This window comes from Vitis vinifera, chromosome 17 (assembly GCF_030704535.1).
Source record: "Vitis vinifera cultivar Pinot Noir 40024 chromosome 17, ASM3070453v1".
In the NCBI taxonomy this organism is placed as follows: Eukaryota; Viridiplantae; Streptophyta; class Magnoliopsida; order Vitales; family Vitaceae; genus Vitis; species Vitis vinifera.
In genome coordinates this window covers 16060301-16132389 of record NC_081821.1, presented here as the reverse complement: position 1 = coordinate 16132389, position 72089 = coordinate 16060301, and the positions used below count along the sequence as shown (strand labels likewise).

The 72089-nt window shown below is 33.9% G+C and overlaps 2 protein-coding genes across 2 annotated transcripts; both read left to right on the top strand.

Annotated features, from left to right (window-relative positions):
- The first annotated feature begins 25903 nt into the window (after positions 1-25903).
- On the top strand, positions 25904-50971 carry LOC100256014 (uncharacterized). Its single transcript, XM_002267073.4, has 4 exons — positions 25904-26656; positions 34409-34633; positions 45755-46138; positions 49856-50971. The coding sequence occupies exons 1-4, from the start codon at positions 26150-26152 to the stop codon at positions 50330-50332; spliced, it is 1593 nt and encodes a 530-aa protein (XP_002267109.1). The 5' UTR covers positions 25904-26149; the 3' UTR covers positions 50333-50971.
- A 9664-nt stretch (positions 50972-60635) lies between these two features.
- LOC100268046 (organic cation/carnitine transporter 1) lies at positions 60636-63963 on the top strand. Its single transcript, XM_002267211.4, has 2 exons — positions 60636-61135; positions 62551-63963. Exons 1-2 carry the CDS (start codon positions 60751-60753, stop codon positions 63747-63749), a joined length of 1584 nt encoding a protein of 527 aa, XP_002267247.1. The 5' UTR covers positions 60636-60750; the 3' UTR covers positions 63750-63963.
- Positions 63964-72089: the final 8126 nt, after the last annotated feature.

Sequence of the window (72089 nt, the reverse complement as noted above, 5' to 3'; positions counted from 1 at the left end):
ATGCTAATTTGGATTTTAGTTTTTGATAAATAATGAGGTTAGTTTGAGCTTGAGTTTTAAAATTTTCATTGAGTATTAGTTTCTTTAATTTTACATGTTTGATACCTTTTAAAAACTTATTAAGTATCCATTTGTTTAAATTCACATGCTAAGATGACTCTTAAAAAATTTACTAAGTTTAGTTTGATTAAATTCACATGATAGATACCTCTTAAAAAAAATTCATTGAGCGTTATGTGGGATGTTCTATGTGACTAAATTGGTAGTTCTCTTTATCTTTGATACTTATTTTATAGGCACCTTAGGGAATTCTTGAGTTTGAACTTTCTTTTAGAAAATGTTTTCTTTATTAAATTGACATTTTGAGTTGAATCAAATTTTCTTTTTTCAAATTTGGCTCCTTGATCCTAAATGAAAGGTAGCCAAAAAAGGGATCCAATTTAGCTTTTCTCTTATTTTCAAAACCCTCTTAAGTTAGAAATAAAAAATCTCTATTTTGTGTCTATTGATTAGGATTTAACAAATCATTAGGTCATTTTTTTTACTTCCCTTAAAGTCATTTTTAAAAGCATTTAAATCACCAATAAAAGGTTTTAGAAAACTTTCATTCTAGCTTTAGGCAAAGAGCACACTTTCTATTAAAATTATGCAACTCATTTCATTTAAGTTGCATTTCTCCTTTATTGGGTTTTTTTTTTATAAAAAAATTGGTTTTTATTCACATAGGTTTGGACTTGTGCTCCTAAACTATTGAGGATACACAAGTAAACTTATGAAAATTGAATGGGAACTTGATGAAACCCCTACATAAGAAATCTTTTAAAAACTCATCTTTGTTGCCACCTTTGCTACTTGTTGTAACCATATCTATCTATTTTTTTTAGGACTTATACACAAGATGCATGTGATAATTGATTATTTCGTATACTCTGATAATTTTTGCAATACTAATTAGATAACAAGCATGCTAGGATTTCTTTATTTTATTATTTATTATCTAACCCCTCATGTCTTGTGGAAGCATGTTACAAGTTACCTATGCTATTCAGGTACGCTTCTTACCTTCATATCTTAATTCCATAAATTATGTATTAGCTTTATATATGATCGTTACGTATTGCTTCATATGCGATTGTCAACCTTTTCAGCATATCTTTTTAATTATTTGTTTAGCTTGCCATGTTTAATTAAAAGACTAAGGTAAAATACATATTGTGTGTTTTGTTTTTCCAAACTGGCCATTGATGTCTTGTGATGGCACTTAAGAAGCAGTCTAAGTACGCACCCTAAATCTTCTTTATGATTTGTGATTGGTTTTCTTATTTGGCATGCTATTTTTGAAATCATCGAGCCTACCTAGGTATCTATAATTAACCAATTAATTATCACATTTCCCTCAACTTAGTCAATAGACACCTCTGTAGGGCTTAGAGGGGTGATACCTTTTAGAGGTACCTTCCCAATAGGTAACCTGATCCTCGGACCTAGACTCGGGTTTTTCAAAGACACACTTTTCTAAAAACTATGGAGTCACTTCTTTAGGGTTTTCTTTCTTGTTTTATTTTCCCTTTTAAAATAAAATAAAATAAGTGGCAACTCCAACTTTTCCAAAACTAATTTTTCACCAATAAAAGTGAGTCTCGCTGATTGAGTGGGGACGCACGTGAAAAATGTGGGTCCACAAGAACATCTAAAAGTCTGGTGGTCCTAATTTTCTTAACCTTTTTGTGAGAATTTTCATTTGTTTACCTTTCATGTACTCACCACAAATGAGTTTAGGTTCACCACTAAGTTTAGGGATACCTCTAACTTTTTCACTATTCACTAAGTGCATAAGATCCCTGTAGTTAATGTAACCTAACCTTCTATGCCAGAGTTTAGTAAGATCTTGTTTTGCCCAAATGCACACAAGAGTTTTTTTAGAATTAAGATTTATTGCATAACATTTGTCAACTGTCCTATGTCATGTGATAATAACTTTTCCTTTTTTTTTTATTACCTTGCATAAGTCTTGGCAAAAATTCACCCTATGATTTTTGTCACGTATTAATACTTAGGAGTTTTGCCTTAAGTTCGTCTACATAGAGAACTTAGTCTAATTTAGGACAACTAGGGATAGATATACTTCCCTTGCCTTTCACATGAGCTAAGCTTTCATGCCCGAAGGTAATTGTCCCACCATTATAATACTTAAGAGAAGTGAGAAAGGACTTATCTCTTGTCATGTGTCTAAAGCAACCACTATCAAAGTACCACTTTCTAGATGATCTAGCTTTAAGTGCAGTGAAGACTACTTGACATTTAGCCCTATCTTTTCTCATCCATACTTGTTTAAATCCTAAGTGGTGACTTAGATTAGCTTTATTGAGATCTAGGCTTTTGATTAGTTTTATTTCCTTTCCTATCATTCAATATTTTATTTTTAAAGGAATTGAAATCATTCATAACCCTACTCATTTGGGATTCAAATCTCTCTAGGAACTTAGTATAGAACCTAAACTAACTATGTCATGTTTTCTTGTAGTGTGTGCATAGTGATGGATTTTTAGGAGATGCTGCTTGGTTATGGGTTTCATCATTTCCCTTGACAGATAGTTTCTCCACTAAAGGGAGTTTCATCTTTATTAATGTACCTTAAACCTCTTTTTATCACCATGGGTTTTGCATTTATCAAGTATTTCATTAAGCACTTCAGTCCCAGGATGAAAGATCTTATTCACAGAAGAAAAAGGTTTATTACTTTTCATCTCTTAAGTGAAAACATTATTCTTCTCAAGAAGTGAATGATGTTCAAACTCAAGAAATCCATTTTTTTTTTCAAGTAAATTAGTTCTCTCTTCTTTAATCACGTCAATCTTTGATTTGTGAGCTTCAAGTATATCATGATCTCTTAGATTATTTTTAATCGATTTATCATGCTTAACAACAAGATTATTCAAAAAAACAACATTTTGATCATCAGTGAATTCATCATCAATATCACTATCACATTCACTATCATGCACAGATTCCACAAATGCAATAAAAGCTAAAAAATCATTTAGGTCGTACCTTACATCTTTAGAAGTTATGAACCACTTTTTTCAGAGTCTATATCACTCCAAGTAGCTTGCATAAACTTTTTCATATCTTTGGTGTCGGGACAATCAATAGCAAAGTGTCCCAAACCACCACAGTTAAAGCATTCTACTTTCTTACCATTGGAGGAACCTTTATTGTTTTCTTTCGATGATTGTTTAGGTCTCTTTCCTTTTCCAAATTGTTGATTTTTATAAAACCTTTTATTGAATTGAATTTAATGACCTTTTTAATTCTTTTAGCCATATGGGCCAATTTATCTTTAATAATGTTATATGGCATTTTAGTATCTTATTCTTCATTCTCAAAAGCCTTAAAGGTAGGGTCTTTAAGCTTTTGAGAAAAAAGTAGGGTCATCTCATATGTTTGTATGGAGCCAACAAGTTCATCAACTCTCATGGAATCAATGTTCTTGCTATCCTTTATGGCAATAATTATAGGTCTAAATCTCTTTGGAAGAGATCTCAATATTTTTCTTACTACCTTTGAATTTGGAATAGGTTCTTCAAGGTTAAAAGAAGAATTAACTATATCACTCTGTTTAAAATAAAAGGAAGAAAAGTTTTTATTTTCATGCATCTTAATATTCTTAAACTTAGTAGTAAGCATTTGCAATTTAAAAACTTTAACAACAAAGGGACCTTCATGAGTGACTTGAAGAATATCCCATCCTTCCTTAGCACAATTATAGTTTTCTATCTTGCGGAATTCATCTAGACAAACTCCACTAAAGATACTAAATAAAGCCCTAGCATTGGCTTCACTTGTTAAGAACCCCAGATCACACCATTCCCATGCTCTGGATCTCATAGGGTACATGAAAATCTATCCTAAGCTCTCTAAATCTATCACAACAGAAAAGCAGGTATTCAAAAACCAATATAGATACCACATAAATCATAGATTTAGAGAACAAAGTCACATACCTATGATCTGGATGTTCTCGAATTGGTTCTAATCAGTGTAGATAACTCCAAAGTGGTAATGGATCTCGTAAACACCATGATCTTTATGTTTGATGACTCTTCCTTGTGTCTAGGCACTGAGATGGTGGAGATATCAATAGTGGAGGGTAGAGTCTTCTTTCTAGACAGTAAGGAGAAAATGGTAAGACAAAAGAACCCTAATAAAGGGATATTTATAAGCTTCCTACTAAGCTTAAGTGACTTAAGCCCACCATGAGCTTAGGTCACTTAATCTAACCTAAAAAGGTTGTTAATTCATCAATTAACCATATAGGGCCTTCATTAATCAATTAGCCATGTCCAGAGATACCACTCACTTATCTTTGTGCAACTTTACGTAATTACCAAAACACCTATATGAACAAAAGTGAACTAAAAACCCATCCAACCCTTATAAATCATGTCATCAAGGAAGATGAGCTTAGAGCGGGGACCATTGGGACCCATAGGAGTATTGGCTCCCTCATAATCAAATTTTGAAATTGACTCAACATCCCACTATAGAGAGTCAACTACACTCAATACCCTATGAATGTTATGACAAGACACCAAGTGCTCAGGTCCGTGACCTACTATCCACTACATGCAAACTCCCCATGAACTGGTGTTTGTAATCTAATAAGGTAGTGTTATCACCTATCAAGATTACCGCTCCAATTCTTAAGTTACAAATCCCACTTATTATGTGATCAAATGGCATACTCTAGCTCTAAAGAGCATATGTCAAATTCTACTAAAGGAATTACTATGGCCATAGATTTCACGATCACATGTCCTTTGGATCACCCAAGGGGACACACTGTCTCAATCCCATGAGATATCATGGTGCCTCTATTGAGAATACCTAATGCCACCAACCTCCATCAATAGTGAACCAATCTATAGGGATATATGACCACTTTAGGGTCTCACCCATAGGTCAAAGCCTCCTGTTAATTTCAATAGAGGCTCAATATTCTCTCAAGGTTAAGAGTCAATGTAGTATAGTAGCTTGGTGAATTATGACAATTGATAGCCTTGCGTCATAATTCACTGTAGGTCCTATCTAGTGAGCATCACATACAGTAGTGCACTCACCATGGGAAACCCATCCCGATGGCCAAGACAAGTCATCCCTCTAATTAGGAGGTGGTGCACTACAGTCTCTACTAAATTGTCCAAATCCATGAGTCATTTGTGGACAATTAATCTACTTACAAGGAACCTATGACTTGTATCTTTTATGAAACTTCTAATGCACCTTAGTCATGTATAATGTAAGAAACATAGGTTGAATACTCAAATCAATGTCAATACACCAACAGGATAGCAAGGGGGTAACTAAGTCTAACTTTGTTATGTCATGTCTTGCTTTTAGGGGCTCAATCCCAACAAACTCCCACTAGCCCTAAAAGCAAACTAAGCATTACAGAAAGAGTCTGCTCCACAATCATATCACCTCCTTCTACTATCTCATAATAAGGTAACACTTCCTTTTTATGTGTTTCCTATTCTAGTGGTACTTCTACTCTTTAGACCATGCCACTATCCCACTATTATCATATAACAAGATCTTAGATGATATAGCCAAGGGAACTACCCATAAGACAAAAGGCTTTCTTTGTTGCTATAGAAGCAACAACAACCACTTAAAGTGTTTACATACCCAAAGGTAAACCTGCAAGAGTCCTCATTAGACAAAAAGTCTAATTTCTCAATACGAAAGAAGTACCAACTCATCGCAAAGATTCACAAACATATAATCCCTCATTCTCCAAGGACACTTGAGTATTTGTTTGACATCGACCCAAAGCTCTAATCAGGAAACGGACTAAGATCCACTCATTATTCCTACAACAAAGCAAATATCTCATCTAGCACATAACATCACAAACTAAGACTATCCATTGCAGAGGCATTGGATACCGCCTTCATATGATCTATCTCCACAGATGTTTAATGACATTGATCTTAAGAAAGACAACCTCATACCCAAAGGGTAACAAACCCTTCTTGGAGTATTGCATCATGTACTTGACCAAATGCTCATCAATGTAGGTGTCATGGCATAATTTTCCTATTCTTGCAGTACTAAAAGACCTTAACCCCAAAAATATATTGTGTCTTCCTCTAGATTTTCATCTAGAACTGAGTAGACTACCAGATCTTGACTAGTGAAAATATCCCCACATCATATCCAATGAGTAGATTGTCATCTACCTACAACATCTTAGAGCATCACCACACTTCCATGTGCCTTCTTGTACACACAAGGCTCTTTGCTATGAAAATGTTTGGTTATTGTATCTTATGAAAAAAAAAATGGGTATTGCTCTAAATACCACTTGAATAACCAAAAGTTCAATAGGGAACACCCAAAGAGGGGGTGAATGGGTGATTTTAAAATTTTAAATTGATATTTGTGAATTATAACCACTTTTCTTATCCCAAGATATTATAGGGATAACCTTGAAATTCAAATAGGATTTCACCCTAATAAAAATATGATATTTATGGTTAATTGATATCTAAAGATTAACAATATATGTTGATGCGAGGGATAATAATAACCACAAGAATAACTAACCTAACAATAATTTCAACAAATCAATAATTGGTTATAGGTCTAACCACCACAAGATAATCAATTCAACAATCTCAATAACCAATTAACCAATCAATCCAATTTATTCAATATCTTCAACTAGAATATATGCAGCAATAAATATAAACCTTCTACAATAGCCTTGAAAGAAATTTAGCTAAAACAAATTAACTATTATTAGCAATTCAAACGTAATATCAAGTATAAAGATATGGGTAATAAGGGACAAGATTTTTACATGGAAAACCCCCCACAAACTTATGGAGATAAAAAATTATGAAGTCTAAGACCTATCAATCGAAATCTACTATTCAAAATCAAGTCACATAGATTTACCTTGTCACTTTACCCTAAAGACTTACTCTCTAGTACCTACAACTTGATCAACATCCGCGATGCAGTAACTACCTATTACTCTGAGTAGATCCTTTGGTGCCACCAAAGGGATTACTGTCTTTAACTCACAATTCAAATAATTGAATCCTTAAATGAGAGAACGAGAATGGCATGGTAAAATACATTTCTTCCTTAAAGATTATCTCTAAAGAATGAAAGGTTTCTAACAATTAAATCTCTACAATCTCTAATATCTTAACCTAAATCTCTAACCCTCAAAGGGTTACAAGGGAGGTATTTATAGCCAAAGCCATAAGGATTTCAGTATCATAAGTTTCTTAATTAGATTTGAATTGAAATTCATTCAAAATATGTTTCTTAACTCAACAAGACTATCATGATCACTTGAGCAAACTTAGACCGCTTGAGCACTCTAACCACTTGAGTAGGATTAACCACTTGAACACTCTAACTACCTAAGTGGGATTAACCACTTGAGCGGTCCTACTTTTTGAAAAAACATTTTAAAAACATTCTAAGAAACATTTTTTTAAAAACATTTCAAGTTAAAAAAAAAAAAGGTTGAACCTTTTATACCTCAAATAAGCCTTTATATACCACAAGTTAAACCTTTTTAGACGTACCTATGACTTCCTAGTTGGACGAACAGTAACCCTTGATAGTCAATGGAGAGTAAGTCACTATCTAAAGAAACTTCTATAGCCAAACATAAATTGGAACAAAACTGCCAACATATAAACAAGGCTCAATGTCCTAACAATCTCCTTCTTTGGTAATTTTGTGACACAATATCATTGCAAAAACCACTCATACTCTCATAATGGAGTTCACATAAGGAGAAAAATGAACATCATATGTATATCAAAAATGTGACTCTAGATACAAAAGATAAGCAATGAAAATAATCCAAATCAACAAATATATATATATATATATATATATATATATATATATATATATATAAAGATAAAAATATCTCAACATCAAGAGGAAGTGGAAGAGGAAATGAGCTCAGATCGTTCTAAGCATGGATCCATGAAATGATGTAGGTCAACTAACTCTAGATCTCACGGAGCTAAACTTCCTGTGAGTCTAACCTTTGAAGCACTATAGAGATGGGATCCATCTCCTGAGAAGTCGGGGTGCGGAAGACGATGTGCCATGAGAAGCTCTAAATGATTTGGCACATCCTCGACTAGAGCGAGTCCTCGGTGCAACCTTATGAATGGGTGCATCTTGCTCCATAACTCAAAACTCGTCCTCCTCAATAAGTGCCTCCTAAGCAACCTAGTGATTTGGTGCAGCATCCTAGGGGTCATAAGGAACCGGATGAGTCGTAAAACCATACACATGATTGTAGTGTTTGGCCAAAGATCTCTCATCCAATAAGGCATGAGTAGCTTAGACCCTCTATGCAATAGCAATCTCAAATACAATATGCTTTAAAAGTTTAGATATGAGGAGTCCAAAAGGGAATGCACCATGATGGAATGAGAAGTCTCAGTAAAGGGTGATGGTATCAATGATCACCTAACCAATATTGAACTACTGTCCAAATAGAATGGCATGGATGAAACAAGCAGTCAATCAATGAATCTGGGTATGATGGGAAGAAGGGTAAAAGGAATATGTTAGCAAAGTAGCAAGAATCCAAGCTAGCTTGGAGAAGCTAGCTAGAGAAATATATGCAAGAAACTCTCAAAAAGCACTATATAATGAAACGGGAATAGAAAAAAACTCGCTAAGAGTGAGAGACTAAACCTTGGAAGGAAATAAATAAGACACGGATCAAGTCTAGGCATGTCGAGTCCACACTTGACTAACAAAGAGGTGATTAGAAATGACTGACCAAACATGGTCACCCAAAAGGAGTGACCAAGATAAATGGTATACATGTTCGCATAGAACATGAGAACCAGAAAAATAATAATATGAACCATGTAATGTAAACAAGGACTCTCACCCTCTATCTCTAAGAATGGCAGGAAGAGGAGTGTTCTGAAAGGCATGAAGGTCGACAAAATGCTTGACCTCAATGCAACGACTTTGAAAGTAAGCATAGAAATGATCACGAGCCTCCTGAGAGTAGAAGCACTCTATAGGGATATCAGAAGGGTAAAAAGGGCCCTAAAGAGTGATTCCCTGAATGGGCTCAGGTGACCTAGGAGGAGTCACTTCTCGTTGACACCTGTAGCTAGACATAACTAGAGGAATATGAAAAGACATGAAAATTGAGAAAAATATTGAAAAAATGTAAACTACTAGAAATGCCCTAAGCAATGCAAAAAACAATATTATGAAGTCGAAAATGCAACCCCAAAGTGATTAAGAGAATAAGAAAACGTTTGAAATGACAAAAGGCATGTTGGAAGGGTTTTATACTCAGATGTACCGTCAAATGCAGATTAATGCTCAAGTGAGACCCTCAATGGATGCACCGCTGGATGTAACTAAGAGTGCTTGAGCAATAGAGATGTTGGATGAGGCTTGAGCCTTGAGCATTAAAAATGCTAAATGCAATGCTCGAGCGACCAAAGCCAAAAAAGAATTCTAACAAGGGATAGAATACTCAACTAATGAATATATAAATAAGGATTGACACCAATTGAAATGAATTTTAACAATAAACTAAAATAAGCAGATAATTAAGTTCATAAACTTTCAACATTAACTTAATCAATAATAGATGAAGTGTGTTACTTCAGGTAGTATAAGTCAATCCATCAAGAATGAAATTTCAAGATCAAAGGTCAGAGCTAATCATAATCTCATATTCAAAAATCTAATGTATAACCATCAATATATAAAAGAGCCAACATAGACACATAAGTATTGATTTTCAAGGAAATACAACTTACTGTCTAGTTCAATATTTTGAAATTGATCACTTAGAAAGGATTTGGTCATGCCTTTGGTCAAATTAAAGAACACATCCAATCAATTTGAACTAAGATCGTCATATTTCTATTTAACACGGCATCGTTGATCTACATACAACACAACTTGTCTCCCCCTTAATATAATATCATCTTTCTATTCTTTTTCTTTTTCATTTTAAAAGTGAAGGCATTACACATTATGATCAATTAATTTTTCTTTTTGTTTTCATTCATGGTTGCCTTTATATCCCCTTTGGAGTGTTTCCAAATGTTGCAAGTGAGCAACATACATTTAAAAGCATGAATCTTGGACAAGAGTATAAGAGTTATGCTTAACCAAAGATTCAATATTTTGTATTGACTCACCTCAAGAAACAAAAAAAAAAAAAAAAAAATTATTATAGCCAAACAAGGTATGTGGATAATAAGATTTGAGCATGACAACAGATCCTTCCAAAGTAATAAAAGCCTATTTTATGAGTTCAACTTAAGAAGATCTTAGTCAAGTATAAGACGTAACCGGTATTGAATTTCTCACATACAAAGATATTTAATTATCAGGAATCAAATGCATCAATAGTGATTAACAAATATCTATGATTCCATCCACATCAAATCTTGTAGATATAGTATATTTCTCCAAATCACATTGAAATATTATGAATCATGCTAATATATCAAGTAAATATACAAAAATCATATACCCAAAACAAAATAAGGCCAAAGGAAACAAAAAAATATATGAACATTAAGCTCAATTCCTTTGAAGCTTATACCTATGATGATCAATCAATTAGGCATATGCCCAAGGATTTCCTAAGGTACTCAAACCTAAGAAAATCTAGGGTTTTGGTAAGAATATCTTCTAGTTGAAGTTCAATGAGGACATATACCCTAGAGAAACAACATTTTCTTCAACAAGATCACTAATGAAATGATGACGAATTTCAATGTGCTTAGTATGGGAATGAAGGACAATATTCTTTCATATATTTATAGAACTAGAGTTGTCACAGTATATGTTCATTGTTCCTTGTTCAATTCATAGTCTTTAAGCATTTTCTTCATCCACAAGAGTTGTGTACAATCGCTCCCAACAGCAATATACTCAATTTCGGTAATAGATAAAGATACAACATTTTGTCTCTTACTAAGCCAAGCCACAAGATAATCACCAATGAAAAAACAAGCACCAGATGTGGCTTTTCTATCCTCAACGTTTCCAGCCCAATCAGCATTAGAATATCCAGCAATCATAAAAGAAGAATCATAGAGATACCACAAACCATAATCAAGAGTTCCATTTATATAACAAATAATTCTTTTAACAGATATTAAGTGTGACTCTTTGGGGTTTGCTTGATATCTAGCACAAGCTCCCACACTAAAAGATATGTGAGGATGACTCACAATGAGGTAAAGTAAGCTTCCTATCATACTTCTATAAAGCTTTTGCTCAACATATTTTCTAGATGCATTCTTGCTAAGCTTAGTGGTAATGTTCCTTAGTGTCCTAGAGTGTTTAGAAGATTATAGACTGGGTTTCTTAACAACTTCCCTAGCATACTTGGATTGAGAAAGAAAGATTCCATCTTTTAGTTGCCTAATCTACAATGCTAGGAAAAAAGTTAATTCACCTACCATGCTCATTTCAAATTCAATCTTCATCTCTTCTGCAAAACTAAGGGCAAGTCTCTAGAGGTAGCTCCAAAAATAATATCATCAACATAAGTCTGAGCTACTAACAACTCATCATTGGACCTATTTATAAACAAGGTTTTGTCAACTCCCCATTTTTCAAACTTTTTCTCCAAAAGATAGGTTATTGTGAGCCTCTCATTCCAAGCTCTAAGAGCCTGATTTAATCCATAAAGGGCTTTTTTTAACCTATAAAGATAATTGGGGAATTTAGGATCCTCAAAACCCTTAGGTTGCTCAACATAAACCTGTTCACTTAAAATACCATTAAGAAAAGCACTCTTGACATCCATTTGGTAAAGCTTAATCCTCAAAGAGCATGTTATTGCCAAAAGTATCCTAATTGATTTTAATCTATCTACGAGTGCAAATGTCTCTTCACAATCAATCCCCTCTATTTGTGAATATTCTTGGGCAACTAATCTTGCTTTATTTCTTATAATGACCCCATTTTCATCTTGTTTATTCTTGAATATCCATTTTGTACCTATAACATGTTTATATTTAGGCCTAGGGACTAAATACCACATATTATTCATAGTGAATTAATTTAACTCTTCCTAGAGTGTGATAGTCCAAGATTCATCTCCTAAAGCTTCCTCCACATTCTTTAGCCCCAATTGGGAAGTATAGCATACAAGACCCATCTCATTTAATCTTGATTGTCTCCTAGTAACCACACGTTCATTCACATTACCTATAACATTTTAGATTAGGTGGTTCTTAGGTATTATGGATCTATGCTTATCTCTTATTTCTTTAGGAGTGTCATCTAGAGGTATAATTTTATCATTGTTAGGGTTAATGTCTCTTTCAATGATATCATTAGAGTTATCTTTTGTAGTCTCCAAGTCTTTAGGGTTATCCCCAATTGATTCCTAGGTTAAAATTTGATTGTCAATTATATCTTAATCATACCTAGTATCATTTATAATTATATTAGAAGATTCCTAGATGACTTGTGAATTTTGATTATAAACCCTATAGGCTTTACTCATAATCGAATAGCCTAGGAAGATACCTAAATCAGATTTAGCATCAAACTTTCCAAGGTTATCCCCATTCCTAAGAATGTAGCCTTCACAACCAAAAGTCCTAAAATATTTAAGGTTAGGTTTTCTCCCAGCCCATAATTCATAAGATGTCTTCTTTGTTCTTAGTCTAAGAAAAATCCTATTAGCAATATAACATGCAATATTAATAGTTTCTACCCAAAATTGCATAAAGGTATTATGCTTGTGAATCACCACCTTAGCCATTTCAAGTAGCATTCTATTTTTTCTTTCAGCAACTCCATTCTATTGATGAATTCTAAGGGCTGAAAATTCATGTTTAATTCCATTAGATTTGCAAAGGAGTTCAACATCCACATTATCAAAGTCTCTCCCCTATCACTCCTAATCCTTATAATTGGATGGCCAATTTCCACTTATATTCTATTAAATAAAGACTTCAAATGTTCTATGGCCTTAGATTTCTCTCTAAAAAAACCCACAAAGGAGTATCTCAAAAAATCATCTACTGCCACAAGGACATATCTCTTACTACCTCTATTTTCAGTTCACATTAGACCCATAAGATTCATGTGAAGAAGATCTAAAGGTTTAGTGGCCTTTATCTCCTTAACTTTTTTTTGTGAACCTTAGTTTGTTTTCCTTTCATGCACTCACCATAAATGGGTTTAGCTTCACCACTAAGTTTAGGGATACCTCTAACTTTTTTAGTCTTCACTAAGTGCACAAGATTCTTATAATTTATGTGACCTAGTCTTCTATGCCAGAGCTCAATAGGATCAAGCCTAGCCTACTACACATAAGAGGTGTTCTAAAGTTAGAGTTTATAGCATAACAATTATGAATTGTCCTATGTACTGTGATGACTACCTTTCCCTCTTTATTAACTACATCATATAAGTCTTGGTGAAAATTCACTTTATGGTCTTTATCCCACATTTGACTAATGCTTAAGAGGTTTGCCTTGAGTCCTTAAACATATAGAACTTCATCTAGTTTGGGACAACCAAGGATAACTATACTGCCCTTTCCTTTCACTTTAGCTAGGTTTCCATCTCTAAAAGTAACAACTCCACCATCAAAGTTTTCAAAAGAGGTGAAAAATGATTTTTCTCTTGTCATGTGTCTAAAGCACCCACTATCAAGGTACCACTTACTAGTAGATTTAGCAATAAGATCATTTAACACAACTTGACATTTGGATTTATCCTTTCTCGACCAAATTTTCTTAGTCGTAGGTGGTGACTTGGAGGATCCAAATTGACTTCAAAGTTTTTGATTGATTTTATTCCATTTTCCCATTGTTCAAGATGTTATTTTTAAGGGAATTAAAATCATTTATAAGTATATTCATTTGAATTACAAAACTTTCTAGAAACCCAGTGTAGCATCTAAATTGAGAGTGTCCAATTTTCTTATAATGTGTGCATAGTGATGTCTTTTTAGGGGATTCTACATGGTTAAGGGTATCATCCTTACCTTTGGCAAACACAATTTCTCTAATAGAGGGAGTTTCATCTTTGTTGATATACTCTAAACCTATTTTATCACCATGTTTTTTGCATTTATTAAGTATTTCATTAAGTACTTTAGTTCCAAGGTGAAAATTTTCATTCACGAATGAAAAAGGCTTATTATTCTTAATCTCTTAAGTGAGAACATTGTTCTTCTGAAGGAGAGAATGATGCTCAAGTTCAAGAAATCTAATTTTCTCAAAAAGATTAGTATTTTCATCATTAAGCACATCAATCTTATTTTTATGAGCATTAAGAATTTCATGATTTTTCATATAACTCTTAATTGATTTTTCATGCTCAACAACAAGATTATCAAAGAATTCGGCCCTTTGGTCATAAGTAAATTCTTCATCATCACTAACATTATCACATTCAAAATCATTCTCATGTTTTATAGATGCAACAAAAGCTAACATATCATTAGAATTGTACCTTGAATCTTCAGAAGTTGTAGAAGCATTGTCTTCAAAAATTGAATCACTCCATGTTGCTTGCATAGACTGTTTGATATTTTTGGGGCTAGGACACTCATAAGAATAGTGTCCCACACCTCCACAATTAAGCATTCATCTTTCTTACCTTTGGAAGAACTTTTTCCTCTCTCATTAAATGATTGTTCATTTGGTTTTTTCCTTTTCCAAATTCTTGGTTCTTGTAAAATCTTTTGTTGAATTTCATGGCCCTTTTAATTCTTTTAGCCATATGTGTCAATTTATCATGAGTTATATCATATGGAATTTTAATATCTTTTTCCTCATTCTTAGAAGCCTTAAAGGCAAACTCTTTAGGCTTATGGGAATTAGGTAGGGTCATTTCATACAATTGAATGGAGCCTACAAGTTCATCAATTCTCATGGAATCAATGTCCTTGCTCTTCTATATGGCAGTTACTTTAGGTTTAAATCTCTTTGGAAGAGATTTCAATATTTTCATCACTACCTTAGAATCAAGAATAGGTTCTCCAAGGTTAAATGAAGAATTTACAATATCACTCAATTCAAAATAAAAGGAAGAAAAAGTTTGATTTTCATGCATCCTAATATTCTCAAACTTAGTAGCAGGCATTTGTAATTTAGAAATCTTTACGGATGATGTATCTTCATGAGTGACTTGAATAATATCTCATGCTTCCTTTGCACGTTTGCAATTTGCTATCCTACGAAACTCATCTGGACAAACTTCATTAAAAAAAATTTAAATAACGCCTTAACATTGGCTTCTCTACCTTCATTATCAACTTTGTCTCATTCATGTTTAGGTTTAAATTCTCGTGTTGATCTTCCTTGAGCATCAAAGATTAAACGTGGTACCCTTTCAATTGAGGAAAAACATCATTCGTGTTTTCCAATGGGAATAGTTATTCCCATCAAAATAAGTTGGACTATTCAAATGAGCACCACTTTTTTCTTGTTCCTTATCTGACTTATAGGATTAATAAAATTTTGATATTTATCCTATGTGATTAATAAAAATTTGATTTTAAAATAATATAGACAATAAAAATTGAATTTTTAATCAATACAATAAAGAATCAATTTTTTATCCTTCTCTGATATTGATTGAAAAAATGGGTATTTATTTGAATACCACTTAAATAACCGAAAGTCCAATAAGGAATACCCAAAGGGAGGAGGGGGGATGAATGGGTGATTTTAAAATTTTAAATCGATATTTATGAATTATAACCACTTTTCTTATCCCATGATATTATAAGGATAACCTGGAAATTCAAATAGGATTTCACCCCAATAAAAATCTAATTTTTATGGATAACTAATATTTAAAGAATAACAATATATGTTGAAGTATGTTAGGGATAATAATAACCACAAGAATAACCAACCTACCAATAATTTCAACAAATCAATACTTGGTTATAGGTATAACCACCACAAGATAATTAATTCAACAATCTTAATAACCAATTAACAAATCAATCCAATTTATTCAATATCTTCAACCAGAATATATGCAAGAATAAATATAAACCTTTTTAGAATAGCCCTATAAGATATTAGGTTAAAACAAATTAACCAATTCTAAGAAATTCAAGCGTAATATCAAATATAAAAATATGGACAATGAGGCATAAGATTTTTACTTGGAAAACCCCTCACAACTTAAGGAGATAAAAAAAACCACGAGGTCTAGGACCTATCAATTGAAATCCACTATTCGAAATCAAGTCACACATATTTACTAGGCCATTTTTATCCTAAAAACTTACTCTCCAGTACCTATAACTTGATTCACGTTCGTGATAAAACAACTACCTATTACTCCCTAGTAGATCCTTCGATTTCTCTGAAGGGATTATGGTCTTTAACCAACAATTCAAATAATCAAATCCTTGAATGAGGGAATGGGAATGGTGTGGAAAAATAGGTTTTTTCCTTAAATAGTACCTTTCAAGAATGAGAGGTCTTTAACAATTAGATCTCTATGATCTCTAATCTCTTAACTCGAATCTCTAACCCTCAAAGGGTTACATCTTATGAACAAGATACATTACAATAGATAGGAGTAGTCTGATGGATTTTAGTATGGCTATTGTTGAAAAGGTTTTCCATAGTTGAAAGAAAGTTTCAAACTATAACCTTTAGCCACAATCTTAGCCAACTTAAACCTATGGGTTTTATCCCTTTAGGTGCTTCTATAGGAACCCAAACTATGTTGGAATATAAATATTCTAACTACCTCTTCATAGCTTCTTTCTTTATGTGACCATAAACATTGCTCACCGCTTCATCATAATCTGTGAGATATAAACCTTCCACTATAATGAGGCACTTGTGCATTAGAAATCATAAGAATGGTATGTCTTTACCCTTTGGATCCATAGTATCTTATATAATATGGGACTATCTTCTAATATATCCTCCAGTCTATATCACTCTTTGCCTTATTCCTTATCATATAGTTTTCATCAAAAATCTGACATTTGTGTGAACAAATATCTTATGATGATCCTAACTATAAAGGTGATAACCCAAAAATACTCTTAGATATCCTATACAATGATATACCTCTTAAGAAGAAGAGATATTACACAGTCTATAAGACATATCCCCAAAAGAATTTAGACACAGATAAGAAACCTATCCACGATCTCACTACATTCATCCAAGTTTGATATTTTCTTTCCACTTCTCCATTTTTCAATAGAGACCCTTGTGTACATAATTAGGAAATAAACTCATGCTCTAACAAAAAAAAATCAAACTTACTAGACATATCACCTTGATTTAATTGAAGTGACTTGATATGTACACCCAATAGGTTATCCGATCTTGCCTTAAATTCAATGCATGTATCCAAGGCATCGGATTTCGTATGTACATATCCAAACCTAGAGAAATCATCACTAAAAGTGATGAAATACCTATACCATCCTCATGCATGGATACTAAAAGTTCCATACATGTCAATAGGCACTAATGTTAAAAATTCCTTGGTTCTAGTCCTTTTGGTCATTTTACCATATATACAGGATTCGCATACTAGAAGATCTTTTGGAATTAAAGAGTCCAAACTTTACCAATCTTTAGATCCTATTTAGATTAATATGACCTAGGTCTGGATACCAAATGTTTAAATTGTGCTAGGTTTAATCCTAAGATTTGACTATTCTCATCAGTTGGCAGAGTGATAATGGAATACATATAAAAGAAGAAGATATTACCTCCCACTAACCTATATAACTAACCTTGCATTTGAATCTAAGGTAAGTATAATCCCATCATTTAACCTTCTCACTTGTTGAATATCCTATAAGGAGTTACATACAGTAGGCTTGGAATCTATTCATCATAAATGGTGAAATCCATCACTAAATATTCAACAATGAGAAAATAATGTATACTTTCCTTTTTACCTTTAGGTAAAAGGGACATTCCTTTTCTAGTGTCCTAAAAGCTCACAAAGAAATCACTTGCCCCTGAGCTTGCTCTCTTATTACTTTTCTTAAACTTTCTGTATTTGGTGTTATACTTCTTCTTCTTCTTGGTAGAAGAACCTAAAGAACCTTTGACTTCCATATGAACACCTTATAATCTTTTAGAATCCCCTTAGCCATCCCAAAGGAAAATGGCAAAATCTCTTAGGTCATATGAATATTGTTGTTCATAACAATCCTAAGAGTAGCTTGTTAAAGCTGACTGACCCTTATCACTAAATAACCATTGCAAACTAGAAAAAAAACTATCAAAGTCTCTAGTAATAGACATGTGTTGCTATTACAACACATTATACTAAGATCCAAGTATTAGACACTTGGTCTTCTGATCCGTCTATACCACTATTTCCTTTTACTAGGTTAGTTCATAAGGAATGGTTAGCTCTTCTTAAACTAACTTCTATGCAATTAGTTAATATATCCAAAATAAGATTAGTCCAATTGATTAGTTGGGCTTGGTCTATTGTAAGAAAGAGAATGATAAGAAAACCAACATGATATCTATAACAAAGAATATAACCAAGCATATAGCACAATTGAGCATTCAAGGCATTTGGTAATTAATTTAGCAAAAATGTAATGCTCTCAAATTACATGTCCTTTTGCAAGGTATCCTAACATCATAAGAATCAAGCCTACATGGAGCAGGTCATAACCTTATAACTAGTTAGAGACCCTCTTAGATTGATCTCCTTGCCTTGACCATAAAAGTATCTAAAGGCAATATCAACATACTTTTTATTTGACCCATAGACTATGCAAGCGGGATTGTATGGGGTGATTCTAGCACTTCATATCCAATGTCAAGTGTATAATCATTGTCCTTGAACTATCAATGTCACCAAGTAAAGAATCCTACCATGGGGGTGGTCTCTCCCACTACAAACATGTTTAGTCTCATCCATGTGGAGAGTCCATATCTCCTGATTCTTAGGGCTAACCCACCATAGTGGTGGTAGTGAACCCAAATCAAGATGGGCTCGAAAATGAAGGCCATGGTCTTGCCTAAGGCCCTCTCTCACTTATTCTTTTGGGATATATAAGAGCATTTTAAAATCATTAGTAATTTCCATGATGAATAAATTATCTACTTTGAGAATTTTCAAAAATATTTATTTCCTAATTGGAAACCTAGTGTAATAAGAGAATATAAACATGAAAATTTTAACATTTTCATGAGAGTAATTTTCAAAAAGAATTTTGATAAAATATCCACTCTTAAAATTTTAAAAACTATTTCCATATAATTCTCCTTCTATACACAATTCCAATTAATAAATATTTATCTAGTAAATGTTTCAAAGATATTTATTTCCATCATATCAAATTAGTAAGCCTTTTGGTAACAATCTTTTAATGATAAATTATCTCTAATGAAAATTTCCAAAATATTTATTTTCCAAATTGGAAAATCTTGTGTAATAAGGAAATTACCAATTTATGAGATTTTGAATAATCTTGAGAGCACCTTATCTAGGAAAGAAGTTTTTGTGTCTCATATTATGATTTACTTTTCTTACTCCTTATACTTTTCCAACTTAATAAATATTTCCATGACAATTTCATACTAATTTATTCCATTAAATACTACCAAAAAAAAAAAAGAATCTTTTAGTAATTCCTTAATGGATAAAATATTCTTTATGAAAAACTCCCAAAAATGTTTATTTCCAAAAAGGAATTAAACAATCCATTTTGGAAAGTATTTTTAAATATTTTATATCTCCATTAAATTACTAAAACTTTCCAAAGTTATTCTGGTAACCCTTCTTATCATTCTGGTAACCCTTCTTATCATAAATTCTCTTTCATGAGATTTTCCAAATCCATTATTTATCTTTTAAACTAAGACCCATCTGCTAAGAGAATTGCTCTCTTATTCCTTATCATTGAAATCCAAACAAAACGATTTCATCTTTCTCTCGAGATGGGAGGGCCCAGAGAGCCAACTATAGGTATAGTTTTCATTTTCTCAATGAGAAAGAACAAGAAAACCACCTAAATTTTGATAAATAGATAGTTATAAAGAAATAACAATCTTTTTAGAAACAACTGGTTTAAATAAATAATTTTGGGGAAATCTTCTCATGAAAATTTACTATGAATGCCAAAAAATTTGTTGCATATTTGGTAATTAAAATTTGTATAAAATCTTCTCATGAAATCTTCTAATTAAATATAAATTTTTCCCATGGCCTTTAGGGATCTTGTTGCATATTTGGTAATTAAAATTTGTATAAAATGCAAATTACCAAAAATAGCCTTGCAACCAAAGACGGGGTTAGTAAAAATTGATAACCCAAAAGGCCCACTTGCCACAAAAAATTGAGCCCAAGAAGTGGCCCAAAATTCAGCCCAAACAAACAAGAGGAATTGGACTCGTATGTAATCACATAATAGCATGCTTTTTGTGCAACTATGCTTCAATTGGTCATATCTCTCTCATTCAACTCTGAATTGCAATCCATTTGAAGTATTGGACTCTTGATTTCCTAAGCTTCAAAAGCATATGTGGTTTACCCCAAGAAACTTACTGGAAGTAGCCTTGATTTTGGCTCAAAGTTGACACCATTGTGTTGTTATGCACTTTATGCAACCTTGCTTCAATTGGTCATATCTCCCTTGTTTTAACTCCAAATTGTAATATGTTTGAAGCATTGGATTTCTGACTTCCTAAGATTCAAAACCATATGTAGCTTGCCTAAAGAAACTACTAGGAGTAGTCCCAATTTTGATTTCAAGTTAACATCACTATGTTGTCATGGATCTCAAAATAGAAACTTCCAAAAATCCTTCTTTCTTCTCTAATCTCCATAGAATCTCAAAAGAAACTTCAAGATTCTTTCTTTTCTCTTGGGTCATCATAGATGAATTAAAAAAAATTATAATAATAAAAATTCCTATGCTCCTATAATGGAGCTTATAACCCATCTATTGAAAAGAAAAAAAATTTATAACCAAATAAAAATCTTATACCCCTAATGGGGTGTCCAATCCAATCAGATAATCAAAAGGCAAAGATGATATCCATTCATATTCATTCCTTCAATTGAATCGATAACAATCAATCAATCTAAATATATTGAAACATTTAATTAAATGAATAAAATCATTTCATTTATTCATTCCTTAGAGTCATGGGATGAATGAAACAACTGTGCAAAACCAAGTTAACACACCCTAGAACAGATCTAACATGCTAAAACTACCCTAGGGCTCTGATACCAATTTTCGAGAACCCTAGATCACATTGTTCCCATGCCCTAGATCTCATAAGGTGCATGAAAATCTATTCTAGGCTATTTAAATCATTGCAGCGAAAAACCATGTATTCAAAAACCAATATTGATACCATAAAAATCATAGATCTAGAGAATAAAGCCACATACCACCTTTGATCTTGATATTCCTGAATCAATTCCAATAAGTGTAGATAACTTTAACATCATAATGGATCTCATAAACACCATGATCTTCCGCTTTATAACTCTTTCTTATGTCTAGGCACTAAGATAGTGGAGATCTTAAGGGTGGAGGCTAAAGTTCTTTTTTTGGATTGTATGGAGAAAATGGCAAGACATGGAAACCTTAACCCCTAAAGGGGTATTTATAAGTTTCCTATTGGGCTTAAGTGACTTAAGCCCACTATGGGCTTGGGTCACTTAATCTAGCCTAAAAAGTTTGTTAATTGATTAATTAACCATATAAGGTTCTAATTAATCAATTAACCCAATCTACAAATATCATTCCATTATCCCTATACAACCTTGCGTAGTTACCAAAATGCTCTTATGCACAAAAGTGAACCTAGAGCTAACCTAACCCTCATAACTAATGCCAACAAGGTATGTGAGCTTAGAGTGGGGACCACTAAGGCCCATAGGAGTATTGGCTCTCTCAAAATCCAATTTTAAAGTTGATTCAACATCTCAATATAGAGAATCAACTAAACTCTAGTATCCTATGTAAATGACAACGAGACACTATGTGCTCGAGCATGTAACCTATTATACATTGCATTCAATCTCCTTATGAACTGATATCCATAGTCTAACAAGGTAAAAATCATGTGCCTTTCAATACTACCTCCACTATCCTTGAGTTACAAATCATCATATTGTATGTTCAATTGGTATGTTTTGGCTTCCCAAGAGCTAATGCCAAGTTCCACTTAAGAAGCTACTATGACCATAATTTATATGAAAATGTCTCCTTAGAATCACCCAAGGAAACACTCCCATGAGATATCATGGTATCTTTATTAATAATACCTATTGCTATTGAGTTCCATCAATAGTAAACCAATCCATAAGGAATATATGGTCAACTTACAATCTCACTCGTAAGTCAAAACCACTACTAACTTTAGTACAAGCACAATATTCTTTTGTGGGTGAGAGATAATATAATAGAGTAGCTTGATGAAGTCATGACTACTTGATAGCCTTAAATTATGACTTACTATAGGTCCTATTCAATGTGTAATCATACACTAGTACACTCACCATGGGAAGACCCATTTTAATGGCCAAGACCAATCATCTCTCTAATTAGGAAATGGTGCACTACAACCATTAAAGGGTTGTCTAGACCCACAAACCGGTTGTGAACAAGTCATCTATTTGCAAGGAACCTATAACTTGAATCTTTTGTGTTACTCTAATGCACCCAAGTCGTGCACAATGCAAAAGATGCAGGTAAGAGTGCTTACAAGGTATAATGCATGGAAATAGAATAGATAAAAGTGAATTGGAACTTTGTTAAATAAATAATAAAAATCCACATGTTTATTACATCATAACACGTTTTTAAGGGTTCTATCCTAACACCACCTATTATGATATTATCTAGTTATGCACCTCTTCATTAGTAGCTTATACATGAGATGGATTGACTACATGGATCAACCACTTTTGCTATGACACACTTCGACCTCAACTTAAAAGGATACATGCAAGTGGAGGCATAGCCTATAACTAAGGGAGCCGCAATGTGGACATATCATCATCATGTACATTGCATGCAAACATTCCTTATGGCGAGTTGCCAATTGCACATGGATCATATCAACAAACAATAACTTCATTACAATCTTAATCAAAGTCTTCATTTTATGAGGAAAGGTTGACACAACTATATATTAGCCCACCACCTCAAGAGGATTCCAACATGTAGAGTGAAGTACTTCCTATTACACCTACATTATTAGAGTTACTATTCAACATCGAAGGGCCATACTAGGAGCCCCTTTGATTGTGTCATCACAACCATCAAATCATACTTTTAGTGATGAGAGGATTATGCAAGTATAAGTCATTCCTATAGTTCAAGATGGAGAGTGAGAACATGATTAAGGACATGGGTGAACAAAGATGAGAATGTTGGGTAGCATATGAGGGTCCTAATTCGTTAGAGTTGAAGGCATTTGATAGACAACTACGACAATAGAAGGTTTTGTCATGTGAGACACAATGATTATTTTATATGTTGTGTTGTACATATAAGTTATTTTGCACTCAATTGCTAGTTGGTGCTTATTCTACATAGTATGTATTATTGTAACTATTGTTAGTTGAAATGATTTTAGACTGATTTGCGAGATGAAGATAATTGTACATAGGCATATAATATTTATGGCTACAATTAGTTGACACATTTTCTATTGAGTTTTGGATAAGTACATAGGTTGATTCACATGGATTTATGTGTAGTTATTGCTATTTGTTGCCAATTGTTCTTGGATGATGAAATGAACAAGTTGTTTGTGCATTTAGACAATTTAGCACCTAAAATGGTGGTTGAAAAATAGTTATATTGAAATCGTGTCTTAAACAAGATTTCACTTTTTTTTCTTCACTATTGTCTTTTATGAATTTATTCGTTGAGAAAGAAAGCAATTAATGCTAGGGTGAAGGAAGAATTTAGAACCAACCTGTAACGCCCAAGTTTTTTTTAAAAGGGTAATTTAGGAAATTCATAATAATGATATTAAATTAGTTAATTAATTAATTTAATAAAATGGAAGAGGGGTGAAAAGGTAATTTTATGAATAATACCCTAGGTATAAATAGAAAATTCTCTTCTTCCTGTTCTTTTCTGAATCGCATTCTTGTTCGTAGAGAGTTTTCAGAGAACGTGAAGTTGAGGTCAGATTTCAAGGTTTGAAGAACAAACCTCTATAGGTAAGATTCTAACCCCTAGATTATTATTTTAGATTCATTAGTTAATTTCAAGCACATTAGATATTTTTTTTGGAAAACCCCAAATCTAGATTAGGGTTAGTTTATTTTTTTAAATTTGTTTTAGTATCAAAATAGTGAAACAAATTGGGTACTTGAGTACTGAGTACCGTATTATTTAATAATGGCAAGGCTTTGTGTTATTAGAAACAAATTGGGAATTTATTAATTTATTTAAATAAGGAATAGATTAGTTAAATTATAGATAAATAGTAATAGTTATTTCCTCTTATATTTTGTTAGGTGGAGAGTAGATTTTAAGGATTATTTTCTCTCCAAAGTTTTTGAGGACTTCTTTTGAGGTAAGGGAAATTAATGCAGTTGTTAAATTTTTTTTTTGAAACAATTTATATATATATATATACATTATTTGAAAACGTTTGAGTTATATTCCGTTTTATATATGGATCAAACCTGTTTTGCATGAAAAGTATGTTAGAATTTTATATTATGTTTTTGACAAATAAATGTGGAGATATTATATGTTGTAAATTTGAATAAATGAAATAAATATTTGACTCTGGTTTGTTTGGCCCTTGTCAACGGGATATAATAGTTGACTTTTGGCCCTTGTCAATGGGATATAATAGTTGACCTTTACATTTCTTGGTGGGGAATGTAATTGATTTGAACCCCAGCCTCTAGGGGTTTCGGTTAAAGGTTACTAGTACTGGTAGTGTTTGGTTCCATCCACCTTAAAGGAACAATTTGAGGCTAGCCACCCATTTGAAAAGTCCCACCTAATTGGGCACCCTTTGATGTTTGATGACCAGAGTAAATAAATTATTGGAATGTTTTGACTGAATTTGATATGAAATTGTTTGAATCAGAAATAAATGCATACAGTTAGAAATTTTAAATGTATTGGCAAAAAAAAAAAAATAAATAAAAAAATTTACTCACATCTTTATGAAAATGATTGATTACAATATCTCCTATTTTGAAAGTAAGTTTAAAATGTTTGATCCATGGACTGCGTTAATGTTCCTTATTGGGCTGTGGGCTCATTCCCATTTGTTGACTACTTTTCAAGTACCCTTAGTTCGGGTGAGGAGTGATGGCTAGGCTGAGGAATGGTCATGATTAGGATTTTATGTTGAATTTTGTTTAACTGTTAGTTGTGTTCATTTGGATCTTTTGGTATTTGGAAGTTATTTGGATATTGATCTTTCAAATTTTATGTTAGATCAAAATTGAGTTTTGGAGATTTTGAAATTTGTTCTAGTACTTGAATTGTTTAAGTTTGTAAATATTTGGACAATGGATTTTGGATAGTGGATGTTTTAGTTTTGAAATTGAATTTTGAGGATTTTAGATTTTGTTCCGTTACTCTGAATAGGTATTTGGTAATTGGTAACTTCCGATTACAAGATAATTGTTTGGGTCAAGTTATATTGTAAGTCTTCGGGTTTGAAGTATGAAATGACCGTCACGCCCTTGGAGTGGGTCTTGGGCGTGACACCCATGGGAGTCCTTTTTTATTTTTTCAGAAAATGGGTAGTTTATTTTTCAGTCAATTCCACTGGCATTCTGGCTTGGTGAATGTTATTTTGCTTGATCGATTCTTTCTTTCTCATTGACTTATTCAAAAACGGAATGACACCATTTTAGTTAAAAGTGACACAAATCTGAAAATATTTTTGAAAGTGCTATTTTTTTTTAAATGCATTTTTAACTTAATGGGAAAGTTGGGAGTCGATGGCCCAGCCCTCAACCCCATGCTTTCATCTTCCCGCCTAGCAGACGCCATGGCTAATGAATCTCTACTACAAGAATTGGGACTCGGAGCCTACGTGCCTTTCTCTTTCTCTTCCCGGCAATAAAGCCAGTAACAATCGTAAGGTCAAATACCCAAAAACAGAAAATGAAATCAACGACGGACATAGTGAAGAAACGCTTCCTAGGGTTTCTCATATGGCAATCAGTCCACTCTACTATCATCTTCATCCTCTTCACAACCACTCTCTCTCAAAATGGCATCGTTTCACTACCTTCCCTCCTCACCTGCCTTTCCTTCCTCACCTTCCACCTCTCCCTCCTACTCTTCTCCGCCTCCCTCTCCTTCATCTCCTCTCCCTACTACGACCGTCCCTCTTCCCCTTACGACCTCGCCCTCGGCCTCCTCCGCTTTCTCTTCTCCGGCCAGTCTCAGCCCCATGGCTTTCTCCGCCGGGCCAGGGTTTTCCTGGGTCTGTTCGGGTTTTTGCTGGAGGCGGCACTGGCCGGCACGGTGGCGCTGGTGTCTCTGTGCAAGTCTGAGTCGTGTGGTGGAGTGGCGGTGGTGGGGTTGAGGGGTTTTGGATTTGGCTTGGTTTATGGGATTTATTATGTGTTCAAGCGGCGCTGGGTTTTGGAGTTTCCTATCATTCAGGTCTGTGTTCTTTAGCTCTCTTTTGATGCTTTTCCCCCCTCTTCTGTTACCGAGAAAATTAAGGGTATGTTTATGTACTATGGAAGTATTTCTGGAATTCCTTTTTCCTGAGGAACTACATTTAGGAATCAACAGAGTGTGACGAAAATGGAAATGACACTAAAATGGCGTTATTTCTTGCTTTGCATCTATGGTTTTAAATTCCCTTTATGCCTAATATTGAATTTAGCTTCAGGATTCTTGGATCCTGATAGAAGAAGTATTTCTGGAAAAAAAAAAAGGTAGTTCTATGAAACAAAGTTTTTGTGTGAGTGTGTCTTTGATCTCCCTGGTTCCTAAGAAAGCTTCTACCATTGCTATTGCCCACTTCAGACCCCTCAGATTGGTAAGCAGTCTTTATAATGTAGTTGCAAAAGCTCATTTTAAGTGTTTTCAGACAGTAACATGAGATGGTTTCATTCCTTTATGAAGCTCTTGTGGGAGATAGGCAGATTTTGAATGTATTCCTTATTGCAAATGGGATTTATGGATGAAAAACTTGCTTGAGCGAGGGGACAATGTGTTCAAAGTTGATTTTAAAAAGGATTAAGGGAGTTTTAATTGAGATTTTCTGGATCATTCTTTAGATAGATAAGGATTTCATCTAATTGGAGGCCATGGCTTTGGGGTGGTCGGCCTAGGTTACCTTTGCAATTTTAGACAATTGTTGTGCTAAAGGTTAGTAAAGGCCAAAAAGTTGGCTTATATAGGTTGACCCATTCTCTTATTTTGGCAGATGTGTTGTGTATTAATGATCATTGTTGATGATAGAGGTCTATTGGGAGGATTTCTTGTGGGAAGAAATTGTGTCAAGGTGTCCTATTGCAATTTGTAGATGATAAGATTGTTTTTTAGATCTAGAGTTGAGTAACATTATCAACTATCAATCCTTAGGAAAAACACCATTTCTGGCATTTGTGTCAACTCTAACACTCTTCATTGGTTAGTAGCTAGCTGCATGCCTAGGTTGTAGGATGGAATATCCCTTTAGTGGGAACTCCAAAATCCTTATTTTCAAGGACTTGTGTTAGAGGGATTTCTAAAAGATTGGATGAGTGGAAGAAAGGCTACTTATTATTGTGCAGAAGAATAACCTTTTTTACAATCTTGATGGGCTTGTATTCCCATACATACATATACATATACATATACATATACATATATATATATATATATATATATATATATATATATATATATATAGATATATATATGCATTCAAGATTTCAATTAAAGATTCATTCATAGTTGGGGGATTTCAATAAGATTGTTTTTGGTTTGAGCGTAGGGTTTGGGTAAGGGAAAAAAACCACTTGATAGGTTTGTGTTAGTCGATAAGCTAAAAGGTGAAGGTGGATCTAGTCTAGATAGAATTTCTTTGGGAAATAAAACCCTCTTCGATAAGTGGCTATCGAGGTTTTTTAGGAAAAAGGATGCTCTTTAGCATAGGGTTATGCTCTTTAGCATAAGGTTATTGAAGCATTTATGGGATACACTTTAATGGCTATAATGCTGACATTTGAGTTAGGTGGATGCATTTTTTACCTTTAGGAAGCAATGACCTAATGTTCCCCCTCCCCCCCCTTTTTTTTGTTGTTTGTTGTCATTTAAATCTAGGTTTGAGAGGGTGCAAAGACTCTTTCCTTGGAAGACTTATGGTGGAGTAATAATCTTTTCACTTTTTTCCTAATCTCCATTTGCCAAATATGGAGATTCATCCCTCCCTTTCATTCTAGATCACTCCTATCCCTTTATTTCCTAGAAATTTAACTTTTTCCAAATAATTATTGTCAGTTTATTTGTCTCATTTTCTCATATTAAAGTTAGGTTTTTGTCCCTCTAAGGTTTATTGTCTGCTTGTTTCTTTTTTGCTTTGACCTTATTTGAGAAACAATTTTCCTTTTTGTTGGTCAACTTGATTTTGAGATGTAAAGATTCACCTAAGGCTTGTTTTTCTGCTTTGCTTTTTGGCTAATAGGAAGGTTTATTCACTATAATTGAGAAGACCTTATAGTGCCCTCTGCCGAAACTCTTTTGTAATGTGCTTGGGTAGTGGATAGTGAGTGGATCATCTCTTTCTTCATTGTTTGAAAGTGATGGATTTATGGTATAGATTCCACATATTTGTTGGGTTAGCTTGGATCCAGATGAGGAAGAATGTTAGAAACATTCTTTGGAGAAAGAGAAAGGCTTAGTTTCATGCCTAAGTCTTGATTTGGGACACCAATAATGATTTAGGTTCCTCTTTGGGACTTACTATACTATAAATATGTATTTAAGGCTTAATAGTGTTAAAAATGTTTTAGTATTGTTTGTTTTTTAAGTTAAGCCTTATTTTGGAAAAAAGTAAAATTTTTTAACTTTTTGTTAAAAATATGAAATTTGAATGAGACTTTTGTATCAATTTCTATTTAGATTCCAGATAGAGACCTATTGAACAAAAAATTAATCAAACTCCTCCTTTGTTTAGGTTAAATTGAGATTTTTTGTTAAGTTTCTCTTTTTAATTTGTTGAGTTTCTATTTTAGTAAGTGGTTTACTATTGAGAATTTTCTATTTTTTTTAATCTTCTTGTTATATTAGGAAGGTTTATACTTTTTTAGGTTTTAGATAATGTTTCCTTCTTATATCTTTCCCTATTTTTATAAGGAAAGAAAAGGAATTAAAAAGTTGTCTCCTTAGGGAAGACTAAAGAGACTTATAAGAGTTTATATATATATATATATACACACACACAGACACACACCTATGTAGTCTTTCAAAGTAAAGAATTGGAATTGTAATAAAAGTTTTCAGCATCTATTATGCTTCCTTTGAGGGTGTGATTGACTTCTCCTTAAGTTTGGTTGCTTAACAAACTTTATGTATTGATTATGATCCTTAAAGTGATTGCCAATGATTTCTTTTCTTTCTTTTCTTTTATCTTCTTTGATCTTTTATGTTAGAAATCTAAGGCTCGATTTGGGAAGTGTTTTTGAAAAAGGTTTTGAAAAATAATTGTTGAGAACAATTTTTAAGAACTATTCTTTGACATTTTATAGAATGAAAGTTTGTTTGAGAACCGGAAATGTTCTTAACTTGTTTTCTATATTTTTAAATATGTTTTAAATAACTTTTATTTATAGTGCTTTATTTTTAATCATTCTCCATGCTTGTATAATTATTTTTTAAAATAACCCCCAAAGGGCAAATGAAAACAATTAAAAGATGTTATTTGAAAAGCCCTTAAGGCCTGATTCAAGTGGTAAAGGGATGGGGGGGGGTTTGCAGGAGGTTCCAGGTTCAAGTTCCAATGGGGACAAAAATTTACCTATAAAAAAAAAAAAAAAAGATATTTGAAAACACTATGCTTTTTGTTTTTAAGCATAACAAACTATTTTTTGTTTTCTAGTTGTCATACGTGTTTTCCTATTTTTTTGTTTTGGAGAGCAAAAAATTGTATTAAAAAACAGTTGCCAAGCAGGGTCTAAAGATACTGGAATAGCACTATGACAACTAGAAGTGATTGAATTTTAGGAGAAAGTTCATAGATTGATTACTTGATGATTTTCTTTATATGATTATGGAGAAGGTTCATAATTTGGAAGTCTATAGTCAAAGAACTACAAGCTGTTGATCCTTGCAATACTTAGTATTTGGCTACATTTCCAAACTAGCAATTGGTGGCACTAAGGATAAGGGTCATTTGTTTGGGAGGGATGAGGATAAATGGTTAGGTTCAAATATGCCTCCTATATTCTTGAATTTTTCTTATTTGTTTGATAGACATTTCTTTCTTGAATTAAACACAACCAAAGTCTTTTGATAGAAAGTGAGGATGAGTGAAGCTTTAAGAGGTGGAAGGAGTTGGTTTGTTGTAGAGTCCAAGTCTTTTGAGTTGCAGGTTGAGGAGGTGGGTGGAAAGTTGAGGGGGTGCATCTGGGAGAGATGTAGAGGAATCACTTCATGGATTAGGTTTGGGGAAGTTAGTTTAAGTCGGTTGTTAGATGGAGTTGAGGCTTTTTATAGGGATAATGGAAATAGAAGGTGGGTTCTTGATTGGGAGGAGGAGGGAGGGAAATATAGATTGGAGCGACATTCAAATGAGGTGGGAAGGTTCCTTCTCTATTCAGTTTGTGATCTTGAGTCTAAGAGGTACTGCATTATATTCCTAGAAGGGAGGGGTTTGTTTGGTGGCTAGAACATTCTAGCAGAGAAGTTGTGAGACCTTGGAGTCGTCTCCTGGTAAGATTTCTAGACTCGGGTGGTTCAACGGCTCCTTTAGGGGAGAAGGGTTTGTTGTCAAAAACTTATGCGGAGATTGCAATGTTGATGAGTTGTTCCAATTGGCTTTGAAAGGAGAAATAATCTAACATAACCCTTAAAAGGAATGTTTTCTTCCTAAGTTATGGTGATAACTACAAGAAAATATAATGAAAATTAAAGAGCAACAAGAACAATCATAATGCATATTGGTTTTAGAGCTAATAATGAAATGATTGAGGGATAGGCAACAAATACTGAAACAAACTTTGTAGTCTGTATATGATAAAACTACCTAGAGAGAGAAGGAAATAGAAAAAAGAAGGGGGGGGGGGGTTGGGTTTGTGAATTGGTAGTCCCTAAATTAATCCCAATTTCAACCTTTATTCCCAACTTCTGGTTGTCCCTTTAGTTTAATTATTTATTGAGAGTACATCAATCCCATGCATATATCAGTAAATTCAATCATGCAAATGAACATATGATATAATGTGGAAACAACCACCTAGCAACCAACTAGGTGTAAAAAAACCATAGGGTGGTTTATTGATCATAGATAATCCATTAAATATGAGAAGATGGTACACAGATTTGCTTGATCGAATGCGCCTATTCCCTAGGGTCTTAGATTGATAGTACCCACACCTATCTTCCATGTCCTTGGTGCAACACTTCCTTGCGCTCCTTAGTGGAGCCCTCAAAGCCCTTATTAAAGTTGAAGTAGTTTGAGTCCAGACCTTTATTGAAGCCATGGGTGCTTTCTAGATTGCTTGGAAAGTGTTAAGAGATGGAGGTTCAAGCTTTGGAGATGACAATTGCTCACATAGGGTTCTCTTCCTTTTTCTTCAAAACAAGTCTATTTATACTTGGAAAAAACTAACTCATCATAATGGAGAGTTTCCTACTTTTAAAACTTCCCAAAATAAGAGAATTTGAGTTAAAAAAATTAGGCAACAACAGGAACAAGTCAAACATTTGAACCCCAAGGGGGGATGTTTGAACACTTTCCCCTTTTCTCTCTCCAATTTGCAACGTTCCAAACTATTTTCAATTACCTTTTCAACACATTTTTATAAACTTATCATTTCAGAAGCTTTACCAAACCAAACATGCATACATACCTCAAAATTAATGAATTTAATTATCCCAAGATCAATTTTGTTGAAGCCCAAAGTTGTCTTAGTCAATAAGACCCAAGGAAGCAAATGCATCATAGTTAGTCAGAAATGGAACAAATTTACGAACCTAAAAATAATACACTTTTTTTTTTCGATAAGTAAACATCAGTATATTAGCAAAGGCAAACGCCGCGAAGCATACAGGGAGTATACGAGGTGACAAAGGCCACACAACAAAAGAACAAAAACAACAAAAAAACCCACCAGCCCTCAACTGGAGGCTATCCACTCCAGGAAACCTATAAGGGACCGGGACTCCACACCATTATACAATTTTGCCCACCCCCACATATTACAGACAAAAGAATACTTGATTTTCTGTATAGCTAGCTCCCCCCCCCTAAATGCTAATCTATTCCTCTCCTTCCACACCGTCCAAAAAATAAACAACGGTATGGATTTCCATATTCTCTTCCTCTTTTTGCCCACAAAGGAACCCTTCCAGCTGGTAATCACCTCCTTTACAGTTTCTGGAAAGACCCACTGGGCTCCAAACAGACTAAGAGTCATCCCCCACAGCACACTAGCCACTGTACAATGTACAAGAAGATGACTAACATTTTCCTCATCACTACCACATAGGTAACACCGGTTAGGGATTTGCCATCCTCTCTTTTGAAGCCTATCAATAGTAAGGATCCTCCCCCAAGTAGCTTCCCACGCAAAGAACGCTAACTTGGAAGGCACATTCTCCACCCAAATGCCCTTTTTGGGAAACAGCAAAGTACTATGGCTGGTCAACAGCCCATACGCATCCTTGACACCAAACTGCCCATTTTTTCCCCCCTTCCACAAAGCCAAATCCTCCTCCAAATTAATTCTTTGATTCCTTAGGATTTGTAACAGTTCTTCAACCAAGGGCAGCTCCCAATCATTGAAGCTTCTCAAGAACCTTAGGTTCCACTCACCTTGGCCAGCATTCTGGTCCCATAAGTCCCCCACAGTGGCACCTTTTTGGGCAGCCACATTGAAGAGTTGAGGGAAGCTCCGGGCCAGCTCCACATCCCCACACCAAGTGTCCTTCCAAAACCTAATTTTGGTGCCTTTTCCCACCTTAAAAGTCATATTATTCCAACACCAATCTGCTTCTTTCATAATCTCCTTCCAAAGCCCCACCCCAAATGCCCCATTTGCTTTTTTAGTTCTCCACCCAAAATCCTCTTGCCCGTATTTTGCTACAAGAACACGTTTCCACATTTCATCCTTGGCACGAGCAAATCTCCAAACCCATACACAAACAAATACTATTGTTATAAATGGAGAGAAAGGGGACATATTGCATGAAAATGTCCTAAAAGAAATTTGCACATCAATTCTAGGACAAAATATGACAATAATGAATAATGATGAAAGTGATGATTCATCCAATGAAATTAGGTCCCTAGATGTTGATGATCTTGAAGAAGCAGATGAAGACTTTTCTTTTCTTTCGTTGAAGCAGGAAATAGAATATTGGAAACATGCTATATTTCAAATTGTAGTACATTATGGAATGGAACACAAACTAATCATTGAAGGAGGTAAGGACCTGAATGTAGTATGTGAAGAGCTGGGATGCTTATGCTGAATCTTCTCTGTTAACCGCTTAGTGAGATGCTTCGCTGTTAGAGGAGTTCATGGATTTATGCCTCATTAAGAGGTTCTTTGTTCTTCTTGGTTTTATTTATTTATTTATTTTATGGTGGTTCTATCCTCTGGCTTATTGTGTTCACTTTCAAGGATATCCCATCCTTCTTTTACTTCGATTTTTAATGCAATAAAATTGTTCTTTCAGGAAAAAAGAGTTTGAATGATTTGATTTATGCACCCATCATTATAATTGAGCAATTCAATAGAATTAAAAAATGGTTCTGAGCATACAAATTGATAGCATAATTGAGTTTAATTATTGAATTCTCCCTCCTAGGAAATTTATAGTTTGGAACTAGACGTTAATTATCCTATTACTTGGATGTGACACATGTTGTGTGTCTCATTTATTAAGGTCTATCCAATCTTGAACCTGCTGCTTGTGTCGGATACTATCAATTTTGTATCATGATGCTGTCATTGAAACTCTCATACTGTATGATTATGAAACCAAAATTTATGGTTCTACTTTGTATTGTGTTTCTGAGCTTATGGTGTGTAGCTTGATCTGACCACATTCATTTTTACATGTTGAATATATCATTATTGTACATGTATCTGCTGGAGTTTCTCATTCAGAATTGTAATTTCATGTGTTATAATATGCTCATTGTGCTGACCCTTTTTACTCGTTATCACTGATTTTACTTGCTTATCTTTACAGCGTCCCCTTTTCTTTAGCTTCAAAATGGGTCTCCCTTCAGCTATTGGACAAGCTGTAAAGCTTTCTGCTGCAGCATACATATTTTCGGGTGTGCTGATACTATTTCTGCAAGATCAGTTTGGGAGTCATATTAAAATGGGAAATTTCATTCTTGAACAGATCATATTTTATGTTGGAATTTTTTCAGTGTGTCTCTGTTGGGAATTAAGTCACCATCTGCATCAGGTTTGTTGTTCAACAACTTATTTTTCAGTTATCAGTTTCTGTACCTGTTATATGATTAAATTATACCATTTCTTCCACACAAGCACCTTATCTCAATTATGTGATTCTTTAAATTGAAGAATTGCGTGCATATGAACTTTTCTTGTATGTTGTATTTTTCCAGCCAGTTCTTCCCTGTTTTATATATTTTTGTATACTCTCTTTTACCTGAAGATTGAAGCAATTCTTAGAAGGTGTTTGGTAAGGCAACTTAATGACTTAGTTTAAGTCATTAAGTAGATTAAACAGGTTTGACTTATACGATTAAATTATACCATTTCTTCCACACGAGCACATTATCTCAATTATGTGACTTTTTAAATTGAAGAATTGCATGCATATGAATTTTTGTTGTATGTTGTATTTTTCCAGCCAGTTCTTCCCTATTTTATATATTTTTGTACACTCTTTTACCTGGAGATTGAAACAATTCTTAGAATGTGTTTGGTATTAATAACATAATGACTTAATTTAAGTCATTAAGTAGATTAAACAGGTTCGACAAATTAAATTAATATCGCAACTTAAAGTAAAACATAACTTTAAGTAAATCAAAATAGTTTTCTTATTCTTAATCTTAAATATCTTTTATTTCATTTATCCATGTTTAGTGATAGTATATTTTACAATCATGATTCTACATTCACAACTCATCTTTTATAGTAATATTTTTGTAGTTGTCACCAATGTTTTAAAAACCAAATTGGATCGGCCGGTCCAATCGTCAGTTAGTGACCTTTTTGGTCCAATCCACCCTTTTGAGCTAGAAGCCTATTAAATCGGCCTCAAACTGTCAGAATTAGTAGTTGGATCAGTGAACCAGCCGATTCCTAGTGAATCGAATGGTTCACTGGATGTATTTTTTTTTTCCATGAGAGAGAGAGAGATAGTGAGATGGTGGGGATGGGATGGCTGCTGGCCGGTGACTAGCAGTCATGGGAGCAGTTGCCAACGGCAAGGTGCCCGGTGGTAAGGGTAGGCATAGGTATGGTGAGAGAGGGGGAGGGAAAGAAAGAAAGGAAAAGGGGGAAGAGAAGAAGAAGAAGAAAGGGAGAAGAAGAGAAGGGGAAAAAGGGGATGGTGCGGCTGGTGATAGGAAGAGATGGGTTTTAGGGTTTGTTTTTGAATGGATGGTGAAGATGAAGTGTGAAAATGGAGGGTCTAGATGTGTTCTCTAAAAATGGGTATAAATGGGCTGAAAAATTTGGCTCTCTAAAAATACATTTATATTTATCTTTATCATTTAATTTGATATATCAAATTTAAAAATGAAATATTATTAAAATTTGTAATCATATATATGTGTGTGTGTGTGTGTGTGTGTATATATATATATATATAAATATGTTTAATTTTAATAATATATAAATTATATATTTATGACGTCAACGATCTGATCGTTGGTCAACCGTTAGTTCGACTAGTGAACTATGAACCGGTAATTTTTTCGGTTCAATGGCTAGTCCGATTTTGAAAACATTAATTGTCACACCTTAGATTTCAATTTCACTAACTAATATTCAAACTACATAATTAATGTTCTCAAAATCTGAGATAGACAAAATGATGAATTTCAAGTCGTTTTTTTTTTTGTGCAAAATAAGGATGTGACGACCAATTATAAAAGAGTATGCACCTTGTGACAAACCTTTGAAACAATTAATTAATAAAGTACAATACATTTCACGTAATGAAACCTATACAATAGTACTTTCTACGTATGAAAACGCCATGGTTCATAAAGGGTAACCCATATTACAAGTGTACAAAAACAAACATAGATTATATCATTTCTTCAAAAGGATTTAGTCGGTCTATGATACAAAGGCAAAAGCCTAAAAAAGGCTCTCAACATGAGTAAAACAACATCCAATCAATATCATATGTAAAGCTCAAGCATCAACCTTAGCAAATGTCTCCTGATCTGCATCTAAGAGGGCAAAGGATAGGGTGAGTTCACAACCGAGTAGGAGAGTTTATAATCACCACATGTATATACATAAAAACTCAAGTCAAATTAAAACATACAACAATATGGACTATATAGCAAAAACACTAACCTTTGTCTCTTTTCTCCCCTTATCTCCTTCACTTTCTCTCTCTAACCTCTCTCTCTAAGCCCAGTAGTTTTCTGCAGAGATTGGGGCTGCAAATGAGGTCTAACAGCCCTTTCATATATAGTTGAAAGCAAGCATGAGGTGGCAAGCCCTATGGCAGCCACTAACCAATATTTTCTTGCACTTTAGTCCCCTTGTAACTTTTTATGCTTTTACACCTACCAATCAGTCTCTCAAGTTCTTTTAATTAAAATTAGCCCCCATGGATCTAATACACGATCTGAAACGAGTAATTAATCATAATTAACCTTAATCTAAGTTTAATCCATAATTAAACATGATTAATATTAAACTAGTTTTTACCTCTAATTAAACAAGTTAAAGGTTAAGTACTAAGATAATAGTAATTATTATTTATTTAATTACTACTAGGTATTGCAGTAGTTATCTTATGTATTTACAATACTTTAAATATTAATGTTTAGCAAATAAATTTATTGCTTAAGACTAGTGAAAATATGAATATTAATCAAAATTAATGAAAGTAAATATGTCAATTTGATGATTTAGAATAATTTTGAAGTTAACTTTACCAAACAACACTAAGAGTAAAAAATAAAAGTAATAAGTTTTAAGTTAATAACTTAAGAACAATTTAACTTAAAAGTCAACTTAAGTTATTAAGTAATAAATATTAAGTTTTATCAAACACCCATTTAGTAAGGAAGGATACCTTGTGGCCTTTTTTAGTGAGGCAAAAACGAAATGCTCAAGGTATGATATTGAATTTAATGTAGGGGTGCAAGTAATCCGACATTGGCAACCCTACCTTAGTGATAGATAGTTTGTTTTATACTTTGATCATGAAACCTTGCGATACCTTAATTCCAAGAAGAAACTTAATAATCGACATACAAAGTGGAGATTGCTCTCCTTCAATTTAGAGAACTATTCAGGAGTTGAGAATAAAGTAGTTGATGCTCTTAGTAGAATGACACTTCTTTTTAGTAAATATGTGAACCACTACCATTGGATTTGAGGAACTTGATTCGACGGTGATCCTGATTTTGGGACTGTTTATGCCTCTCTTTTGAATGGTTCAAACGTACCACATGTTGATTTCCATATCTTAGATGTATAAAAATCATTTATGCTTGCCTAAGGCTTCATTACATGATCATGTGAAATGGGAAATCCATGGAGGAGATATAGGAGGACATTTTGAAGTTGATAAAATTATTATTTTGGTAGATGATCGATTCTTTTGGCCTGAAGAAGGTTGATTGGAAGGTTACTAAACAAAGTTTGGCATGCCAATTAGGAAAAGGTTCCAAGTAAAATACTGATTTATATTCACCCTTACTTGTTCTAACCAGTCCTTAGGAAGACTTTAACATGGATTTTGTTTACCATGGACACTACATCTTTTAATTCTATACTTGTTGTGATGGACCGATTTTCCAAGATGACTCATATTATACCATCTAAGAAGGCTTTGGATGCTTCTTATGTGGCTTACATGTTCTTTAAAGAGGTAGTTAGCTTATATGGAGTTCCAAACTTCTGATTGTGATGTCAAATTTATGAATGACTTCTAGTAGATCTTATGGGTGTAATTAGGCACTCAATTGAAATTTTGGATCTCATTCCATTCTCAAACTAATGGCCAAATGGAAGTTGTAAGACATAGCTTTGGTAATCCCTTAGACCCCATCTTACCACAAGCTGAATTGCTTTAGATAATTTTGCTAATTATAGTACCAATTTTTCTCCTTTTGTAGTTGCATATGTATTAAAGCCTAAACAACCATTGATCTTATACCGTTGTCTAATTCATTTCATATCAGCAAGGAAAGTGGTTCTTTTGCATGACACATCTATAGTGTGAAGAGGTGTGGGAAAAGATTAAGACCAAAAATGAAAATTATACAAGGGAAACAAATATGCATTGAAATTTTGTTCAGTTTGCCAGAGGTTTTCTAGTAATGATCTGTTTACATCCAAAAAGATTTCAATTGGATGCATATCAAAAGCTTAACTCAAAGAAAGCTGGTCCATTCTAAGTGATAAAGCGTTTAGGTGATGATGCTTATTTGCGAAAGCTTCCCTTAGAATTGTGTTTTAGTTCAATATTTAATGTGGAATATTTTTTTGCCTATTATCATCATCAAGACTAGAAAGGACATGGATATTCAACTATCACCCCATCATAAGTCAAGTAATGAGATTATGTCCTTGAATATCAAATTGTATAAACTCTTCAAGGAGGTGGATACCATAAATTTCGAGTGAAATTACACAACAAATCATACTTTGAGAATGCTTAGATTAGAACCACTGATTTTCAAAAGCTCAATCTTGACCTTTATGAATTTTATCAAGCATCCAACTTGTCAAGCCAAGTTCATTCAAATGTGGGGAAGATCGACCATTATGAATTTTATCTAGCATCCAACTTGTCCAGCCAAGTTCTTTCAAATGGGGGGAAGTTGATAGGGATGAGCTCCTCAAGGTGTATTTAAGAAAATAAAGGAGGGTTTTAGAATTTGGGAAGTTTTAGAATTCTCCTTAAATGAAGTTTCTAAATAATTTTTTTTGAAGTTTCTATTTAAGTTCTTAGAATCTAGAAGTTTTCTTTACAAGCATTTCTAATTACTAGAAGCTTTATAAAGTATATTAAAAGGAAATTAGTTTATTTTTTTCAATAAATTTTAAATTTTTTTGAAGGCTATATTTGACGCTAGGAAAATACCAAGGAAAATGATTTTCCCATATTTGGTTTACTATGAAAGAAAATAAAATATAATTAAAATTAGTTAAAAACTTATATATTTTCAAAATATTTAATCTTAATATAGAAGAGGAAAAATAAGTGAAATGAGTATAAAATAGTATATAAAAATACTTTATTAAGATTGGCATGCAATTCGTGAGAAGAGTCGAAGCGACAGGAAATAAAAAAGTATATAAAAATACTTATTAAGATTGGTTAAAAACTTGATACATTTTCAAATATTTAATCTTAATATGGAAGAGGAAAATTAAGTGAAATCAATATAAAAAAGTATATAAAAATACTTTATTAATTTTAAATCTATCTTTTATTTTCTTTTGCTTTTTTTTCCTTTCTATTTTTCCTCTTTATTTTCTTTCTTTTGCAGTTTCTCTTCATTTTTTCAAGAACTAAATAAAAGACTTAATAGTTTAAGAAAAGAATAAGAATTCTAATGAGTTACCATATGAGTTGGATTTACTTTTTCATAGTTTTATTAAGTTTTTAGAATTTTCTAACACTTATAAATAAGATTAATTGATGTAAAACGAGATTAATGAACAATTGATGATGAATAATATTAAGTATTTTGCATTCTTTGCAATTTTCAGCACTGAGATTCCATTACTTTCTTCTAGATGAGAATCTTAGAAGGCCTTAATGAGATTTTAAGATTTCTATTTTTTTCTTGTTTATCCTTCTTTTCTTATTTTTAATTTCACTTTTCCTACTGCCATATTTTTTAATCCTTGTTCCTATCCTTAAATCTTGAAATGGTGAAGCCCTAACCTACATATTTGATTGCACACAACCATCCTAGGGTTGTTCTATATTATGCTAGGTGTATTTGGGAGAATTTCTAGTAACTTAGTGTTCAAAAGTCTTGATATCGTGCCTTTGTTGCTTTATTGTGTGTTTTAATATTGCTAAACTTTAGTTTCGTAGTTTCTCCTATTGAAGTATGTCAAATTCAAGTTACTGTAACATGATTGTAACATTTTACTGTAGTTTGATAGTCTTCATACTCAAGTCGCTCCGAGTCCTATGGAGTGTCATAGACTTGTAGTCTAAATTATTGGTCCACATATTCTTGATTCAAAAACTATGATTAGAGTTTGAAGCTGCTGAACTTGGCTTGGTAGAATGGGGGTTTTGTTCAATTCCTGCTTGGGGATTGATTAGGATCTGATCCAATACAATCAAGCTTTATGCAACCAGAAAAAAAGGCTTTTAAGCTTGAAGTAGTTTAGTACTAGTACTGGAAAAGTAGGTGGTGTTTTTAGAGGCTGGTTCTCATGCTATTATTGGCTTAGACACCACCACCTATGTTGATGTCACACTGTAGAACAACCCTTTTTCATATTTTATTTTAAGAGAATACAGTATAAACTGCACTAAGTATGATTTGAAAGGCATCTGACACGGATTAAAGAATTAAAAACTCAAGAATGATATTTGAATGCCATTGAAATCCTGTTCAACTACAAAGAAACGTGTCCCATGTACTTTTCTGATAGCTTTCAATTAAAGTACCTAAAAAATCATCAACTTTGTAGAGATGACCTGGAAATTGTTCAAATGTAGGATTAATAATGTTGACTTAGCTTGCTAAGTAAAGCTGGAGCTAAATAATCTTGTTATGAGTCAAACTTGGGTCAAGCTAGTTTAAGTAAGTTTAAAAACAGTTTGGTAGATTATTTTTATTTTTATTTTTTGAAAAATGTTCTCATTTTTTGGAAATGAAAATAAAGAACATGTTGAAAACTTGTCATTGGAGTCATATTCAGTTGTTAAAGTGATCACATTTTGGCCTAAAAAATATGCTTGCATTTTGTAAAACATGAAAAATAAAGTTTAGTTTGATAGTAGGAATAAAAAACTGTTTTTCTGTTTTTAGAGACCGGGGGTTTAGTGCATTTTCTGGTAGCTTTCTCCAAGGGTAATTTGTAAATGGAGATAAGGAAACACTTCTGAATATTTGTTCTAAACAAATTGATCATGAGTTTTTGGTGAGAGTAATAAATTTGAAGCAGGAGAAATGACACTAGAAAAAAATTAGTGGAGTTTGTGTGTTCATTATCTGACTTGGGTTCAAACTCTTGAGCTTGCATTTGATCAAGTTGGGCCTGTTTCCACATACAGTAAACTTGTAGTGGCATGTAAATTGCATTAGCTCACCCTTGATCCATTTTTGATGAGGGTTCTTGACCAAGTGACAAGGAAGTAGAACCTATAGGTCAGACCTTAGGTGAAAGAGGCATGGATTTAGAAAGTCTAGGCAAAGCAAGCAAACCATAAGAGAGAAACTTAACTTCACCTAAACTCTCCCTTGAAAATAAATATTAGTAAAAAATGATTGATTTTTAGCAAAAGTGACATCCATGGTTGTAAAAAAATTTCGAGAATGAATATGATAACATTTATAACCTTTTTTTGGTTGGAGAGTATCCTTCAAACACACATTTTAAAGCTTGAGGATCAAGTTAGTTGTGATTTGGAGGATAGACATGGACAAATGATGCACAACTAAAAACTTTGGGAGGAAGTTTATTGAAGCTATTGAAATGCGGGAAAAATTTTGAGTGTGTCCAATGGAGTTTTATTTTCAAGCACATTTGAGGGTAGTTGGTTAATTAAATGAGCTGCAATTAAGACAACCGATCCCTAATACGATTTAGTCATATTTTTCTTAAAAAGTAAGGCTTAGGTGATTGCTACTAAATGTTTATTTTTCTGTTCAGCCACACCATTTTGTTGTGGGGAATTAATACATGAATATTGGTGTATAATTCCTTCTTTTTCAAGAAAAGAAGATAACACCTAGTTAAAGTACTCTTTTCCATTATCAGATCTAATGACTTTTATTTTAACTCTCGAATTGTGTGCTAACCATTTTGTGAAAGATAGGAAACACATAACTAACATCTAATTTGTTTTTCATGAGGTATAATCAATTCACCTTATCACAATCATTGATAAAGGACACGATGATGTTGATTTTGTATTATGTAAAGGAAACAAAACACGATGATGTTTAGCAAATTGACAAACCTCACAATGGAAATTGCTAACATCCAATTTATTGAATGATAAAAGAAACATTTTTTTGAGCAAAGAAAAAGATGATCTCCCAAGACAAAGATGATGCAACCATATTTGTACTTTATTTAATGAGAATTTTTTAGAAAAATGAGAAAGTAGCATACAATCACCATTGCCAAAACCGAATCCAAGTAGGTACAAACCCTCCTGCTCCTTAGCATGCCCAATCATTCTTCTCATGGCTCGATCCTGGATCGCACAATGAGATGGGAAAAAGGTGATTGTAAAATTAAAATCTTTAGTAATTTGATGAATTGAAAAAAGGTTAGTTGAAAGTTTTTGAACATGTAACACGGATTTTAATGTGAGGGCCGAAGTTAAAGCAATATTTCCTTAGCCTACTACAGTTGCTAGTGTGCCATCAACAATTTTAATTTTTTTATCCGCAGAACATGGATTATAAGAAGAAAAACAGTGTGAAGAAAAGGTCATAAGATCAGTAACACCTAAGTCAAGGACCCAAGTAGTCCTTTGAAACATTAAGAACATAAGAAATGGGATACATACCTGATTGGGCGAGAGAGCATGAAGTGGTAGGCTTATCCATTAAAGTCAAAAGGCTATAGAGCCTCTCAGTCTCTTCTCTATTCAATCTACCAACATTTGAATCATTAGAAGTTGAGATTTTTGGTTGGGAATTCTCTTCAGATTAAGCAATATGGGCTTGACCATTTCTCTGTCCACATGGTGCATATTGATTTCCATTCCCTCTATTGAATGATTGCAGGTTTCCATGGAGTTTCCAACAAGCCTCCTTGGTTTGCCTCAGTTTTTTGCAATGGACACACCACAAGCCATCTTTGTTGATTGGTGATCTAGACACTTGACTTCCTCCATAATTATTGTTTAGTAGTTTGGAGTTTGGCTTCACAGGGACAAGAGCTGAACCTTCTGTTGTTGGAGTGTGAAGCATAACACTCCTTCCTCCTCCTTTTGCTCTTATGATGGAGAAGACTTCATTTAGGGGAGGTAGATCTTCCTTTCCAAGGACCTGAATCTTGACTAGATCATATTCCACATTAAGACTTGCCAAGAAATCAAATATTCTTTCCTTTTAAACATATTTGAGCATCGAGGCAACATCTTCGCTGCACTTCATCTTAATATTCTAATAGTACTTTAATTCTAACCATAAGCTTTCCATGATATTATAGTATTCAGTAACAGAAAAAGTACCTTCCTTGGTAGCACCAATCTTGGTCTTTATTTCATAGATGTGGGCAGCACCCCTCACTTTGGAGTATGTTTGCCTAATAGTCTCCCAAATATCTCTAGCCTTCATCAAGAACATGCATGTTCCGTTGATCTATGGTTGCATTGAATTCCACAATCATGACATAATCATTGAGTCCTCTTCATCCCATGCAATGAACTTTGGATTGTCTTCACTTGGGACAGGTCCAATTAGATGACTCAATTTTCCTTTTCCCTTTAAAAACATTCTCACCAGTTGAGACCACACCAAATAATTGCAGCCATTGAGTTTGAATGGATTTTGCAGATTTTGATATTCCACAGAAGGTTAATGTTAGTCAGGTTAGGAGCAAAGTTTGAAGATTGGATGATTTCTGATCTGTTGGACATATTGGAGGAAATCAGAAATAATTTTTGTAAATCTCTGAGAGGGGAAAATTTTGTGAGGCTATGCCGGCCAAAAAATTCAAAGGAGATGGGCATCAACAAGTTTTACTGCTAGCAATGAAGGCCGTACAAGTGCAGTGAAAGTTTCAGCAATTAAGGCTAAGAAAAGAAAAAACTTAGGGTGTAAAAGAGAGCCCTAACTCTGATACCATGAAATAAATTTTGCTCTTCTTGAATTGTTTTAGAATAAAATATGTACATCCTATTTATACACATTTGGGGATTAAATTCCCCTAAAATATCTCCCATAAATCAGATATCTTATTCACCTACCACCTATTATCCTATAATATCTCCCATAAATCATATTTTACCAAAGAAAGAAAAGGAAAGAAATAAATACAAAATTATTTAGAATCTGCTAGCAGGGTTAACAAAAAGATAGATAAACTTCTGGATCAATTAGTTAAAAAAACCTAGTACTTTAGAAGAATTAAATATAAACAACATTTTAAATAAGTTTGAAAAATTCAATCTAGGAGAGAAACCAATATTTAAACTAGAACATAGGTTAAATCCTTTTGAGGTGTTGAGAAGGGGACCATTGTTTGGTCTGAAGGTAGGATTTCAACCCATGACACAAAGTGATGTTTTTTAACAATAAATTACACTTCTCATTAATGCTATCAAATAGGCCCTAAAAGTTCCACTGGGAATATTCTGATTTATTCCCTTTTGTCTTCTATTTTCTCATACGACAATACTTTTGAAGACGTTTAAGTAGCCGGTGAAGTTTACTTAATAGCCCAGAAACTTTTTAAGGTTGCCTATGATAAAACTAATGCATTTGATGAGCCCTTCTATTTGGCAGGTATTTGATATGTTATCTCCATGATGTGATTGTATCATTACCATTGATTGTTGTATTACTTTACTTTTTCTATTCCTTCTTTTTCTTTTTTCTTTTTTAAATTACATGTGTATAAGTTGAGTTAAAGTCATCAATTGTTTTATTGTTTCGATAGGCTATGTTCATCAATTTTTTTTATTGTTGATGTACAAAAATTTGTCTTAAAAGGCATGGGATTAAATATCCATCAAAATGTCAAATGTCCTCAGAAGGATGGCGTCTTTGAGACTTGATATATAGTTGTTGAAATCTTGATCCAAAATTCCTAGATTTTTCTACTATTCAAAATTTCCAATTTCCATATTTTGGTACTGATTAAAATTTTTAATCTCTAACTTAATGAGATCTCGGTTACAAAAGAAATGCAGTAGAACATCTTCATCATGATCATGTGCTCCATCAACACATTGTTCTCATTTTTAAAACAAAAATGTTGTTCTTTCATGTATATTCTTTAACTTGTCCTTTTTCAGTGTAAAATTCCATTGGAATCATACCTGTAGGTATTTTGTTGCTATCGATTGAATGATCTAGATTATTTTAATCTAACTTTATTCTTATTTGAACATCCCTTTTGTTTCTTTTTCAGAAAGGCAGCCATTACTGTTTTAATAACATTTTTTGGGGCATCAATTTAACATGCTCATGTGGACATATAGGTGATGCATACAAAGAGGTATATATTTGCACCACCAAAAGGATCAGCGGCAGCAGAAACAAATCCAAGTGAACCTCTCTTGGCAGCTCTAGAGGAGAGCACTCCAAAATCTCTTCCTCGGTATCTTGCATATCTTGATCTGTGTATGGTTTGTGACAATAATGTTGATAGCTGGCGCCGAGCTGCCTTCTTTGAAGAAACTGGTGAAACTTACAAAAAAGTTGTAGCTGTGTGCCTGAGGCCTCTGGAACATCTTGCATCTAATTTTGCTGAAGGCTTGGAAAGTTCTTCTGTTGATAAAACTTACCAACAATCCAGTCAGTTACAGTTGCCAACTGTCTCAGAACGAGACTCAAGGTTCTCTGAACCATTTAGCAACATCCAGGTACAGAAAACATTGTTGAATAGACTTCTGGATTTAACTTGATGCATATAACCTTCCTGTTTGGATTCTATTTTGATGCTACCACCATATTACTTTGTACAGAACAAAATATTTTTACTTGGATTTTCTTATCATTTTCTATGGTCTAGCTTAGGGCATTTAAATAACCTTTCATGTTCTTTTGACTATAGATATTTTCAGATGAGTTTTTAGCTAAGATTTTTTTTGAAAGTTTTTAGTAATGTCCCATTATGACTACTTGTTGATTGCTTGAGGAGTTATACCCTATGATCTAAAGTCAAGGACAAGGGCTGTGGGTGTTGCATTCCATGATAGAGGAGGAATGTTGCTGTAATTTTATGTTTAGTTGTTTCAAAATAGTGAACAAATAACTAGGAACAAAATTGTTATATCAATGAAGAATGATGGGAACTTGTAGATAATGGGAGAAATATCTAAAATTTCTCAATATCAATTTTCACTTGGTAGAAATGCAAAATAAAGTGTACTAAATCATGAAAATTTTGCATGGAGCTTTAGGAATTATAAATACAAACATTAGTTTCATTTGAAGTCAAAATGTTATTGAAAAATGTTTGCATGACAAATGTGCAATATGTAGGGTGGAAACAATGTGCACTGACCGGTATTTAGTGATACTACATTGATAAAGTGCCATGTAATTAGAAACATTGAAGTATCATAAAATATTCGTTTTAATTAAAACACAAACAATTTAAAAAAGAAGGAGGAAATACAAGGCATTTAATATCATAGAATTCCTAGGGGGTTTCAAGGTGTTATTAGGTGTATTGAAGGACTGTCAAGGAAGCTGTGAGCTACAACCGAAACAACCAAGTTATGCAAGGATACATGAATAATTTTCTATGATCTTTTTGGGAGGCCCTAATAAGCCCCATGCCAAGGTTTTTGAAGATTCCTATTGATGTTTTTTTTTCCTCTCTCTTGATAACATGGAAACCCAGAACCCACTTCACAAGATTGAGGGAACCACAATATGTGACTCCTCCCAACAAAGCATGTAGCATGGACACTTAAGATTGGACCCAGATCTCTAGTTCTTGAGCAGTATGACTTGTCCACTCACCAATAGTTCAACGTGCATCAACTCTTTATGGTCCCCTTATTCAGCCCGAATGGTGTTTAAAAGTTGAAGAAAATCACCCAACTGAGCTCTTCAGATTCATTGTCATCCTCTCCAACCATAAGGGCATTTGACTTCTTAGGATAATCCTTGGCTCAATGTGAACCATTGCAGTTGAGGCATTCCAAGATTCTTGTCATATGCGTCTTAGTGGTCTTCTCCCCCACTTTGGGTTGAGACTTCACCCTCTGAGGACTACATTCTCCCATTGAGCCTATTAATGACAATCATCCACTCCACATTGCATTCTGCATATTTGTCCTTAATGAACTTGTGATGTCCCTCAAACAAGTTTCATTGGACAACAAGGTCATTGAAGAATTCCTCATTGTGGGTGGAAGAGAAGAGTCAACATCACCTAAGGCATCTCCCAAGTATGCCTCTATCTGAGCCTCATGGTCCTGTAGTGCTTCCATAGCACTTCCACCAGTTTTTGTTTCATTACAAGGAAGCTCTGATACCAACTGTCACTCAAATTTTCCCCTCAATGTTTTTGCATTGTGTTAAGCTTAGAATCCTTCTAAACCAACCTATGTTCTTCCACATGAGATTGCCACAAGGAAAGTCAAAAGAAAAAGGATAAGGTAACACAGGTTACAGGGTAACTCTTCTCCAACTTTTATTACTTCTACACAAGTTTACAAGAACACTCAGCTTTTCTCTCAAGCAAGACTCACACACTCTCTCTTGGTGAGTTCATGCTTTGAATGATTAGTGGGCACACTAGTTATAGGCTTCATCAATGAACTTTCTACGTTTATAGGAACAAGCTATTTGAATTCAAATTCAAACCCTTTTATATTCAAACTCAAGTTTCAATTTCAAATGTGTTTAGCCATCTCCATTCTTCAACCATTTGCCACTTGTCCCTTGGCTAATTCAAAGCCCCTCTATTGTTGTCACCTATTGGCAACATGCAATGGTTGCCCCTTAATTAGTGCCACCTGTCTCCAAGCTCAACACTTCATGCCACCATGTTAGGAACTTCCTGTTTGCTCATGTGTGAGCCATGCTCATCCATGTGCCATAGCTGCACCTCGTGTCATTGAGCCCTCGAGTTACACCACACCCCATGACATTCTGCCTATGTGTGCATGCTAGTAAGGCTCATTCGTGTGCCTTACTCAGGTCGAAGGCCCCTCATGTCATGCCTTTGGTGTGGCCTAACTCAAGTCACCATCACCACCCTTAGTCATGCACCACCCATGCATGCTAACAACATGTGCTGCACCTCAAGCCACCACCAAACCTCCACATGATCCCTCGAAAGCCTCAGTTATCACTTTGCCTTGCTCAATAGGCACTGATAGGTGCAAGCTGCCACCCCATGAGAACTTGGTGTGTATCGTCTGAGGCAAGGTGTTGACACCATGTGATACATATTTGATTTTATGCATGATGCTTACATTTTATCAGGAAAAAGAAAAAGAAAAAGAAAAAAAAAAAAGGCAAGATGCTTACATCTTGAGTGGTGTTACAAATGATCACAGCTGCCCAATTGGTGTGTGGCATGATAAATTTGAAAACCTTCTTGTGTCTATTTTCTTCTTTTAAGTTATAAAGGTCTTTTAGACCTTTAAGGTTTAAAACAAGAACCTTTCTAGCCTTTTTATTTTCCCTTCTGCCTGTTTCTGAGTTGAATTTTTTTGGGCTTTTTTCTTCATCTCACGGATTTTCAAATATTTTTCTTGATAAAGTTTCAAAATGGATGGGTCTTTCTATGCTTGAAAGACTTCTTGTAGACACATGTTAGAAAGGATTTAAAAAGCCCCTTGTGATTTAGCCACTAAAGGTGTGTGGCAACAAAGAATTTTTTTACTCAAGCCTTCTTTTCCTTTCCTGGTATAGTCTCTAATGCCCTTCCATAAATTTATGTGCCCCTTTCTTGAAGGTGTTTCTTTTTCTTTCCCTCTTTTTTGGAGTTGGTTTGTAAGGGTATCCTATGTGCAGTTGTTTTCCAGTGAAGTGCATCTCTAAAAAGATTTCTCTGAACAGTGATCTGCTATTTAGTGTCCTGAAAAAGAAAAAAAAAAAAAATTAAAACTTCATCCTAGAAGCTTTCCTGCAAGAGCATTAGCTCCAACTACTGATAAGAGCCTTTTAAGGTCCAACGTGATTCTTCTTTTAATAATCAGAAAGAGCTTTTAGGTCAAAAGCTATATGAAACAAGGCCACAGAGTGTTACCCCTTGGTGTCATTTGCGATTTCTGCTAATCTTGGTAGTTGTCTTGTTCTCATGATTCTAAATGGTTGATGTTGTTGAGGAGGGTAAAGACAGGTGTAATGTTTGATTGGCTGCTAACAAGAAGTTATGAATTCATGTTGATATCATCTGAAGAGTAAAAGGATGGAAGCTTATGTTCCCTTTTTCTTTTGTTATTTCTTAAAGATTACAGTGTTAGAATATGAATTATGTCTTTGAAGAGGTTAGCAACAAAGTCTCCTATGCTGTAAATCACATGTTATCAAAATGTCAGTGAAGACAATACAATAGGAGACTTTCTTCATGGAAAGTTGAACTTAGATGACAACAGTTGCTAATTATTGTGCAGCTATGTGCATGGTGTTCCTGGGCAGTTGCCTCACTTACTGCTCGTTCACACAAGGAGGATAGGTTTGGGGTTGCTCAACTTTCCGGCAGTAATGCTGCTGTTATATCAACCCTGTTATCTTGCCTGCTTGCTGTTGAAACGTTCCTGGGAAAGAAGACCAGCTTGCAGTCCCCCAATGCTCTGATGGGACCGGCTGGTATCAAATGGGCCACAGTGACCACAGCAAGAAGTGACGCGGCAACCAGTGTTGTGGGTAAAAAGAGAGGTTTCCCACTACACTCACAAGCTTATGCCATTGCTGATGTTTTAAGAACTTCAATCTACTGCATTGTCTCTGTTTTTCATGAGGAAATGTTGACTGGCGCTAAAGCAGGACTACTTGAGAAGGATTGGATCATCGGTGGCAAACCTCTTTATGGAACCCGCGAACTCCTTTTGCAGAAACTGCATCTTTTCCTGGATTTCCGAGCTTGCTAGATGCATGATCTCTCTTCCCTGTCAACAGAAAAATTAATAGACCTCGGTTGGGAATCCAAAGAAGTGATGGGAATTCCTATTCAGTTTGGAAGATAAAAAGAAGAATTTCTTTGTTGTGGTGTTATATTATGCATTGACTAGATTAGAAGGTTGAATAGCGAGAAATGATATCCTTCTTATCCAAGTTTTGTTATTTGGTTCTGGGATTATCATATGGTTCAGAAGCCTATAATTAGATCTAATTTGCTCCTTTCCCCTTTTTTTCCTCGATCATTTTTCATGTTTGTTGTAATGGATGGATGAGAGTATGGAATATCATAGTGAAGGACAACTGATGACTTAAAGAGAACTTGGAAGTGATGCAGAGGTGAACTCTCAGCAGTAACTCTCCTCAAAACAACTGATTGAAATCAATCCTTTTTGTTCGTCAATTGCAGACAAATCAGTCTGGCTGAGGCAAATATGAACATTGTGGGAAAGCTTTGATCTCTTGACTCTCTCAGGCTGGAAAGATAAAAATCATATTGATTTTCAGGGAAGTTTTCTCTCAGAGGCTGTAGGGTGGGTATACTTTGTCAGAACCATTTATTTGTGTGATTGATGAGCTATATTGATCATATGAGATTTACTGTTTTCAAAGCCCTTGGCTGGATGGAATTGCCCGGAATTTCTATTTGAAATTTTTGAAAAGTGTATTCTCTTTGATTTTTTATTTTTGTGGCATGCTTGAATGTTGAATTGAACTTATTCACCCATACAACTAGTTTGATACCAAAAGATGATGTTCCCATCACTTGTAAAAAACAATAGGCAATAGATTGAAAGTGGTTTTGAATCTTTTGAATTTACTTCAAGGAAACAAAGACTCCATTTGGCAATGTTTTTAAAATACATTTGTAGTTGAAAGTATGTTGTTTTAAAGTATTTAATAAGTAATTCTTCTAAAAATACTTATAAAGAAAATATTTTAATTAAAAGTATTTTAAGTAAAAACATTGATCTATAGGATTTGATAGAGGAAATGCGCTTTCAATGTAATCAATTTTTTGTAAGGATATTGAATAGTCATAGGTAAATGATAATGGGGTATGCAATATATATGCGGAGCTATAATAATAATGGTTAAAGAGATTAAAATAACTAGGTTAAGAGATAATTGAGCATGTCATGATGTTGTTAGAATTTGACATAAGCCTTTATGGCTTTGACCTATAAATGGACTTTTATGGGTCTCTAAAATATCTTTTAACCCATGACTAATGTCCCAGTTGGTCCTATACATATGACCTGCTATCGGGAAAAATTTATAATAGCTAAATAATGGTGTGCAATATCAGTCAGCCAAGACCCCTAGTTACTAGATTTAATCCTCCATGAAAAGTAAGAAAATCTGCATATTTTGACCACTAAAAATGTAGGCATTGGAGAGTGGTTTTTTGGTTGAAGACACATGGCCAATGAGGTTATAAACCCTGTTAGTTTGGATTACCTTTTAAATGCCTGAAGGCCTCTTTTTTGAAGAGTTTTATGAGCATTTTCAGGGCTAGAGGATGTGAAAGGATCAAATACATCATCTTCCTCATACCCACCTCTATCCAAACTCTTCTCTTTCACTTCTACCCAAACCCCCCATGCCCTTTCCTCTTCCTTTCCTTCCCTTTTCTTCTTCTATAGATGTTTTTTCGGTTGAAACATGCAACAACAACCAAAAAAAAAAGCGAGGTTGCAGAATTGGGAAGATTCATGACTGCGTAGCTAGGTGTTGCCACCAATCATGCTTAAAGGAATTGATTTTCCAAGGTTATTTTATTTTTATTTTTTTTACACGCTTGGAATCATATGTGGTTGAAGACGGTATTTGAGATTTGGGGAAATCTAAATGGGTCATAAGGGGAGTAGATTTTTTTCCATTTAAGTGGAATGAAAACATGTTTTATTTGAGTTTAAGGAACAAGTTTTAAAAAGAATACTATGATGGCATACCAAATTTAAACAGATGAGGTTTAGGTGGAAATAACCAAACAAAGAAAATCTAAGAGACACTAAGAGGGTGCTAAACATGGATGCATGCTTATTTATAAGAAGACAAGATGATGAAACTAGGAGATTACATATTTTGCCATCTTGCTCAATTCTATACTTGAGTATATTGTGTGAAAGATGTTATGTTGAGTTACTATGCTTTTATATTCTATTATATATTTTCCATTTTTTTTACTCTTTTTATTTGCTAGGAACCGACAAGTTCAGGTTGAGAGGGATGATTAGAACCAAAATATGTGTTCTACTGACATATATATATATAATATGATTTCTACTATATAAAATACTCAAATCACTTAAATTAATGTTAAGATCCTAGTTGTGAATCTAACATATATTTTAAACTTAATTTCGGTATTAAGAGAGGATAATGATGCAAGAAGTAAGGGTCAATTTTGATCAAGGAAGAAAAAATAGTCAAATATACATAAATAAGAGACTTGAGACTTGTGTGGAGTACAAGAAAGCCTAAGCAAGGCAAAACGAGTAACTTATGGACATCAAAGATAAGCAATGAAGACGAAGAGAGTTATAGAGCAAGCAAACATGAAAAAGAAGATTGGAGGCCATGACTTTGTTCATCGGGAATTGGAATTCAAAATTTAGTAGTAGCTTATACCTTCACTTTGAGGTGAATATTGGAGCACTTCTTGAGATTATTTTGGGACAAGATGTATTTCAATCTTGGGAATTCACAAGTTCAATGCTTCAAACCATACTATAAGTTTCATTTTTCATTAAATTATTTTTAAAAATATTTATTAATGTCAAAATCATCTTTTGAAAGAGATGATTTCACCTTCCAATAATTCTAGTCATCACCACTTTTTTAAACTAACGATTTTAAGAGTTTGTTTGGTAGTGATTTTATAAAACACTTGTAATTTTTTTTGTTTTTTATAATTTTTTTAACCTTTAAAATTTTTTATCTTTCAAGTATTAAAAAGATTAAAAACACTTTATATAATCATGATCAAATCAATTCTAAGAGTTCATTTGGTAGTGATTTTAGAAAACACTTCTAACATTTTTAACACTTGAAAAATTTTATCATTCAAGTATTATAAAGACTAGAAACGTTTTGTAGAAAGTGTTTCTACAATTTCTAATACTTGAAAATTTTTTATTTTTCAAGTATTAAAAATATTAGAAACATTTCCTAAAATTACTGTCATACACATTCTAAGAATACGTTTGACAGTGATTCTAGAAAATGTTTAGAGCTTTTCTAATACTTAAAAGATAAAAAATTTTCAAATGTTAGAAATGTTAGAAATACCTTTTAAAATTATTCTCAAATGCACTCTAATACAAATTTATAAATTATACAAATTTATAAATTGTAATATTGTGTTACGTAACTTTTTTATTTTGAACAAAGACCAAATATGAGTGTAGCTAAAAAACAAAAATGTTTCCAAGCACAATCCTTAGTTTCAACTAAAATAAATATATAACTAAATCCATTCTATTTTTTTTATACGCTATGTTTAGTTTTCGAATAATTTAAGGGAAAAAAAAAAGGAAGAAAAATGTGAAAGATTTACAAAGTCGGTGGTAGTCCAAGTCTGAGTTTAATATTTATTAAAACAGAATTTTAATTCAATTAAATGGCTGAATAGACCTCTCTTCTATTGCCTTCGTGATTCCTCCATGTACTTTACGCTACACACAATTAATCATGAATGACTTTAACTTTCTCCCTCCGTCCCTTAATCAACCATGTCATCTTTTTCTAATTTTATCTTGTATATGAGAGGGGTTTTTAGTAAATTAACTTAATGACTTAATATGACTTTATGATTTAATGATTTGATTTCAGTTATTAAATAAATTAAACTTGACAAAATAACTTAATATCATAATTTAAAGTCAAAAATTACTTTTTAAGTGTTACATCAAAATAATTAATTTATTTTTAATTATAAATCTCCTTTACCTCATTTACTTATGTTTAGTAAAAGTATATTTTACATTCACAAATCATGTTTTATAATATATATCTTTATAATTATCTTATGTATTTATAACACTTTAAATATGAACATTTAATAAAAAGATCATTACTTAAAATTGGTGAAAATATAAATATTAATTAAAATTAACGAGAATGAATATGTCAATTTGAAGATTTAAAATAAATTTTTAATTAACTTTATCAAACAACCTTAATATTTAAAGAAAAATAAACAAAAAGTTTTAAGTCAATAACTTAAAATCAATTTAAGTTGTTAAGTAATAAGTATTAACTTTTATTAAACACCTACTAAGTAATTCCATATTATCTTCTATGCAACACTTCATAAGGAGCCATCCCTATATTGGGTTAAAAATTGTTATTAGAGATAAACCCTATTAAAAGTAAGGGGGTTGTGGGATCCTCTATGCAAGGCCGTTTTGAAGTCCACCACTCTCTTATGACCGTTTGGCTAGAGGTGTCGTTTGGGAAACCGCCCTCAACCGGATGGTCCGACGACCCTTAGGTCAGGTGACTGATCCATCTCAAAGTAAGCTAAACAGATAAATCGTGCACAAATACAACATGGTTAAGGCATAACTGTCTATCATGCATTTACACACCCATTAATGCACGGATTGTGTGCTTGGCATGCTCCATATTAACTACGATCATCATGAGAAACATTCCATTCTCAATGGCTCATCATGGAGAGACAACCGTTTTGCATCAACAATCAATGCCATTAGATCGCACAATCAAACGCAATTAAGGTGCTATTAAGACATCTGGTAAGACATTATTGACTCTACAGAGAAGGGAATGAGCTTTCTTTCTAAAAAAGAATTTGACTTGCTTAAGCCATTAATTGACTTTAGCATCGGAGGGGTGTGCCCAGACAAACCATCTAGATAGCCTTTGTGCAAGGATTATAGTCGTCTGCATATTGAGGAACTTAGATGGAAGTGTTAGTTGTGTCCTTCATCCAACTCGTGATAGCTAGTCGAGATTACCCGCTCGGATTATGCAACAACATTGACGCTATCTGTGGGAACCCTTGAACCAAAAGCATATTAGCACTATAACTAATACATCTAATGCATTCCAATCAGCCACTATGGCCAACCAATTCTAGGCTTGGCAAGCCCAAATGGAAAGAAAGCAAGAAGAACATGATCGTCAAATGAAGTTATTGCTTTAACAAGCCGAACAGTTGAAAAGAGAAAATCAGGATTTGCGAGTTCAAATGGCCAAGGGGCGTTGCTTGTAGAGCCATCGCACCCCTCCTCAGTCGAACAACCCTGACCGGAGTTGTAGCTAAATGACACGCTCATCCCGACGACATGTAGAGTTGTTTTACCAAACGCATGAGGAATACTTTTCCTCTAGTCACTCTCCTACTTGGCTTGAACAGCGTTATGCCTCAACCGACCAGTCCCACCTTGATGAGACTGCTAGCTCCAGTAGAGGAAAGTGGAAAAGGGGACAACGATGGGGCTCTCACTTGTCAGACGCCATGAGGGCCCATTTGGGGCCCCAAGACCAATTGACCTAAGCATTCCCGTTCATATCCGATGCCTTGAAGGCTTGGTTGGGCCAACCAAAACAGGAGGCATCACCAAGCTTCTAGCCTCCGCAACCGAAGCTTCTAGTTGTGCCTGAGCCCACAGGAAAGGCACCCTTAGGCTCTATCAGTTAACAACTGGATGATATACTCTCCACACCGTTCGACGCTCATATCATAAGCTACAAACCTCCCAGAAGGTTCCTAGTACCTAAGTTCACTATGTACGATGGTACACGTGACCCATTTGATCATCTGCTACACTACTAGCAGTTGATGACATTGGGCATTGAGAATGATGTGCTGCTTTGCAAGGTCTTTCCTGCTAACCTCCATGGTTTGACCTTGTCGTGGTTTCATCACCTCCCTCAAAACTCCATCAATTCATTTCGTGATTTTTCTGAGGTATTTTTTAGCTACTACTTATGTTCTGCATGTCAAAAGAAGAATATAAGCACCTTGCAAAACATTAAGATGTAAGAGAACAAATCGCTGAGGGACTTCATGAAGCGATATGAGCAGGCAGTACTTCAGGTGGAGTCCTACAACATGGACACCATCCTTCAAGTCTTCAAGCGGAGTATAAGCCTCGACACTCCATTCTTTAAGCCCCTTGCCAAAAAGTCGCCCGCCTCGATGAACGATTTGTTCAGACAGGCGGATAAGTATGTTATGCTCAAGGATGATGTTCGAGCAACTTCTTAAAAGGTTCTGGTCACTAATTAGCCAGCAAAAAATAGCAAAGCTGGAAGCTCAAAGCCCTCAAACAACCAGTCTAAACAGGGGGAACGGAAGCAAGACAGACGGGAGTAACAACCCCTCAGGCTCACTCCGTTGATCGTCTCTTATAAGCAGCTCCTTTCATTGATTCAAGAGCTACCTAAGTTCAGATGGCCAGAACTAATCAAGACTGATTCGGCTAGGCGAGACTGGAAACGATGATGCTCTTACCATAAAGATCATGGGCATACCACAGAGCAGTGAAAGAACCTGCACTACTTGGTAGAAGAGCTCATTAAAGCTGGATACCTAAAGCAATATGTTCGTGACCCCGATGGATAAGACGAAGGAGCAACCTAATAGACCCCTCCGTTTCCTACAACACCTAGAGCAGTCATCAACTATATACATGGAGGGCTCATAGATGACAAGTACCACTCCCGAAGATAGAGGTGAAGGTTAGTTCGTGCAACATCTGTCAGAGAGAGAGTGCATGCCGCTCAATGCACGTTCATTGATGATAGTGTTTGGCCGATAGATGAGCCCATTACTTTTCCTCCCATTAACTCCAATTGGGTAATCCTTCCGCACGAGGATGCCCTGGTCCTAACACTTGGAGTCAACGACTTTGATGTGCACAGAATTCTAGTTAATCCAAGAAGCTCCACCAACCTCCTGCAAATGTCAGCCTATAGGCAAATGGGGTACTCTTGGTCTGCTTTGGAAAACCTTGGCCGCATTTTGACCAGATTCAATGGAGCATCAATAGTCTCCTTGGGTGATGTCATCCTTCCCATCCAACCCGACCCGGTCACCTTAAATGTTCGATTTTCAGTAGTGGAGGACTTATCACCATACAATGCTATTATGGGACAGGTATGACTGCACAAAATGAAAGTCATCCCATCCACATATCATCAAATGGTGAGTTATCTCACTGAAGCTGGGCAAGTGGACTTGCTTGGCAACCAGATGGCTACCCGACAATGCTATCAGGTGATTGTAGAAGTTGGGCAAATAGAGCCAGCTGGAAATGAACCTAAATCATCAAGTGCAAAGAGTTAATGTGATACTAGTCATTATCTTATCTGAATTGCATGTGATTTCCTAGATCATAAGTATCATATTTTGGACATAAGACATTATTTAAAACAATCAATACTACGTCATTTTTTAAACTTTAACACAAGTATCTCTTATATAAATTCCTTAGGACATCAGGTATATTTTCATTCGACCGTTTATACGGATCAATTCAAGATTGATCCCACATTGACGTGTGACAGCCAATACATGGATAAATTTTAGCCCTTGTTAGAGAGCATTTTTATGAATTGTTTTATTTAGCAGCCCATCTGCTTCAATAATTTACCTTTTTTAAAAAAATAATAATAATTTCGTAACTTTTCTTCCACATCACCTCTATTCTGGTGATTTCAATGGCAACAAACTATTGATAGAGGTTGGTGACACATTTAAATTGCAGAAAAATATTGATGCCTGATTGCAGCCATAACTTTAGAATCGAAAGGAGAGACAAAGAGGATTGGAACCACAAGTTTAAAGGTGGGTGGTATCCTGGTCAGTGCCAAATCCCAACTTTTCCTTTTGGTCACCAGGAGTCCAAATCATGCATACCAACTTAACCACTCCCACATCTAAATCTGCTTTTCAACAAACACTATGTGCATAAATTAAGAGGGTGATGACGAATGCATGAATGTATGTGTCCGGTGGGTGTCTCAATTAGCTGGTGTCCTCCTACTCATAACTCATGATAATAATAATAACAATTACTATTATTATGATTAGAATGCCCATTGGCCACCTATGCAAGTGCCTTAACACGTCGAAATACCACTAGGCCCTCCACCTCAACATACGTGGTCTACACGCCTTCTCCACCCACACATACACACTGTTGGGACATAGGCCCACTCATTCTCCTTCTTAAACCTAAAGTTAAACCAGCATTTTTCTTAAAATATTTTTGTAAAAATAATTCTTTTTTTTTTTAACCAAAAAAAAAGAAGTTTTTATAGTAATTTTGATAATTTTATATTTAAAAAGTAATTTTTGGAAAAAAAAAATTCGAAACTTACTTTAAAAAGGTAATAGTTGTTAAAAAATGTTTAAAAAAATTAAGCTAATAAAATAAAATTTCTATCTTAAATTTTAAATACATAAGATAAATTCTTATATTTTTTTTTATATAAAACTTATTATATTTTATATACAAGTAATCACTATTTAAAATTTTTAAAAATAAAAAAATAGAATTATATTCAAACAAAGACGATCTAATTTTTATTTTTTTTAATCTGGACAATTATGTAAAGTGACTTTTGGATTAACATTTGATGGGTATGTGTTTGGAAAAGATTGTATTTTTTTTATTATTTTTGAATAAAAGTGGTTTTAATTTATTATTATTATTATTAATATTTACCCCTTTTTTTAAAACTAGTTTTTATCCTCTAATAGGATTGCCACCACTCATGATGAAAGATTGGAACTTTCAATATTGTGATCCAACCTACATACTGATGTTCAAAAAGCAGGGTACATGGTAATAAACAAAGTAGTGAAACAATCAAAAGTATTGTAAGTATCATAAATATTTTTATATTTACAAATATATCAAATTTATTTGAAATGAAATTTGATAATTATATTTGTACTTCTAACTTTTTTATAAGAAGAACAACTTTCTCTTGTTATTATGATTTATCCTTATTTTTATTTTTATTTTTATCTATGAAGTATATCCTTTATGATCATTTTGTAAAGAATACAAAATTTCAAAAAAAATATATGCTATTGATAATTGTTTTTGAAAATAATTTTGAAAAATAGTTTTTGAAAACTGTTCTATGATTCTTGTAGAACAAAAATTTGTTTAAAAACCTAAAATGTTTTTAAACTTTGTTAATATTTTTAAATATGTTTTAAACATGATTTTCATATGTAGTGTTTTATTTTTAATCATGTTATATGTTTGTATATTATTTCTTAAAATGGTCATAAGAAAAATAAGTGAAAAAAATAATCAAAAGATGTTTTATGAAAATACTCTTTTTTTTTTAAGATTAAAAAATAAAAAATAGTTTTTAAATGTCAAACATATTTTCTGAATTTTTATTTTAATGAATAAAAAATTATTCTAAAAAACAGTTTTCAAACAAACTCATAATCTTAATTTTACACAAAATAACACAATATGATGTAGAAAAATTTATTAAGAAAAAGTATTTAAAAGACAATAATAAATAAATAAAAAAATGAAGATCTACTATATGAGTATTAATTGACAAACATGAAGTCATGGTGATTGATGAAGCTGGTCCCATTGGTGGCAGACCATTCTTTTAGAATGTCATTGTATGTGCAAAGTCAAAAGACCAGACGTTTTAGTTGGCCAACATTCAAATGTGGGAGTTGGTTTTGCTCCATTGTCTCAGGACCTTTTAAAGTAATTTTTATGTTATTACTTTTGTAAGCAAAAATAGTTAAACAATATATATATAAAATATTAAAAAACTTATTTTAAAAAGGAGATAATTTTTAAAAATCATTTTTATTTTTTTTTCTTTTTAAAGAGATTGAGAAAGCCTATGCTTTTTCTACTACACATTATTTGTTTTTTAAAAACTTATCATTTGGGGTTTAAGGAGATGCCCTTTGTGTATTCCTATATATCCTATGGAGACAAGGGACTCTAAGTAAGACGATGGATTTGGTTTAGGTATCAAATGATACCGTATCACTAATCATATGTTACTACATAATATTTTCAAGTACTCTAATTATATTTATTTATATTTTTATACTTTTATTTTATTTGTTTAAGCTGAGTTCACTTTTTGGTGGGCATTGAAGGCGAATTGTGCTGCATGATGCAATGGCCCAAAAAAAAACACAGAAAAGAAAGTAAATGATTAAGTTTTTGAAGTCTTTTAAGTTATTTGGTGGACGATTATTCTTGATTTGATTTAAAGAAGGAAATTTGAAAGCTTTGATGCCATGAAGTAAGAAACCGCTATAAATGGAGGATGGAGGATGGAGAATGGAGAATGCAGAAAGAGAAGGAGAAGTGTGTGCATGCATTCAAACAATTAACAGGTAGCAGCGAAAATGGAGGATGGAGCTGAAGAACAGCTTTTTCATGAAGAGAGCTGTCAGGTAGAGATGACGGTGGAGGAGGTGATAGAAAGGCACGTGGGCTCGCTGGGATTATCCCAGCTCGTGCAGGTGGTGCTGGTGTCGTTGGCCTGGATGTTTGATTCACAGAACACTTTGGTAACCATATTCACAGACGCACAGCCATCTGAATGGAGATGCAAAGCAGAAGCATGTAGCGATGGTGGTGGTGGTGGTGGTGTTTGTGGGCTTTTGCCGGGCACTTGGGAGTGGGTGGCTGGGCATGGAAGCACCACTATTGCCGAGTGGGGTCTCATCTGTAACCACAAGTTTCTCGCTGCCATACCCACTTCCTTGTTCTTCCTCGGCTCTCTCCTCGGTACCTTCTTTAATTTCCTCCCTCCTCCTCCTACGCCCCATTTTTTTCCTTCCCAACTGCACGTTGGGCTACAAAACACACCCTGTCATATGTTTACATATTTTCCTCTTAAAATTTGCACATATTCAATAAATAAAATAATAAGGTATAAACTACATATCACGATAAAAGAGTAAGAGCCGATTTGGTAGTAATTCTTGAAAGCACTTTCAATATTTTTAATACTTCAAATTTTTTATCATTCAAATATTAACAATACTAAAAACGTTTTCTAAAATCACTACCGAACGCATTCTAAATCATATATACTTCAAAGTCATAAAATATAATTTTAATTTTTTTTAATATTTAAAATGAATTAATAAATAATATAATTAAGATAATAATTATAAATAAATAATAATATTTAGGGTTTGGATAATGATTTGCCTGCTTGCCTCGGTCCACCAACTTTTGATCCAAACCTGTATAAAGTTGATGGCCATTATTGAAAAACTCCACAGGGGATTCAATAATATGGTAATTAACTACTTATAAAAATAATAATATAATTTTTATTTAAGATGTGTAACGTTACGTATATGGTTTGACCCTGAAAAATAGTTCCGCGTGATAAACAAGTAATTCATTTCTTTGGGTTTGATTCTCTAATAAAATTCAAGTTATGAGGTTTTTTTTTTAATTTTTTAATTTTAATTTTTATTTTATAATAATAATAATTATTATTTAGACCATTATTTTTATTGTTTGAAAATTATTTTTATTTCATTTGGATTTTGGAAAATATTAAAAAAAAGAAAAAAAGAAAGAAAGAAATCTAAAACGCAATTTACAAGATTATTTTTAAATAATAAAAATTATTTTGAAAATTCATGTTTTATATGAAAGGGGATTTAAGAAAGAATTGTTAACTTGACCCTTGCTTTTTTTCTTTTTCTGTTTTGTTTTTTGTCCAAATTTTTGTCACCCTTGTCTTGATTAGCTTTTGTCTCGCATGTTTCGTGTAAGTTTAAGGACTTATTTGATAATTATTTTTTAAAATAATTTTCTATTTTTTAGACAATCAAACCTGTTTTCTATTTTTTTTGTTCTTAACAACATAAAATTAAATGTTTTTATATAGAATTTTTTAGTTGTTTTATAGTATTTTTTAAAAATTATTTTAAAAAATAATTATACAGATATGTAGAAAAATAAAAAATAAAACCTTGGATATAAAAATTATTTTTAAAATATATTTGAAAATATTAAAAATAAGTTAAAAACATTTTTAATTTTCAAACAATTTTTTATTCTATAAAATATTTGAAAATAATTTTTAAAAACTATTTTCTAAAACAAATAGCAAACAAATTTTTGGTTCATCTCTCTATGTATTGGTCTGATGATGAAGTTGAATGGTGTACTTGTACCAGGATCCGGTGTATCTGGGCGGTTGGCAGACGCATACTTGGGAAGGAAGAAGACGGTGGTGATCTCATGCATCCTAACCTCTGCAACTGCATTCCTCACTTCCCTCTCTCCCAACCTCTGCATCTATGCACTCCTCCGCTTCGCTAACGGCTTCGCCAGGTCCGGCATCGGCATCTGCTGTCTCGTCCTCTCCACCGAAGTAGTTGGCCACAAATGGCGTGGCCAAGTCGGCCAATACGGCTTCTTCTTCTTCACCACTGGCTTCCTCTCCCTTCCCTTGATCGCCTATCCCTCAAGAAGCTCTTGGAGAAATGTATATAGAATCATCTCCCTCTTCCCTGTCTCTTACTCTCTCCTCATACTCCCCTTCGTGTCAGAATCGCCACGGTGGTTGCTTGTCAGGGGGAGAGGCCAAGAGGCAGTTGATGTGTTGAACAAGTTCGCCAGACTCAATGGGAAGAAGCTGCCCCAGAATCTGAGACTTGCGAACCCGGGTGGAGTGGATGAAGGTGATGCCATCAAGAGGAAGAAGAGTCTGTGGAGCACAGGGTGGGCAGCTAAAAGAATGGTAATGGTGATGTTAGCTGGTTTTGGGGTTGGGTTTGTTTACTACGGTGTGCAACTCAATGTTGAAAACCTTAGCTTCAACCTCTACTTGACTGTTGCCATCAATGCAATCATGGAGATTCCTGCTGTTCTCATCGGCTCCGTGCTCTTGAGTTTCACAAACCGCCGTCTTCTTTTCTCCAGCTCCATTTGCTTAGCTGGAGTTGCATGCATTGTGTGCATCTTCTTCTCCGAAGCAGGAGGGCGTCGGAGGAGAGAAGAATCCAGGGGGAGTTGGCCCCAATTGAGCATTGAAGCCATTGGGTTCATGGCTGCTTCCACAGCATTTGATGTGCTATATATCTACTGCGTAGAGCTTTTTCCCACCAATGTGAGGAACTTTGCAGTGTCAATGCTGCGACAATCACTGATGTTAGGAGCTTCGATTGCGCCACTGCTGGTTGTTGTTGGGCGGTTGAGTCCGGCTCGATCATTTCTTATATTTGGAATTCTTTCCATGGTTAGTGGACTATTGGGAATGTCTCTTCCTGAGACCAAGAATGCACCTCTCTACGAGACTCTGGAGCAGCAAGAAGAAGAGGAGAAACTCACTTGCCTAGCATCAGATGATTCAGGTTTGGAACTTGGCAAGTAGATCATTCAATAATCATACAACCATATTGTAAATTACTGGTCAGACATAACCGTAAAAAATAAAAAGAAATTAGAGATGTTTGGGGGGGAAGACAAAGGTGGCCGGTTGCCATCATCTAGATGACAGCTTATCATAGGATCCACTCTATTGTAACGCAATGAATGCAATTAGATCATTGCTATCATTATACCATAGAGATGATTTCCATCACAAATACAGCTTTCTAGTAGTCAAGCAAATAGGCCTCAACCCCTTCTAACAGTTGACCTCTAATTGATTACATAATGGTCAAATCTTAACCATCAATTTAATGGATAACCGATGTCATTTTTTTCTTATCTTCCCATAAATTAACTACTAGAAGATAATTATAAAAAGAAGTCACTCTTATCTATTGACCTCTCGCTTTTTCTACATGGCTACCTTCATAGTAGGAAAGGGGTCGGTCTAACCAAACCATCCTTTTCTTTCCTCTTTCTATTATGTCCATGCGGAGGATGGAAAAATGACTAGAAAAGAGAAGATAAAAAACTTAGTACTTCCTTGCAACAATGCAAAACAATACGGGAGAATTGTACTTTAGATTCGGATGAGCTTGGAAATTGGCCAAGGTCCTATCACCCATGATTGATTATCGTAAGGATATGAAATAATAATGGACAAAATACCCCCTTGACTTACCACATCAAATATACAAAATTTGTACCAAATAATAAATTGTTCCCACTCTTCTGGTGTTTATGACACCCATCATTTTTGTCTTTATTCCACCACTTTTCACTTGCCAACTCCAACAAATTCTCCCTTATTTAACAATTTTTGGATTTTTCATTGTTTTTTTAAACTCTTTTATAAATAATAAAAAATGAAAATTATTTTTTATTTTTAAATTATAAATAAAAAAAATTACGTTAATGATTCAAAAACCATTTAGAAAAATATTTTTTTAAATATGTTAATTTAAATTAATAAAAATTGAATTTTACATTTTAAAAGTAAATAATTTAATTATTAAAATACTATTTAAAATAAACATATTCACTATTTTCTTTTCTTTTATACTAAAAAGCATTTTAAAGTTTTTTTTTCTCTATTCTAAAATAAAAAATTTAAATTTTCTTTTAATCTTCTTCCTTCCTTATTTTAATAACTTTTTCAACATAACTTCTGGTAATAAGTTATATAAAATGTTGCAGATTTATCTACTAAGGAATTTTTTTTAATGATTTCAATTAATTGAAAATTATTTAATCAAAAGATGAAAAAGATAAAGAGAGAAAAAGGATGGATGAAGAGTTTTTATTTTACATATCCAACTAAAATGTTTTCGTATGACCTAATTTTAGAAGTGAGTTGTGTGAGTACATAGTATAGTAGAGATTGAATTTTCTTGTATAAAATGGTTGAAAGATACATTTACTCATTTTAGATGAAAATAAGCAGTTAAAAATTATATAGGTTATGTTTAAGTTTGGTTTAAAAATATATTTCTAGTTTTTATTTTTATTTTTTATATTGTCTCCTTTTGAAAATACATTTAATTAAAAAATGAAAACTATTTTTAAAAATAAAAATTGAAAACCATGTTTACTATTTTTTAATATGAAAATAATAAAAAGAATTAAATTTCATTTATTGATTATTATTTTTTATTTTTTCCATTAGTTATTTTAATAATAAAATAAAAAAAATATAATATGTTCACAATTAAAAAAAGGAATTGGTCAATTGTGTGTTTTTTTGTGTTACTATCTTAACATGAAAAATAATTAAATAACTAAATTATATATATTTATTACTCTTTTTAATTTTATTTTCTCTATTAGTTCTTTTTTTGTGTAATTGAAAATTTTAACATATCCATAATTAACAAAGCAACAGATTAATTGTGCACATTTTGATCCATTAAAATAAATTACTTTCTAATTTAAATATGAGATATTATTGATAAAAAAGAAGATAAAATATTGTAATATCAATAGTAAATATTAAAATTTCTTTTACGTGTTTTAATTGTTTTAAATATCCTTTTGTGAAAGATTTCAATCGATTCTGATTCATTCCCTTGCTTCTTCCCCTCACTTAAGATAAGGGAACTCTCCTCATACACATTCCTTTATCACACATTCATCTCATGCACGTTTCTATACTCGGACATGACAATTTGAATACTAACCTCACTAATGATGATTGGGGAGTGGGCTTCATATTCAAGTTTCCCCCCATTTTCTCAATCAAATTAATGGAAGCATGGATAAGACACATATTGAGCTTATTCAGTATGATATGTATAGAATTTGAGCCAGGTGTTACACTAATTATATAAGGTCTATGCATTAATTGAACAAGGGATGTACAAAGTTGCCTTTTTGTGAAGGATTTTAGTTGATTCTAAACCACTCCCTATCTTATTTTCCTCAACCAAGGAAAAAACACTCTCCTCATACACATTCCTTGATGATACACTCTTCTCATGCACTTTATTACACTTGCGAATGGAAATTTGAATACTTATCCCATAAATGATGTTTAGGTAAAAAAAAAAAATCGGATTTAAGTTTTTCACCTTTTTATTAACCAAACTACTAGAATCATGTTTAACACACCTATAGACACACATTCACTACGAGGGATATGAAATTTGCATCATTGTATAAGGATATTAACTAACTGTACAAGGGAAATATACTAAGTGTACAAGGGGTGTACAAGACTCTCTCTTGTGAAATATTTCAATTGATTCTAAACTATTCCTTTATTTTTCTTAAAACACAAGGATTGCACACTCATGTCATGCACTTTATGTAACTCCCACACAGAAATTCCAGTATTTTAATTTCCCTAGTAATGATGTTTGGGAAATTCTTTTTACCATAATTCATCCACCATTTTCTCAACCAAACCATTGGATGACATACATTGCTCGAATGACACACTCATCGCATGCATTTTTTTGACCTCTTGCATGTTCATTCGATTACCTACCCCACTAATGATGAATAGAAACATAACTTGGGTTCAAAATTTTCCCTTTTCCTTGAGCCATGACAATGGAAACATGGTTAACCAACCCATAATCACACATTGCATTCTTGGTCTATGGAATTTGTGCAGGTGTACAAGGTATTTATACTAAGTGTACAAGGTAAATGCACTAACTGTACAAAGGTGTACAAGACTACCTTCCTTGAAAGAATTCAACTAATTTTCAAAAACTCACTCGCTCATTTCCCTTTGTCAGGGATAAGAGACATTCCACATACACATTGCTTGATGAAATACTTATCCTATGCATTTTTTTTTGACATTGTACATGTTCATTTGATTACTCACCTCACTAATGATGAATAGGAACATAAATTGGGTTCAAATTTTCCTTCTTTCCCTGAGCCATGACAATGGAAACATGGTTAACCCACTCTTATGGACACATTACATTATAGGTCTATGGAATTTGTGTAAGTGTATAAGGTATTTACACTAAGTATACAAGGTAAATGTAATAATTGTACAAAGGTATATAGGTTACCTTCTTTGAAGGATTTCAATTAATTTTCAAAAACTTGCTCAACTCTAATTGCAAAATTTCATCATCCAAAATTTGTAACTTCATATTTTGTTTTTTGTAGTCTTAACAATATTCTTTGTTTGGACATTCAAATAAGTTATGAAAGAGGAATAACCAGGGTACCATTACATGGAATATACGTAATACAACTTTGAAACAAAGGGAATGTAAAGTATGCAATGATTAGAGGAAAGAAAAGAAGACGAAAATCATGACTAAGGGTGCATGATGTAAGAAAAGAATGATGGTGAAATTGAAATAGAAATATCACAATGAAGAGTGAAAGATGAGACATAAATATATTGTTAGGTCTAGAACTCATGAGGTAACTAATCAAAGCATGCAAGCACTATAGAGCCCCTAACCGATGTAATAGGTAAATGCGGTGATGAAAGAAAAGGCTATGGTGTTTGTGTGAGGCTCAAAGGGCTAGCAATATATAACTCCATATGTAAGGGTGATTAGGTGAATAGGCTCATGAAACGATGACTACCCATCCTTTGACCGCAACCTCAAACATTGTGCTCTCAAGATCTCACATGGTCAATGCTAAAGACGAGCACCTATCCAACATAGTCGTGTCAACTCCTCTGAAATCGTGTGAAAGTTTTCACTCTGGATGCTCTATGATAATCATCAGTGCCATCTGACAACCAGCTCACTCTATCATCATAAGCCACTCATCATCATCTCATAAAATCAATCTCTCTAATCATGCCACAACCCCAAAGTCATGTGCAATGGCTTAGATATGGACACTTTGTAACAATCTCCTTGCTCTCAATCATAAAATAGTCAACAAGCCCATAAAGCAATCAAACCACTCTCTCATCATAACCCCTCTATCAATATGCAATGCTCACCTCAGGTCCAACCATCTTAGACTCTACTTGGTAAAATCAAAGAGGGAATGTGCAAGGCTAATATAGGTGGAGAAGAAAAAGTCATGTAAAAGTGCAAAGGAGTAATGTTGTACAAAGCTCATCATGGATGGGTCATCAAGTCTAAAAGGTCAAGGTATGGATGTGGATATGGTACTACTCTGATTAGAAGGTGAGATGGGTCATAATATCAGAATCTCTACTTCAATCTCCTAATCTTAGGTCAATAGTCTCAATATCCTCCACGATAGGTTTGGCCAAAGTGATCATGATATGCATGTGAAAAATGTCTCATATTGAAAGCATAACACACATCAACACAAAAGATGTAAAGTATACTCATGAGAAAGAGAAAAGCACATACTCATAATAAAACGATCATATCACTAAATGAACCAATGAGTACATCATGTGTGAAAAATAAAGAACTACAAATGATTGAACTCTCAACATGAATTATAAACATTGACTCTAAACCAAAATTGGACTCAAAAAAACAAAAATAACTCTAATGAACTAAAATTAGACTTGACAAAATGGAAATGACTCTAATGACGACCATAATCAAAACGAAAAGTGCTCTGAGATGAACTACTACAAAATGATGTACCCATATCAACTGAACCAAGTCCTCAACTCAAAATATCTCAAAATACCATATGACCATCAATACTATCAACATCCAAATCAATCTACTTAAAATAAGGAGAATGGGGAATTGTGTGTGTAGAATGTGTAAGCAAGGGGTCGATGGTCATACTTGGCCTAGACAAGTTGATCATCCCTGAATCAATCAAGTCTTGTATTACATGATGGAGAGTCACACAACACTTAGTATCATGCCTTTGAGTTTGATGATATAAGCAATGCTCATGTAAGCGGAAATGAGGAGGAATAGTATGTGGTAAGGGGCGTGCTGCCAAAGGGACAATCAAGCTAGCGTATTTGAGATTCTCAAAAACTTTAGTCAAAGTAATGCCCAATGGAGTGAACTGTCTCATGGGCCTCTGTGCATATGCTCTAGGTCGCAGGGGAGTAGTGGCTTTCAGATATGGCAATTGTGGTTGCATGCTAGTTTGAGCAATGTATGGTTGCTGAGCATAAACTGGCTGATATTGATGTTGTAGATAAGGGAAATGAGCTCTGACTATAAGGGGCCTATAATGTGAATGACGAGTAGGCCCTTGATGCTGATAACTAATAGTACTGACCTCTCCAGCTCTCTCAGGTGATCCAACCAACTTCTTCCCCTTATTGTCAAAGGTAGGAGTAGTATCTATCCATAATTCTCGAGCAATGGCCTTCTCAACACTAAAAGATGCCTAAACTAGACTCTTGAGATCCTGAAATGGAATGACCATGAGGCATCTAAGAAACCTCAATTGTAGGTTCCAAAGAACCATATCAATCTGATCCTGCTCCTTAGGTTAGTCTACCATACCAGCCATATTTGCCCTCCAATATTTGACAAAGGAAGAAATAGAATCGTCTAGCCTCTATTTGGTGGCCTCCAACTCTCATTTGGATATATCAATGTTGGCATTGAAAGCAAACTGAGTCAAGAACTCATGAGCCACATCCTCCTAGGTGTAGAGTCTCAAAGGCTCGACTGAGGCAAACCATCTCTGAGCTGCCCCACTAAGTGACACGAGGAAGAAAGCCACTAACCGTGCATCATCTAACCCGTGTCCTCTCATAATTGTGGTATATAGTCTCAAGTGGATCTTTAGACAACCAATCCCACTATAGTGCTCAATGTCTATCATGTGAAACTTTGCGGGCAAGCTAGTCGTCGATATGCCATCCCTATCATCCCAAGTCAAATCTTCATTTTGTAATCTAATCTGTCTCATCTTAGACTCAAGCCTCTCAACCCTAGCCTCCTACTCGACCAATCTAGTATCATCGATAGTAAGAACAATGGGAGGTGGTACTATGACAATAGGTGTTGGAATGGTCTCTTAATCATATGCCAGATGGAATGGAATACCATGTGAAACCCCAAGTGGAAGAGCCAATGCTGTCTGAGATACATGAGGATCTATCTCATCTGTGCCCATGTCAACTAGTTGATGATCTTGGTATGAGCTCTCTATCTGATCCAAGCGCCTACTAACTCCTGCCATGAACTCCTGGATATAAACAAGTGTAGAAGCTAGGTCATCTAACTTCTCAACTGAACTATTTGAACTCTAATATGAGTATGATCTAATCAATCAGCCCCCAACCCTCCTCCAAGTTTGCTACTCCAGACTTAACCGAGTCCTAGACTAACTCCCTATAATGCAAAAAAAAAAAAAAAAAAAAAAAAAATGAATAAAGAACACAAGATAAGACCTTAAAAGACAACCGTACAACATGCAAGCACATGGTCTTAAGATGGCAACCCAAAATCTACATGTATGATAGGAACTCTACAGTCATAAAGGTGTTCATTATGAGATGGCTACAAATGTGGCTAGAGAATTCGTATCAATAATCCAAGACAAAAGAGGTGTGAGAAACACACTATCATGAGATTGATATTATCGACATCTTAGATCTAAGCATTAGAAGCAACAACAATTTTTTTTTTATTTTAAAAATGATCTTTTGGGGTTAAAATACTAACCTTTAGGTTTGGATGTTCCCAAACCTTAAATTCCAAGTGTTGAAGAACATGTTGAAGTTGTTGGAAGTCTTGTAAACCCATGATTTTCCGCTCGATAACTCAACCATGTTCTTGGCACACTTCTAGTGGGGAGGAAAGAAGGGTGGAGGTTATGACTCTCTATCTCTCTAGATGGTGGAAGACCAAAGTTATGGAAACCCTAACCTCTAGAAGGTATTTATAGGGATCCTAATTGGGCTTAAGTGACTTGAGCCCATATGGGCTTAGGTCACTTATTCTCAATTAGCCCAATCCAAATACTTTGTTCACTTATCCCTATGCAACCTTGCAAAATTACCAAAAACACCCTTATGCACAAAAGTGAACCTAGAGCCAATTCAACCCTCATAATTCGTGTCAAAAAGGTATATAAGCTTAGAGTGGGGACCACTTAGACCCATAGGAGTATTGGATTTCTCATAATTTAATTCTAAAGTTGATTCAACATCCCACCATAGATAATTAATTGAATTCCAATATCCTAGATAAATAACAACGAGACACTAAGCACTCGGGTCCGTGACCTACTATCCATTACATGCAGACTTCCTATGAATTGGTGTCTATAATATAACAAGGTAGTATTATCACCTATCAAGATTACTTGTCAAATTCTTGAGTTATAGATCCCACTTATTATGTGATCAACTAACATACTCTAACTCTAAGGAGCATATGTCAAATTCCACTGAAGGAATTACTGTGACCACAAATTTCATGATCATATGTCATTCAGATCACCTAAGGGGACACACTATCTCAATCTCATTAGACATCATGGTGCCTATATTAAGAATACTTGTTGTCACCAACCTCCATCAATAGTGACCCAATCCATAGGAATATATGACCACTTTAGGGTCTCACTCAAAGGTCAAAACCTCTTGTTGATTTTGGCATATGCTCAATATCCTCTCAAGGTTAAGATTCCATATAGTATAGTAGCTTGGTGAATCATGACAATTGATAGCCTTGCGGCATGATTCACCATAGGTCCTATCTAGTGTGCATCACATACACTAGTGCACTCACCATGGAAAACCCATCTTAACAGCCAAGACGAGTCATCCCTCTAATTAGGAGATGGTGTAGTATAATATTTACTGGATTGCCCAAATCCCTGAAACAACTGTGAATAACTTATCTACTTACAAGGAACCCATGACTTGTATCTTCTATGCAACTCCTAATGTACCCAAGTCATGTATAATGTAAGAGACATGGACTGAGTACTCAAATCA

Coding starts and splice junctions, on each gene's coding strand:
- LOC100268046 (XM_002267211.4), top strand. CDS start 60,751: ATGGAGGATGGAGCTGAAGAACAGCTTTTTCATGAAGAGAGCTGTCAG. Junction 61,136..62,550: donor CTTCCTCGGCTCTCTCCTCG/GTACCTTCTTTA, acceptor TACTTGTACCAG/GATCCGGTGTATCTGGGCGG.
- LOC100256014 (XM_002267073.4), top strand. CDS start 26,150: ATGAAATCAACGACGGACATAGTGAAGAAACGCTTCCTAGGGTTTCTC. Junction 26,657..34,408: donor TGGAGTTTCCTATCATTCAG/GTCTGTGTTCTT, acceptor TTATCTTTACAG/CGTCCCCTTTTCTTTAGCTT. Junction 46,139..49,855: donor AACCATTTAGCAACATCCAG/GTACAGAAAACA, acceptor ATTATTGTGCAG/CTATGTGCATGGTGTTCCTG.